The 63,056-nt window shown below is 38.4% G+C and overlaps 1 long non-coding RNA gene and 1 pseudogene across 1 annotated transcript; one reads left to right on the top strand and one right to left on the bottom strand.

Moving 5' to 3' along the window:
* Positions 1-23,121: 23,121 nt before the first annotated feature.
* LOC132276940 (aspartyl protease family protein At5g10770-like) lies at positions 23,122-32,851 on the bottom strand (annotated as a pseudogene).
* A 2,226-nt stretch (positions 32,852-35,077) lies between these two features.
* LOC132306079 (uncharacterized) lies at positions 35,078-37,804 on the top strand. The gene is made up of 3 exons (XR_009481819.1): positions 35,078-35,932; positions 36,215-36,348; positions 37,281-37,804. It is a non-coding gene; the product is annotated as an uncharacterized LOC132306079 (long non-coding RNA).
* The last annotated feature ends 25,252 nt before the right edge of the window (positions 37,805-63,056 follow it).

The raw sequence follows: 63,056 nt of genomic DNA, 5'->3' as shown, positions 1-63,056 counted from the left end.
CCTCAACACCGACATTGTTCTTGTCTTCAGGTCTAATCCTCAAGCACACCCGCATTAATCACTATGTTTACTCTAAACACATGGTCTAACCATTCCCCACACATGAGTTACGTCACAACTACTAAATACTACTGCTAGCTCCAAAACCCTAAGAAAACGTTCACGCTGGTAAACAAGTTGCATCTTACACCATAATGATCTCAACCACAGAAAACAGGTCCTACAAAACCAAGGACTTCACCTTTTACTGTGGAAGCAAGTCAAACAATCCAGGTTAAATCCTTACCCATGGTCTCTAACAAAAGAGAAAACTCTAAAAAGTTCTTTCGCCCGCTGACATGCACAACTCTTATGTGGAGATACAAACTAACAGATGACAAAGTCCTTGCTAGGACCAACACAAGAAGAAGGAAGATCAAGCCATTCTACCACAATAGAATATAATATGCACTTATCGATACTTTGCATAAGCTATATCAAGGAAGAGGAACTTATCAGAGACGAAACAACTTATACACTTAACATCCATATGCAAAAGAGAACAGTGCCCCTTTCCCAAACACCAGGGCTAGACAACGACTACTAAGACATCTCGTCCCATCCTGCCTAAAGAAGAACCTAAGAAATGGTAATCTATAGCTTTCATTCAGAGAAATAACTACATAACGCCAACAACCACATTAAAACATTTAGAGTAGTATGACTAAAAACCCTTCTGTCACCAATCTATTAACAAAGCCAAAGCATAGGAGCTCAATTGCTCATGAAACATACATCGTTATCTAATAAAACTGTCTGTGAATTCACATATAGTCTTATATATATGTCATTGCTTTAATACATAGTGGTCACAACTAGTACAACTTTAGAACATGAAACCATTACAAAACATCTCAATCTATATCCTGCCTCAAGAGCTCACACGTTAACCATCATCAATATCACCTAATCCAAAACCACACTACGGGATATGTCCACTATCCTGGCACAGATGAACTCGACACTACGCAAAGTGCACAGGCACTTGCCCAAACTCACGGGTAGCCCCCGTTACTAGAACAACTGTGTGCAGGCATCTCCTATCACACCCAAACTCGCAGGTATCCCCCGCTACATAACTCACAGGTATCCCCCGCTACAAAACACGCAGGTGTCCCCCGCTACACAGTCACATGTAGCCCCCGTTATTGCACCAGACTCACAGGTATCCCCCGTTACGACACGACACGACTCACAGGTAGCCCTCGTTGCACACAACATAATGTACTGACAACAACATGACAAGACATACATATAACAATGTGACATGACTCCCAAATAACTATGCAACATAACTGACAAACTACTGTGAAACGACTCATAGACAACAATACATCACGACTCATAGGTGTCCCCCATTTCAAAATAACATGACTCACAGGTAGCCTCCGTTATAACACGACACGACTCATAGGTGGCCCCCGTTACAACACATACCGGCTCACAAGTGTCTCCTGTTACAACCGACATGACTCACAGGTATCCCCTATTACAACACATGCCGACTCACAGGTGTCCCCCGTTACAACCGACACGACTCACAGGTATCCCCCGTTACAACACAGTCACAGGTAACCCCCATTACAAAACTCACAGGTAGCCCCCGTTACATCCAGCACAATTGTGCACAGACATCTGGCTAATCTCACAGGTATCCCCCATTACACAAGAATCAATTACAATAATATCTCTTCTCCTCTATGAACAATCCCTCTTCATATGGCCAGATTGACCACGCCGAAAACAAACTCCGGAACTAGGTCTATCAAGAGGATACTCCACCTTATGGTGTCCTGACTGCTTACAGTGATAACACACCACACTCGTCCTAAAAGACCCTGAAGAAACACCAACAATAGGAGTAGCACCTGCCATCTGCTGCTCCTGAGAAAACAACAAAACATTTCTGTACCTCTTTCTATCTTGGCTTCCGAAAGAAGTACCCATACTTGTACCTCGTCCCTGAGAACCCACAATACCACTCATTTCTTGCTAATCTTTGGTTTTGCTTCTGCCATCAGTGCTCTTGTAACTGCTTCCGAATAATTCTTTAATCCCAAAAGTGTCACCCCCGGTCTAATAGAACGATTTAGGCTGTACACAAATTGCCATGTCTTCTCTTCTTCGTTCCCTAACACATTTGTAACGAAACATAAAAGAGAAGTGAACTTATTCTCATACTCTGTCATTGACATGTTACCTTGTTCAAGCCCGTCAAACTGCGTCCTCAATTCCCGTCTCTTGGTCTGCGAAAAATACTTATCAAAGAAAAGACTCTTGAATACATCCCAACTCATACTGTCAATATCATGTGCATTTGTCATGATCTTCCACCACGCTGCCAACAAACTTATACGTTGCTAAAGTGATCTTCAACCGATTATCGGGTACTATTATTGCCCTGAAATACTTTTCAACTTCATCTAACCAATAGTCCACTACCAACGGGTCTGGACCCGCCTCAAATGCTACTTTTATGAGTTTTTTTAAACTGGAGCCGGTACGTAAGGTTCCGCTCTATCTCTGTCTCCTGTGGCTGAATAGTAGGTTGCGGTACCACTTGGGGAGCTGTGGTACTTGCTAAATTCTGAAAGGCTGATACTATATCCCTTTCTAATGGAACGTCATCCTCTGATACTCGTGGATTATTATCCACTTTTCTAAGTCGGCCCTGTCCCAGTGAAACCCTATCCGGTTGGGATGGCCTTTCACCTGCTCGCTCCCCAACTTCATCCGGATCTATCACTTCACATAGTCTTTAAACACGGTTCTACAAAGACAACCAAACGATCAAAACAGGGAAACATAAAGTAGCTCAATCCATGAGCTGCGGTGCTCACACTAACTATTCGATAAGAATTAAACATTCGGAAACATAGAAGTGATCAAGCCCCTCACTTTCGTGGGTCAAAACCTTCCGTAACTCAACATACAACACTGCCTCGAATACTCAAACCCGTCAACAACAAAATCAACAAGTCATACATACATCCACTCCTTAGTGGATGAACGACCACAACATGAACCTAAGCGTGCCACTACGTCCTAAAATAGGATCATAACTATCATGCTCAACTACTTGTAATAAGAACTTGTATACCACACTTTTAATAATAATAGACACTTAACAATTAGACACGTAGCCAACTAAGCATGCTTTCACCAATGGTAAACAATTAACAATTAAGCATGAATTCATATTCACTAAATACTAAACTTAATAACAGTAAACACATTATCATTTATCATGCTTTATTTCATTCATTAGTTCATGAATTATAAAAATCAAATTATATGCAGGCACATAGTAATTAATCATGCTTTAAAACTAAACAAGCAATAGTCATACAAGTATGCATGTGATATCCCTCAATTCTACAGCCACGGGTGATCAAGTCCGAGCACAGACCCGAGGGATACCAAACAATTAATATTAAAACAAGCATGATTACAAGAAGAAATTAATAAATAAATAAATAAGCTAAAAAGATTCTAAAATAAAACTCTTTAAAAGTCATAAAATCCAATACTGCCAAAATCTCCAATATTTGATATAACTCAGGAATCCACCTAGTAGACTCCTAATAAAATCCTAATTGAAAAATAAATAACTGAAATACAATCCAAAGCTAAACCATGAAGGGAAATCTTACATAGTCGGACGAGTGTGTGACTATCTCTATTCAGCACGAACAAGCTCTAAGCCTAGAATTGACAAACACCTAAAAAATAAGAGTGGGTCAGGTCCACGAACAATATCTACTCTACTATAATCCAAACAGAGACCCGATATGCATGCACATCCTAAATAACTCAACAATAATTACATAATCCATATATATATATATATATATATATATATATATATATATATCCACAGTAAGGGACTCTCACTGGACTACAGGCCGGTCTCAACCTAACTAGTAGGCAACATGCAAAACACACCTGAAGTGGGCATGAGTACCTATACCTAATAGGGTACACCTCCAACGATCATAGCCTCTCTAACCGTCAATCCTGAGACTCAAGCTCATATTGAGGTACCATAATTATATATTTAAAATCCGTCCAAACCAAAATAATGTCATTCAATTATTTGTTGACCTGACATACATATAAGTAGGACTTAACTTTTAAAGTTAATCCGTTCCCTTATTCTAGAGTAGGTATGACTTAGTGTTTTGAGCTAATCCATCCCTAGTTTGCCACCATCCCATTTCGGTGCATATATTCCATAAATTCACAAATTGATGAAATAAATAATTAATGTAACATCAATTAAGTTCAAACAATTGATAATACATGTAACTAATGTAAATGTCAATTAATCCACAATAAGCATCATAAAAATATGTAAATTAGCATGGTTATTTGATAACACTGATACATGATTAAAATTATACAACCTTCCACAGAAAAATGCTAAAATAAAGATAAGCAACTTAAGTCATCCATATCCAACAACAATACGCCAATTTAATTAAGAATTATGTACTGTTCAAGCTATAAACACTAGGTGGTTTATCATGCATTATCATACCCTCTGGAGCTTTAATATGACCTGAGACATCATCTAACTTCCCATTTGCAGCTCCTAATTACATCTGGAATGTCAAAAACCAAACCCAGAATCAAAATTTCACCAAAACTACAACAAAAGGGGAAAGAGATGCCTCCCCTACTAGGGGAGCTGGTGGGTTGGAAAGTCGGTTGCACCAAAGTTTGCAGAGATATGAACTAAGAGTGTAAGTGAGCAATGTGGCCAAGTTTTAAATTTATAAAAGCCACCACTACCTCTAACTAAAAATAAAGCTAGGTTGAGTAGTGATCGTCCCAAGGGATAGTGGGTACTGATGCAATGGAAGCAATATATAGGGTTGGTAGGTCGAGTGATCACCAATTGGTTGGATTGATTGATTAAACTATTATATAATTGAAATTAAAGTAAACAAAATTCAATGATTAATAAAGTAGAGAAAGATATAGAGGGAATGACTTGGGGTACTAGAACTCACCACCAAGCTTGACTTCACTAGACACTAGCAATTGTATATTAATGGGGAAATTGACTTGTAACTTGTGTGTATGTGTGTGACATTAATTGAAACTAGGCATGGATGGCAAATAAGCATAGGTTATCAAGCTAAATCAAATGGAAAGTACAACTTATTAAATGAGACCAAAATCCATTCAATGAAACCACAATTTATGCACACACAACTATCTAGAAACATACACCAAATGCATTCATAAGTATGGACCACCAAGGAACAAGAGTAGATTGTCCACCTATCTATGAATTTAAAACAACTACACTACATCTACACTAAAGACATGAAATTTAACTAAATAAGCTAAAGTTGTGGTACAATCTATCAAGAAACAAGTGTGAACCATCAAATAAATTGTAAAAGTGTTCAATTAAGTTCTATGTTTTGACCATCTCTAGATTAACTTCATCTATACACATAGATATGCATAAATTCCACTAAATCTAAAGAAAAGCACATGAATCATCCATTCTAGCATACATAGACATACGGTTCGAAGTAGATAATCAATTGAAAGCATTAATCCATACACATCAAGTAAAAACCACAAGATATATATATAAATCCAAGGTCAAAACATTGTTACCAATAAATCCCCAAAAATATACAAAGAACTAAGTCTAGAAAGCAAACTTAAGGGCTACTCTAGCCCCAAGTAGATGTCTAGCCACTCATTGAAGTAGTTATCCAACCCTCAAGGGCTATCTCCATGGTAGGAATGACCTCCTTCTTGATAGAAACCCTAGAAGAATGGAAGAACTCCCACGATGTGTGAAGCTCTCTAATCTCTAGCTTCATCTCCAAGATATAAAAAAATACAAGTTATGAATAATATCTATTTACTATATGTATGCTCTAAAAGTGGCTCTCAATCTTTATATAGGTAGGTCAAATGTCACCCCAATAGTCTGGGCTCGTACACCAAGGTCCCCCAATGATTGCACTATGAGCCAACTTTTAATGAGCTGGAATCTATTTTTTTTCGGACTTGAGGAAGTTCGATCGATTGAACTATGTTGAGATCGATTGAACATGGTTGAGATCCATCGAATGCTGCAGAGATCGATCTTCCTTGGCGGCGCCTTTTTGAAAAAAGACAAATCTCTGAGATATTTTTGGGAAGAAGACAAAAGTGGTAGGTGGGTGGTAGGTATGGATAAAATCAAATCTTTTCAATCGATCTGGGAAATGTTGGATTGATCGAACTTGTTGGATTCTTTTGGATAAGGACAAGGGCTTAGATCCATCTTGAATTGTTTAGATTGATTAACTTTTGATCGATCGAAGAAATGCTGAGATCGATCGAACCTGCTGAATTTCTACACTTTGCTTCAATTTGCTCCCACTTTGCTCCTTTCTTCCATTCAGCTTGAGTTAACTCCTTTAATGCTCTTATTTGGCCGAATTAACTTATTTTTGAGATAAGCACCTGAAAAGGGTAATAACACGAAATTAGAATAAAACAGGGAAATAAGATAGATAAAGGTCTTAGAATACCTTAGCTTAAGGGGTTTAAATGCGCAATTTTCAGCGCTCATCACACCCCAAACTTAAATATTGCTAGTCCCTAGCAATGAACTATAAAGTAAAGGAATGAAATAAACAACTATACAACTATGAACTAGAAAGCAATAAATGGATAACGCCATTTTCGTAGGGAACACGATTTTTTGAGTGGATTGACATCAAATATGTTGCTATCGTAGCCAACTAAAGAAATGATCTCATCCTTACCCTTAAACTAGTGCACAAATCTTGTACCGATCATCAAGACAAAGAGTGGACATTTTATTATAGCTTTATTGTTCTAGGTTCGCTTATTCTTTCCACTCGATTTTTTTTTTCTTTCCTATCCCTAGGGATCAAAGATGGAAGCATTGTGCAATGTAGTGATCTATTAGGCTTTATAGCGATCCATGAGGTCGAGCCTTAAGTCAATGACTCCCAAATCAGACGGCTTTAGGGTACTAGGTGTTGAAACACCCCAAGGACTTACAAGCTTAAATTAACTAGGCTACAAATCAAAACAACCTCCATCTAATCATTTCCTACTTCTCACCTTTTGGGAGAAGTCTTCATTTTTTATTTTTATTTTTATTTTTATTGCTTTTGCAACTTTTTCTTTTCCTTTTTCTTTTCTTTTCTCTCTTTTATTTTATTTTATTTTATTTTATTTTTTTCGAAGTTCAATTATTAACCTAGAGTTTGGGCCCTCCACCTTTCGGCGCTATAAATTCAGTGCTTGATAAGGCTAGAATCCCGGCTACTCAATGAAAATGGTTTGTTATCCACTTTTATCAAGATGAAATGTTTCAATGTACTACTAGCCCAATTGGGATATAACCAATTCAATAATCAACAAAGTATGTACCCCACAAACGAATGCTAGTGTGCGCCTGTGCTAGTGTAGAATCCTAGAGTGAATCTCAAAACAATTACAAAATTAAGATGATGTGGACCATGAGTGCAAGCAAGATATCAATCTTTCGAAAAATTTACTCCTAAATGGCATCCATAAGGCATACATGGAGTATTAGACTCTCAAGTCAAGCAGTTTATAAATTCTAAGCAATATAGTCCTCAAAAGATCAAAATCATAGCTAACATCAATCTCAAATCTCAATCATACATTTAAAGCTCAACTTTAAGTAGAATATAATGAAGACACCTTACCCCCAAACTTAAACGACACATTATCCTCAATGTGCAATGAGAGCAAGGAAAAAGATGGAAAGAGTATACCGTGGTGGCAAAGACATGAAGCTCAGCAATGATCCAATTTGAAAGACGTCTCCCCCAAACTTGGAATCAACAACCTACTTGAATAACCACACTAGCAAACTCACATCAAATAGCAAATGGGATAAGAATAATCAAATCATGCATTCTAAGTCAATATAACACAAGATGAAAGAGAGATATGAGATTAAGCCTAATAGAAAATATGAAAGTAGCATGACTACATATAAGGGGATAATGGTGAAATATATATATATATATATATATATATATATATATATATATCTTCTTTTTTTTTTTCTTTTTTTTTTTTCTTCAATAAAACAAGATTAAATAATATGCAAGAAAATATGAACAATGATTGCTAAGTTTAACGTCTCTAGCTAGACGGAATGCTGCTTTGAAAGATTGAAAAAATATATATTTTTATTATTTTATTATTTTTTTAGAAGAAAGCTTTAGATTGATTGAACTTAGATCGATCCAATTTTCGATCGATCGAAATGGTGAAATCCTGCAGATAAGTTTGAACAATCCACAGAGAGGTGAAATATGCAGGGATTCAAAAAATTTCTAAGTATGGAATTGAGATCGATTGAAGAGAAAGTTCGATAGATCTTGAATGACTCAGATCGATCTGGAATGAAGTTCGATCGATACATAGAGAGGTGAAATATGCAGAGATTTCTCGATCGATGGGACTGAGAGATGATTGGATGCAGAGAGTTCTGTTCGATCGATTGAACTTTTCTTGAGATTGATCGAACAGCCAAAAATAAGCAAGAATTTTGATCTTCACTTTGAGAACATTGAGCACGACATTAGATCTCTTCATAGACTGGATCTACCAAAAGGGTTGCTTCTATATGCCTTTGAAAAACTTGTCCCTCAATGTAGGGTTTCATCCTTTGCCCATTCACCTTGTATGTGTTGCCATTTTTTAAACTTTGAATCTCAATCGCCCCATGCGGCGCAATAGTGATGACTCATATGGACCTTCCCATTTGGTTCGCAACTTTCCTGGAAAGAGTTTTAACTTAGAGTTGAAAAGCCAAGCTTTTTGACCCGGCTCAAAAGATTTCTTCATAATGTGTTTGTCATGAAAAGCTTTAGTTCTCTCTTTGTAGAGTTTGGCATTGTCATAGGCATTATGTCTCAACTCTTCCAACTCATTCAATTGGAGTAAACGATTCTTTCCGGCTTTGTCAACGTCAAAATTGAGCTTCTTGACTACCCACATAGCTTTGTGTTCTAACTCAACCGGAAGATGGCAAGGCTTTCAATGAACAAGTCTCTAAGAAGACATGCCAATGGGAGTCTTGTATGCCGTTCGGTAAGCCCACAAAGCATCATTCAATTTCTGTTACCAATCTTTTCGGATAGTGTTAACTGTTTTCTCAAGAATATGCTTAATTTCCCGATTTGACACTTCTACTTGTCCACTTGTTTGAGATGGTAAGGAGTGGCGACTTTATGTGTAACGGAGTACTTAAGAAAGAGTTTCCTTAAGAATTGATTACAAAAATGCTTTCCCCCATCACTAATCATTGCTCTTGGCATACCAAAACGAGTGAAAATATTGGATTTAATGAATTGAATAACCACGGAGTGGTCATTGGTTTTGGTAGCACAAGCCTCCACCCACTTAGAAATATAATCAACGGTAAGCAAAATGTATTGATATCCATAAGACATAGGAAAATGACCCATGAAATCGATGCCCTAAATATCAAAAATCTCTACAACAAGAATATTCGTCAAAGGCATCATGTCTCTTCTTGACATTGAACCCATCTTTTGACATCTTTCACACGATTTGCAAAAATTGTAAGCATCTCCATGGATTGTGGGCCAAAAGAGCCTACTTTGAAGAACCTTCAAGACGGTTTTCTTTGCACTAAAATGCCCACCACATGCAAGAGTATGACAAAACAGAAGAACGTTTGGAATTTCATTCTCCAGAATGCATCTTCTTACAATTTGATCCGGACAATATCGGTACAAGACAAGGTCTTCCCAATAGTAATTCCGGATGTTGGCAAAGAAATGGTTCTTTTTGTTCTTTGACCAAGTAGTTGGAAGCTTGCCAATTGCCAAATAGTTTACAATGTCGGCAAACCAAGGCATTTGTTCATTAGAAACTTAGAAAAGCTGTTTATCCAGAAATAAATCACGAATTGGTGGGCTAGGGGAATATTCAACTACCAACCTTGAGAGATGATCGGCAACCACGTTTTCGGTGCCTTTCTTATCTTTGATTTCAAAGTCAAATTATTGAAGGAGCAGAATCCATCTTATCAAATGAGGCTTGGTTTCTTTCTTGGTCAAAAGATGCCTTAGAGCAACATGATCAGAATAGACAATGACTTTTGACCCTAAGAGGTAGGACCAAAATTTATCAAGGGCGTACACTACGGCAAGTAATTCCTTCTCGGTGGTGGAGTAATTCAATTGAGCTCCCGAGAAGGTCTTGCTTGCATAATATACGGCGCATGGAAGTTTTCCTACCCTTTGCCCCAAAACTACTTCCGTGGCATAATCAGAAGCATCACACATTATTTTAAATGGTAATGACCAATTGGGACGTTGCATGATAGGAGCAGATGACAACAAGTCACGTAATTTGTAGAAAGCATCTAGGTATGCTTGATTAAAGACAAATAGAGTTTCCTTGGTGAGAAGATTGCACAAGGGTCTAGCAATTTTGCTAAAGTTTTTGATGAAACGGCGATAGAAGCCGGCATGCCCTAGAAATGAGCGAACTTTTCTCACCGTTGAAGGTGGAGGTAATTTAACAATAAGCTAAACCTTCACTTTATCTACTCAATTCCCCTCCTTGAGATGACATGACCCAAAACAATACCTTCTTGAACTATGAAATGGCTCTTTTCCCAACTAAGAACAAGGTTTGTTCCCCGACATCTTTTAAGCACTAAATTCAAATTTTTGAGGCATGCATCAAATGAAGACCCAAAGACAGAAAAATCATCCATAAAGATCTCAAGATACTCTTCCACCATGTCTGAAGAAATTAACATCATACACCTTTGGAATGTTGCGAGAGCATTATACAAACCAAAAGGCATCCGTCTATAAGCAAATCTACCAAAAGGACAAGTAAAGGTGGTTTTCTCTTGGTCTAAGTGGTCAACGGCTACTTGATTATAACCCGAATAGCCATTAAGGAAGTAATAATATTATTGCCTGGCTAATCTCTCTAGAATTTGATCAATGAATGGCAATGGGAAATGATCTTTTCTAGTGGCGGCATTTAATTTGCGGTAATCAATGCACACACGCCATGAATTGGTGGTACACTTAGAGATTTCCTTACCGTTTGCATTTTCAACCATCGTAATTCTTGATTTCTTGGGAACTACTTGAGTTGGACTCCCCCATTTGTTATCGGAGATTGGATAAATGATACCAGCATCTAAGAGTTTAACAACTTCTTTCTTGACCACTTCTTTCATGTTTGGGTTTAATCTCCTTTGAGCATCCCTGAAAGGTTTTGCATCCTCTTCCACAAGTATGCCATGTATGCAAATAGAAGGATTAATTACTTTCAGATCCACCACACTCCATCCTATGGCTTCCTTATATTCTTTAAGCACATTTAAAAGAGTATCTTCTTAATATTTTTCAAGATTAGAGGAAATAATGACCGGAAGAGTCTCTTTCGGGTCTAAAAAGGCATACTTAAGATTAGAAGGTAGAGTTTTAAGCTCAAGAGTTAATAGAGAGACTAAAGATGGGACCGGTGGAGTGCTAGAGAGTTGAGGGAGAGGTTTCATTAGGGTTTTCCAAGGTGGAAAATTCAAGCTTGCAACCGATTCCATGAGATTGTTTGCTTCATTCATTGATTTTTCATCATCAAACCCACAATTACCATACATTTCAAGAAGACAAGATGCAGGAGGATCCTCGGAGAGGAGAGATGAGAAATTTTCCTCGGTTGGTTGTTTCATTACTATGGTGGGAATAGATTCCTCAATAACCTCATCCAACACATTTATAAGACAATACTCGTCTTCATCTATGGGATGTCGACTTGCATTGAAAACATTAAGCTTGACCATCATATTTCCAAAAAAAAGGTCCATAACCCGGATCTACAATTAATGGTTGCATTTGTGGTAACAAGAAATGGCCTTCGCAAGATGATCGGGATGTGGTTAGTAGGGTTGGCAACCGGTTCGGTATCAAGAACTACAAAATCAACCGGGAAGTAAAACTTATCAACTCTGATGAGTATATCCTCAACCATGCCCCTAGGTGTTTTGACGGATTTATCAGCCAATTGAAGCACCACCAAGGTTGGCTTTAATTCATTCAAGCCTAGTTGAACATACACAGAGTAAAGAATCAAATTAACACTCACTCCTAAGTCAAGAAGAGCTCTACAAACTTCATGGTTTCCAATCACACATGAAATAGTCGGAGCACTGGGATCTTTAAACTTAGGTGTAGTGTTATGTTGAATGATGGAGCTCACTTACTCTGTGAGAAACATTTTTTTAGGGCCTTGTCCCTTGCTTTTCCTCTTTTGTGTGCAAAGATCTTTCAAGAATTTTGCATAAGGCGGAATTTACCTAATTGCATCTAAGAGAGGGAGATTTATGTTGACTTGCTTAAAGACTTCCATCATGTCATGGATTTTTCCTTCTTCCCTCCCAAAAGGCAAAGTTTCTTTTAAAGCATAAGGGAATGGAGCTTTTGGCTTATAAGACCTTGCAACTTGAGGAGATGATAAAGAGGGTTATGAGTTCTTGATGGTGACATTCTCATCCAAGGAAGTAGGAGTAGGATTAGAGACGGGATGGGTGTCAACTTTTGGTTGCACCGGTTTACTATCTTCTCTTGGTTGCTCAACCCTATTGTCAACTTGTCTACCACTTCTCAAAGTGGTAATTGCTTGCACTTGCTCTTGGGAAGGACACCCCGAGGTAGGGTTTTCTTCCACACAATATTGGGCTTTTGGATTTCATTTGGGTTGGCTAGGCAATTTGCCTATTTCTCTAGCATTCAATGTATTGGCTATCATCCCTATTTGAGACTCAAGCTTTGATATTGATTGAGAATGAGAATGCAATAAATTAGTGTTCATTTCCAAACTATCCAAAGCCACTAAGACTTTATCCTCAAATGTAGAATTATTAGCAAGTGCATGAAGATGATTGGGGCTATTTTGCGAATTATAAACTTGAGGATGAGAGAATTGATTCATTCTTTGATGACAAGAAGAAGAGGATGAAATAAATCCTTTTGAACCTCTATTTCTTTGATGAGGAGGAACATATCGGTTTTGAAAATTTCTTCCTTGAGAAGGATTTGAATATTCACTCCACACCGAAACATAAGCATTTGAAAAAGGGTGAACAAATGTGGCATTGACTTGTTCATAGTGTTCATCAAGCACATGTCCATGGGGATAATTGGAGGTAGAATGCAAAACACTTGAGCAAGTCATACATGGCTCATAAGAATGATGAAGTTGATGATTAGGAAGAGGAGATGATTGGATTATCGGTTTTTGACTCAATAGAAATTGATCAAGTTTATGAGAAAGAGTTTTAACTTCGGCAACGATCTCCATTGGACTCTCAATTTGACACACTCTCGAATTTTTCTTTTTACTTGACTCATGACTCAAACGAGAAGTGTGAGATTTGTGCAATGAGTTTTCACTCATTTTCTCAAAAAGGTGCCAAACATCATCTTCATGTTTCCCAAAATATGATCCTCCGCATGAAGTATCAACAATGTCCTTATGAATGTCGGATAGGCTTTCATAGAAATATTGAACCACTTGCCATTTAGGAATGCCATGGTGTGGACATTTCCTTAGCAAGTCGTTCAATTTTTCCCAAGCCTCATGTAAAAGTTCTCTTTCCCCTTAAGAAAATTCACGAATAGAAGTTCGCATAACATTGGTCAAACTCACGGGGTAATTTTTTTTTAAAAATTCATTTTGCATTTGTACCCAAGAAGTTATTGAATTTGCCCCTAAGTTATTGAACCAATGTTTAGCGTTATTTTTAAGAGTGAAAGGGAAGAGAAGCAACCTAAGAACTTCTTTCGGGACATTCATGTATTTCACGATGGAACATATCTCAAGAAATTCATCAAAATGTTTGTAAGGTTTCTCATCATTTAAGCCATAGAAAAATGGATACATTTGAATTGTCTTGGGCTTGATTTCATAATGGTTTGCCCCAAAGTTAGGAAGCAAGATGCAAGATGGTGATGATATTCATGAAGATTGTAATGATCACGAAGGATTATCGGAAGAATTGAAGCTTGAACTCCTGGAAGAAATTAGTTGAAAGGCGGATGTTCCATGAAATTCGGCTCTAAATAACCAAGGTGACCCTTTAGATTTTCTATGATGAAGGGTTGAAAAATTAAAACAATCACTTCGCCCTCACAACAAATCAATCAACAAATCTCCACAAACAATGATCCCATACTCCCATGCTTGAACAACATGCAAAGAAAAGTAAATTGCCTCCACGCGGCCTCACGATTTATCTAAGAAATGAAAAACAAGCCTCCACGCGGGCCGATGATTTAACTAGAGCTTGAGTTAGGAAGATCTCACAATGGGTCCTTAAGCAACTTCAATATATTTTTCAACTTTCTAACATTGCTTTGCAATTTTTTTGATTTTTAGTCCTTTTTGCCTTGCTTAGCTCCACTTGGCTTCCTTACTCTTTAATTCTCCTTTGCTTGGTTTCTTTTACTCAATGCACCTAGTCAATCAAGAATAAACACAATAAGTAACTAAGAAGAAAAAAAAAAGAAAGGACACGATCAAAAGAGTACTAATTCCTATTTATTTCCAAAACACGTCGTTGCTAATTAGATCCCCGGCAACGGCGCCAAAAACTTGGTGGGTTGGAAAGTCAGTTGCACCAAAAGTTTACAAAGATATGAACTAAGAGTGTGAGTGTGCAATGTGGCCAAATTTTAAATTTGTAAAAGCCACCATTACCTCTAACTAAAAATATAGCTAGGGTGAGTAGGGATCGTCCCAAAGGATCGTGGGTACCGATGTAATGGAAATAATATATAGGGTTAGTAGGTCGAGTGATCAAAGATTGTTTGGATTGATTGATTAAACTATTATGCACTTGAAATTAAAGTAAACAAAATTCAATGATTAATAAAGTAGAGAAAGATATAGAGGGAAGGACTTGGGGTACTATAGCTCACCACTAAGCTTGACTTTACTAGATACTAGCAATTATATATTAATGGGGAAATTTACTTGTAACTTGTGTGTGTGTGTGTGTGACATTAATTGAAACTAGGCATGGATGGTAAATAAGCATAGGTTATCAAGCCAAATCAAATGGAAAACACAACCTATCAAATGAGACCAAAATCCATTCAATGAAACCACAATTTATGCAAACACAACTATCTAGAAACATACACCAAATGCATTCATAAGTATGGAACACCAATGAACAAGAGTAGATTGTCCACCTATCTATGAATTTAAAACAACTACACTACATCTACACTAAAGACATGAAATTTAAATAAGTAAGCTAAAGTTGTGGTACAATTTATCAAGAAACAAGTGTGAACCATCAAATAAATTGTAAGAGTATTCAATTAAGCTCTATGTTTTGACCATCTCTAGATTAACTTCATCCATACACATAGACATGCATAAATTCCACTAAATCCAAAGAAAAGCACATGAATCATCCATTCTAGCATACATAGACATACGGTTAGAAATAGATAATCAATTGAAAGCATTAATCCATACACATCAAGTAGAAACCACAAGATATATATATAAATCCAAGGTTAAAACATTGTTACAAATAAATCCCCAAAAATATACAAAGAACTAAGTCTAGAAAGCAAACTTAGGGGCTACTCTAGCCCCAAGTAGATGTCTAGCCACTCATTGAAGTAGTTATCCAACCCTCAAGGGCTATCTCCATGGTAGGAATGACCTCCTTCTTGATAGAAACCCTAGATGAATGGAAGAACTCCCAAGATGTGTAAAGCTCTTTAATCTCTAGCCTCCTCTCCAAGATATGAAAAAATACAAGTTATGAATAACAACTATCTATTATGTGTCTACTTTAAAAGTGGCTCTCAATCCTTATATAGGTAGGTCAAATGTCACCTCAATAGTCTAGGCTCGTGCACCAAGGTCCCCCAATGATTGCACTATGAGCCAACTTTTAATGAGCTGGAATCTATTTTTTTTCGGACTTGAGGAAGTTCGATCGATCGAACTGTGTTGAGATCGATCAAACATGGCTGAGATCCATCGAATGCTGCAGAGATCGATCTTCCTTGGTGGCGCCTTTTTAAATAAAGACAAATCTTTGAGATATTTTTGGGAAGAAGACAAAAGTGGTAGGTGGGTGGTAGGTATGGATAAAATCAAATCATTTGAATCGATCTGGGAAATGTTGGATCGATTGAACTTGTTGGATTCTTTTAGATAAGGACAAGGGCTTGGATGCATCTTGAATTGTTTAGATCGATGAACTTTTGATCGATCGAAGAAATGCTGAGATCGATCGAACATACTGAATTTTCACACTTTGCTTCAATTTGCTTCCACTTTGCTCCTTTCTTCCATTCAGCTTGAGTTAACTCCTTTAATGCTTTTATTTGGCCGAATTGACTTATTTTTGGGACAAGCACCTGAAAAGGGCAATAACACAAAATTAGAATAAAACAGGGAAATAAGATAGATAAAGGTCCTAGAATACCTTAGCTTAAGGGGTTTAAATGCGCACTTTTGTACGCTCTTAAGGAGCTGTCTCCCCCTTGAGTGGAGTCGACTCCCCCCTTAGGGGAGCCGCCTCCTTGCTTAGTAGAGTCGGTTCCCCCTTGTGGGGAGCTGCCTCTTTGAGAGGGGAGCCGGCTCCCTTCAAAAGGGAGCCGGCTCTCTGCCTGTTTTTATCAACTGCGTCTTCTCCGGCGACTTCCAGTTCCTCTAACCTCCATTGTTAAGGTTCCTAGGTATCTAAACTAGGTCCCAGAGTATTCCAGAAACATATTTAAATCCATTATACATTGTTTAAACCAATCAAAACAAGAACTTATGTAAAGAAGTTTAAAATCAAGCAATTAAAAGTTCGTTAATATTCCTACTGCTTTAATCTAATTCGACATGTATAACATATTAATTTAAAGTTTATTTATTTCTGGAATTGAATAGGCATGTAAAGAACACGAGTTAAAGGGAAAGAGTTAGATATAACACTTACCTTTAGGTTTCAAACTGAAACCTTGCACCGTCGTCTTTGAGTTTTCCGACGATTGCCGACTACCGTCGAACCTCCTACTGCTCTGGTTCAAACCCATAAGCAATATCTTCCTTCCTCCTTTACTTGGTTCAGCCTTGGTTCCCAGCCAAACCCTAATTTTCCATCTCTCAGTTTCCTCACAACTCTCTATTATTTCTCTCTGCCTCCACTATTTCGTGAATAGGGTTTATAAAACCCTTTGCAGACATACAAAGCTATATATATAAGCTTATAAAACACAAACCCTAATTCTAATTATATTAAGAGAAGGAAAAGAAAAGAAAATACAATAAAAACATAACTAAGTCGGCTAACCTGTGAAAATATATAAAACCTTAATATTATATTATACATTATATAATGAATAATAATGCTAATTTAATTATTAATAATTACTAATAATTAAACTCATTTAATTATTAATAATTACTAATAATTAAACTAACCCTATATACATATATACCCCTATACACACGTATATACATCCATGGGTAATAATTGTACCCATTTAATTCTTAATCCAAGAAATCCATGTGACCCAAAACCGTTGGTCCATTACTACTATCCAAACCCAACTCCTTGAAATAAAATAAATCTCTTAATTTAAACAATTAATTTAACATTTAATTTAAGTCCACATAAGCATATAATTTAAATTTTAAACAAATAATTCAAGTAACAATTAACAATTAAAGAAAACGACAAAAAAAAAAACAAGTAATGAAGTTAAATTTTCAATAAAACTAGAAAAGAAAATACCGAGACTATCCTTTTTAAAACTAGGGTATTACAATGCAATACCGTCAAACTCAATTCCAACTACTCTAGGTCAACCCTACTTGTCATCCTTAGGTTTTCGAACCTAATGCTCTGATAATGACCCGAACCCGTGGGTCCGAACCGTTAACCGGGTCCTTACCCGAACCTAAAGTTAACGAAGTCATACCATCCATTTCCTATGTCCATAACTATCAGACGAGTCAAACTATTATCCAAAATGCTCTGAGACACAACCTTACAAAGAGGGTCAAACGTGTAAGTCAGTGAGGAAGGGTCGGTCAGACAGGGTATGATCGTTCGACTGGCGTACCTAGTTAGTCGGTCTGACAGGGTATGATCAGTCGTTCTGACCTGCATGGTTGGTCGTTCTGAGTTGCATGGTCAGTTGGTCTGACCTGGGTTTCTCAACCCACTCACTGGAATGCCAAGAATGACTCTATCGGTCAGCTGGTTCTCCTTGTCAGCTTGCCGACAGGCCCTGAATTGCCACTATCTGCAGCTTAAAAACCTTCACAAACTGGGCTCATCATAAGCCAAGCCTGTATTAAACCTGTGTGCATGCCATCCTGAATTCATGGCAATAAATCATGACATAATATAATTGAAAGGCGTCTATAATTGATTAAAACATAATCCCATTGCCCATTCATCATGAAATATTTACATAGTCTCATTTTACTTCAAAATATGGCCTTAAGGCCTTATATGAATCCAAATACTTGAGAAGTTTCAATAAATATATATTCCTTTATATTATGAACATTTTCATCGAAATATCAATTTCTAATGAATTAAATACAAGAATGAGGCCTCCATGGCTAAAATTTACATAGCTTTAATATAAATAAAATGAAATGAATTCCTAACTACATCAATGTCCATGGATGCACATCGTTTACTGGCTCATCTCCGAATTCCTGAAAAATGTTAATGATATAATAGGGTGAGGTCAACAGCTCAGTAGAAAAAGCCTAAAGTATATTCCTAAAAATTCTGTGAGCCACAAACAAAGAAGAGGAGATCACGAAAAAGGGATCATGGGAATACAAGCCATAACATCATACATAAATTTCACAAATTCACAAACCATTTCATCATGCATGAAATGCAAATGCCCCTTCCTTTTTTTCTAACCCAAACCTTACCAAAACCTTCACAACCATCAACTCACTTACACCACATCCCACTTTCCATCCAACTTTCCCACATCATATTTTCCATCTCTCAAACCCATCCCCCATGACAAGTATATGAAATATCATACAATTACTCATCAAAATATCACTCACAAAATGTATATCAAAATCATTACATTATGATATGTAAAACATGAAATTAACCACACTATTCATTCTTTAACATCTCATCATGTAACAATGTCATGCTTTACACAATTAACATATATCATCATAGTTATATCACCAATCATGTAGATCAAGAATAAATCATGCTTCACAACTCAATACTTGACAAAACTAAACATGCTCACACCAACAAGATTTACATGTAATGAACACATAGGAAACTCACTAAAACCATAGGAATTTGTAGTTTAGACTTCCCCTACCTTAAGATAGAAACCTAAGCTCGAAGCTCCAAACTCAAATCCCACCAAAAGCTTGAAATACCGGTACCAAAACGTAGCTCTTGCAATGATCTATAATTTGTTAACTCCGGCTTAAACCAAATCTTCTTATAGTATGAAGAAATTCTAAAGAGAAGGAAGAGAGTACTATAGAGAGAGAAAGAAAATAGAGAGAGAGCATGTCTGTTGAAAAATGAAGGGAAAGAAAAGAATGGGTCAAAATAAAGCTAACTTCTTGGATTCTATTATTCTCTAGGTTGGTCCATGAAGCCAAAATGACAAAATTGCCCCTTAAACTTCTTTATAACTTCAACCATGCTATAAAATATCACTCTCCATTTAACACCACTAATACAACATACATACATACATGAAAATAAACACACACACACACACACATGTGAAATGCCGATGACGCCCCTCCCATAAGATGAGAAAATCGGAAGAAGTTCTCGATTCCAGAAATCATCCCCACTTCGGAAAAATTCTAAAAATGAAACCGTCATTTCTAATTGACTCAAAATGATTAAAAATACACTTCTAAAACCATCGGCTCAAAAAATGACCAAATCGCCCCTTGGGGCCCATATGGCACGCAAAACGAGGCAATGATTAAAATAATCCAAAAAAATCAAATAAATTCCAGAAAATAGAAAAGAGGGAAAATCGGTAACATTACACTTTCTCTCTATTCGTTTCTCTCTGCAACTGCAAACTACAAAATTTACACAAATCAGAAGTTCAAAACCTATATATTTCAGATCTATCTACAATAATCAAAAGTTTAAAACCCATATCGGCATATCTGTAACGACCTGAACTCGAGGGTCCGAATCGCTAACCGAGTCCTTACCCAATCCCGAGGTTAACCAAGGGCACTACCATTCTTTCCTATGTCAATACATAATATACGTGTCATCCTAGGGGTAATTAAAATAATAATAATAATAATAATAATAATAAAGAAATAATAGTAATTAAATGAGATCATAGCTGCAAAGTATGTCAAAATGGTCTACTAACCCATCGAACCCTGTGGAGGAGCGTCATCCGCCACTTCCCTTCCTTGTCTTGAAAAAAGTTAAATAATGGGGTGAGCTAAACGCTCAGTAGGAGGTGCCAAAGACACATCTCTTATGACTCCGTGAATCCACATAGAGAATTGAAAGCATGAGAACGGGATCATATCTCGGGAGTCGAGTAAAACTACTGTATCATCAACAAATACACATATATTAACCAACTACCAAATGCACCAAGTATGCCAATGATGTGCCATGCCATGCAATGTCACTCCCCATTTCCGAAACAATACCATTTCAACTTCCAAATAGTTAGTGTAATCTGACCCAAGGCACCTCCAATGCGTCACGAAAAGGGGATTGGCTAATTATCCACGACCACAAGGCACCTCTAAGGCGTTGCATTCAACCTAGTTAACTCAATCCCTAGTCCTCTCTAGATTACACAAACACCATGGACCACTAGACACCTCCTAGGCGTCCAATTTTCAGAAACACTTTCCAAAACAATTTTCCAAAATTATTTCATTTAATTTCAAAACAAAATTTCCCTTTTTTGCTCAATACAATGCATGAATGCTTTATGCTTTGATCACCATACCATGTCAAGTTCACAATTCCATACAATTCATTTATATCTCATTAGCATGCTTTTGGGAAAATTAAATTAATAAACTCTCAATTAACAATTTTGACAACATAGTATTTGACATTTAAGTATTAAAGTGCATATAATCAAAATCAATAAATAATACAAGCAATTTCTATCACTTTCAACACATTATACACCTTGTCATGCTCATTATACATAAAATGTCTATAACCATAAGCAATACTCATAATTTAGTAAACAACTTAACAACTTTTATAAGAAAACTCACAAAAGTCAAAGAAAATTGTGGATTAGAATCTCCTACCTCCAAAAATTGTAAAAACCCCCAATTTGCCGAATCCAAACCCTAGAATTCAAAATTCTTAGGGCGCACCAAAACCACCTTTGCTCCGATCAAATCAAAGATCTAGACGCGCTCTCCGTTTTGTCGCAAATGGCTCCCAAAAATACCAAAAATTGAAGGAGAAATCTAAGTTTAAAGATTTTCTTGGAAAGAAAAAAGAAAAATGAAATAAAGGGAAGGGGAAGAGAAAACAGCGTGAGGGAGTGAGGGAATGAGAAAATGAGGCCTACCAAATGGCCTTATGCCATTAAAAATATGAAATGGGTCGTGGGTCCCACCACCTTTTTCTTTTTAAATTTTTTCTTTTTAACTTTATTTTTACACAACAATTATATATACACATTTAATAATTCACATCCACATAAATATAATAAATAAGATGTTTGAGGTGTGAATGGACCCAACTAAAAATCCCTGTATTCAACAATTCCCGTAGCGGGTCCCACACGGGACCGTTCGGCTAGAAAAATAGAAAAATGCAAAAATGGCAACCTTGGCATTTGAAAGAGTCCTAGACTCAATGAAATGTCCCAACCAACTCTCAGACACAACCGACACACTCCACAGTGTGCAGCACATAAAACGAGAAAAGACGAGAATGCCTTTGTATGAACGAAAAAAAACTTTTCCGAAAAAATGAAAAATGGTGAAATTCAGAAATATTACAATCTACCCTCCTCAAAAGAATTCATCCTCGAAATCTACCCTCCTTAAAGAAGGAGACCCACTGCCACACACCTTTTCGAGAAACACCTCACCAAACCGCAGAGCTAAGAATTCAACGACCTTGTTGCCTTTGACACCTGATGTTACTAGGCAATCACATACTGCCGCAAGAAAACCCAATGCTCACCACCCTATGAGGGCACTCATCACTCACAACATCATACATAAAGCCCGTTGAATTCTACACTCGACTTAAAACCAACACTGGTCTTTTCTATATTGCCACACAAGGCTTTAGAGCCAGAAAAAAAAACAGTCACAAGACCCCTTAACATGACAATATCTTATCTCAATTCGTTCTTCAAAGAACACATAAAACCCCAAACGAGGAACTCCGTCCATCTCATACTCAAGTTCAAACTTAATTCTACACGTCTCTGTTAGACCAACACTCGCCATCTAACACCCAACTACACCACCTCATATTGGTACAAGTAACCACCAACCGCACCATTCGGCAATCATTGCACTTAACAAACTCAAGATGACTAAACAACAGATCTCCCAATGACTACATAATTATGAGTCACCAGAATAATAAAACATACTATCATGAACCTAGAACACAAATCTTAAAAACAAGATCCTCAATAATCAATGGTCGTACCATAAACCTTTATCGAACACTTGATCCTCCCTAATACACCTCGTTACTCGAGACAACCAACAACCACCTGAATCCACACTGTCACACCGACACGACCCGTAATTCTGTGCTCTCACTATTCCCAACAAGTCGAAACAATCATTGACCTTTGACCCGACATCGTGCTAAAGATGAATTGATTCAAAAGAAATGGTTGGCCTTGCCATTCTCATCCTCGATCCAATCTCAGTACAGACGTCGTTCCTATCCTCAAGTCCAAACCTCAAATACGATTTCACATTGTCCACAAAACAACCATGAGATTCACTCTCTATCAATCTATCGCTTTACATAACCTTAACGACTATACAGTCCCATATCTGCTCTAAAATCCCAACCATGCCTTGAACACACAACCCATAACAAATGAAAAGCAACACAGCACCAAATACAACAATCATCGACCAGCACAAAAGCTCTTCAATCTTCTCATAGTACCCATAGTAGGTAGACAACTCCATAACACCATTCAATTCAGTTCTAACCTCGTCAAAACATAATTCGACTATCTCATACCTGAGATCTCAAAACCAAAGTCAATCTTTCCCATTATTCTTAAACAAAATCCCACATTCACCTTCTCTAATCGCGTAATTCTAAGGCGACATCGACATTTGTCCTCAAGACATTGCTCGTATCAAACGCCTATAAAAACATTCGAATGTGTAACTCACATCACATCATCTAATCATCCTTAAACTTACAGTTCACAACACATCCCCTAGCCATCACTGATAGTACCAGACACTAGAAACACACAATCCCTATTACATAACTCGTGCCTTACACACCACTAATCAAGACTATTCTCAGAACAACCACCACTAAAAACCAATGACTTTATCTCCCTCCGTGGGAGTGATTCGACCCTTTAACCAAACCTTTACCGATGAACCCTAATAGCACAATGACTCACATACAGGTCTGTCCATCCGTGGACGCACACGACTCCTAGATGGAGAACAAGGCTTACGATAACAAGCATCCTTGCCAAGACTAGAACAAACGAAAAGGGTAAAGGACCCCGCTCTCATGAGAGACTGAGAACTTATACTCAACTTATCAAACGCTACTCACCAATCGTTCAACAATGGACACCCAATCTCACCTAAGATGGAATGAACTCCCTACACACAAGGAGAAGAACCAACTAGAAACACATATGGGACTATGATTTTGAGTCCAGGCGACCTCGCCAGTAACAGACTGTCACACACCATCAACACTAGGACCTCGCAAACGCTATTCCGCAACACCTACGCTGATCAAAACCAACTAGATCCCTACCACCCATTCGTCGAGTACTAAGCTATAACTCATAACACAACCATCAGATAAAACATCAATGCTCACAACATACTAACACTAGAAACGATTACAACCCTTCGGACACCACATCCCGTTCTACCTAGAATCAGTCACTCCCAACCGATAACCTCTACATCATAAAATGACACTTTACCATCCAGTTCATCTCTACCTACCTAGGTGACTGACGATGGCCGCTTGTGAATACCAAAATTTGATGTAGTGAACGTGCGGTTCAAGAAAAGCCTTTTTGGTCAAGTTTAAATTTATAAAAACCTCTACCACCACTACTACTAACGTAGCAAAAGTGAGTAAGGATCGTCCCAAGGGATTATAAGGATCGAGCAATGTCGTGGAATCACAATTAGGGCTAGTAGGTCGAGTGATCAAACAATTGGTTGGTTGGTTGATTAAAGAGCAACTAAATTAAACTAAATAACAGCAAAAGAGTGCAATTAAGAGTAAGTAAGAGAAAGAGAGAGATCTTGGGGTTTAGAGATCACCACCAAGCAATGCATATCTATATCATTGACAAGTGATTAATGAGGGCAAATGGTGTGTTACAATATTAGTTTGTGTGTATTTGGTTGATTCAACAAGTAAGGATGACTAGTTAAGCATGTATTGTCTAAACATCATGTGAAAGGCACAATATATCTAAGCAATGAAGCATATATTGTCTAAATAACATGTGAAAGGCATAATAAATCAAAATAAGTCATTAATCCTTTCATTAAGCTCACAATCCAAATATAACAAAAGGATAGAGACATATGCTACTTGCATTCAAAAGCTTGGATCATCAAATAGCAAGCATAGATTGTCTTCCCATTTAACACTACACTACAACTACACTACATCTACACTACTAGCATGAAAATAAACTAAGGGAGAGGCACAATCCATCAAGAGATAAGCATGAACCATCAAGAAAATCACAAAAGCATTCTTTTAAGCACAATGTTTTGACAATCTCCAAATCTATAGCATCAATACACATAGACGTGCATTAATAACATAAAATCTAGAGACAAGCACATGAACATCTATTCTACTATACATAGACATATGGATAGAATGAAATGACCAATTGGAAGCATTAAACCACATAAATCATTGAATAAACAATATCTATATATATCAAAGTGTCAAAACATCAATTATAACACTAATCCCTCAATAATACACAAGATTAAGATATAGAAAGCATGCTTGGGGTTAACTCTAGCCCCAAGAGGATGTCTAGCCACTCATGGTGATGATGCTCCAACCCTCAAGGGCTAATTACATGGTTGAAATCTGCTCCTTGTTGATGTAGAACTCCAATGGTGTCTTTAGTCTCGTCCTCCTCTCCAAGAGATGATATGAAATAGTGTTGTCTCCTCCTTGTAAAAGCAATCCTTATCCTTATATATTTAGGTCAAAATGAGCTAGGGTCGTGTACACAATATTCCCTAATGATTGGATAAAGGACAACTTTCAATGAGATGGAATTTTAACTTTTTCGTACTGGAGGAAGTTCGATCGATCGAACCTTGAACTTGGATCGATTGAAAGTAAGTGAGATCGATTGAACTTAGCTTGGATCGATCCAACTGGCTGAGCTTTTTGGACAAAGACAAATCTGAGATATTTATAGGAAAAGGACAAAAGTGGTTTGTGGGTGGTACAGCCGTGGATAGGATCAATCATTTGAATAAGGACACAAATGTTCAATCGATCGAAGGATGGTGTTAGATCGATCAAACGTTTGGAACTTTATGCTTTTGGGTCAAGGCTTGGATCTATCTTGAAGTGCTGAGATCGATCACTATTCGATCGATCGAACCTTGAACTTGGATCGATCGAACTTTGCTACTTGCCACCTTTGGCTTCATTTGCTTCTTTCTTTCTCCACTTTGCTCCTTTCTTTGTTTAATCCCAGAATTGCTTCAATTAAGCTCTTATTTGGCTAAGTTAGCTTATTTTTGGGATAAGTGCCTGAAAAAGGAAATAATACGAAATCAATCTAAAACGGTAAAGTTAGATAGATAAAGGTACTAGAATGCCTAAGCTTAAGGGGTTTAAATATGTACTTTTCAGTGCTTATCACACCCCCAAACTTAAATATTGCTAGTCCCTAGCAATGAACTAGAAAGTAAAGGAATGAAATAAATAACTATACAAGTATGAATCTAGAAAACAATAAATGGATAACGCCACTTTCGTAGGGAACACGATTGCACTTAGCATATGCAACAAGCCTTTTAAACCCCTAGTGGACGAGTGAACTCTCGTGAGGGTTTCCAAAAATGGTACCCATAAACATTAAGCTCATTCTTTCAAAAGAGACACCAATATTGCAAACAAGCATTGGGAGAAAACTACCTCAAGTATGTAATTTTTCAATCCTTTCTAAGCAATCTCCCAAAATTTCAACATCAAGCAAACAAGTATGGTCCTCCACACATCAAGAAAATGATTATGCAAATCAAAACAACTCTAGAATCCTTTTGAGTGGACTGGCATCAAATGTGTTGCTATCTAAGCCAACTAAAAAATTAATCACATCCTTACCCTCAAACTAACACACAAATCTAGTACCGATCATCAAGACAAAAAATGGACCTTTTATTAAAGCTTTATTGTTCTAGGTGCGCTTATTGTTTTCACTCGATTTTTTTTTTTTTTTTTTTTTGATGATCAAAGATGGAAGTATAGTGCAATATCGCTACCTCCCAACTGTCACCTCAATACCACTAACGATGCCATCAATCATTAACGCTTAACCCACAACTCGAACCACTCTTCATAGGACAATCTACATGCGTAAACAAGAAAACTTCATACTCCAGGTTCAACATCGCTACCTCCCCTCTTCACTGCCTCGACAAAAGTCAAATGGGGCTACCAACTAGACCTACGGGATCATCCTTGTCCCAATCATTCTAACCGTTAGTCCATTTCTTTGGATCCTCAAACAACCAACACTACATCCTCGTACCTCAAGCGCAACTTAAAATTTCAACTCTAGTTTATAACTTCCAAATTCTAAAACACCATCCATTTAGTAACACAGTACCCATCATTTATTACTTCATCCACAAGCAACTAGGCACCAAAATGACCCTATACCACCTGCCTTACCGTATATCCCTGTATTACATAGCTAGGACTGACTATTATACACTACCTCGAGACTCTCTCAACAACCGTAACAACCTAATCTTGCTCGCCAGCCGAGCCATACAATCAACCCACCGAGAATCGATTACCCACAACACATTCCCGTAATTTCCAAGAATAGGAATCACCTCTCAACCAACCGTAACCAATACACTTTCTTAGACCGCACTAGAACACTCATGACACTGACCTACAACTTATAGACCACATTCGTGACTCAACAACCTCTGTTACACCGACCATGATCGGTTCGTAAAGAACCTCTATACCAAACCGTAACCCAAGTCACAAACACTAACCTCATAAGGTCATACCTTTCTCCCTCGAAACCCTTACTCGCACACCTGACCTCCATGTTCACAGGAACCCATCCATCGATGCATGAGACTCACACATAACAAAGACACCATGCCATGAAATATGAACCCGTTCTAAAGTCATACCCTAAGCACCGCACAAAATGTAACAAGAAAAAATCAGGATGACTACACACTAAATAGCTCAATCCACGAGCTAGAAGCCTACGCCATTCATTCGATAAGAACCAAAACCCAACCATCCTGGAGCAACCGAGCTCCTCGCCTACTCAGGTTAAAACTTACACAACCATCTATGCCGTGACAAGTACTCTACCGTACTAGCTACCATTCCAATGCTCAACCACGTAAACACATAATATAGATACATATACATATACGAAATGTATGAAACCTACAATATCATACGAAACATGATTGTATATATCATAATCTTTACTTGTCACAATATCATAAAAAAAAATTGCACCAACCGTGCCTACTACTTGCCACCATCATGTATCACATACTCTCCATCTTATCAAGTATAACATGCTTTCAATCATTATCACATAGTTATTCCACATACATAGCCATGTAACACATATTTTAACATTTAATCACATAAGCATGTGAACACTTAGCAAGAAGGCATGTCTTTCCAAGCCGTAAACATTTAAGCAAGTAACAAGTAGACATGCTTTTTAATATAGTAAACACTTTAACATACAATACTTCTAAATCAACTCAAGTCTCACTTAGGTCAACCCTACCTATCGTCCTTAGGTTCGAAACCTAAGGCTCTGATACCAAATTTGTAACAACCCGAACCCGAGGGTCCGAATCGCTAACCGGGTCCTTACCCGAACCCGAGGTCAACTAAGGGCACTACCGTCCTTTCCTATGTCAATACATAATATACGTGTCATCTCAGGGTTTATATATATAAAAAATAATAATAATAAAGAAATAACAGTAATAAAATGAGATCATAGCTACAAAGTATGTCAAAACGGTATACTAACCCATCGAACCCTGTGAAGGAACGTCGTTCGCCATTTCCCTTCTGTGTCCTAAAAAATTTAAATAATGGGGTGAGCTAAATGCTCAGTAGGTTATGCCTAAGACACACCTCTTATGACCCCATGAATCCACATAAAGAATAGAAATCATGAGAACGGGATCATATCTCGGGAGTTGAGTAAAACCACTGTATCATCAACAAACACACATATATCAACCAACTACCAAATGTATTAAGTATGCCAGTGATATCTCATGCCTTACAATGTCATTCTCCGTTTATGAAACAATACCGTTTCAACTTCTAAACTTTAAGTGTAATCCGACCCAAGACACCTCTAAGGCGTCACGAAAGGGGGATTGTCCAACTATCCACGACCACAAGGCATTTCTAAGGCGTCGCATCCGGTTTAGTTAACTCAATCCCTAGTCCTCTCTAGACTACACTAACACCACAGACCACTAGGCGCCTCCTAGGCGTCCAGTTTTCACAAACACTTTCCAAAACAAGTTTCTCAAAATTATTTCATTTCATTTTAAAACAAAATTTCCCTTTCTTGCCCAATGCAATGCATGAATGCTTCATCCTTTGATCACCATACCATGTCAAGTTCACAATTCCATACAATTCATCTATATCTCATTTGCATGGTTTTGGGAAAATTAAATTAATAAACTCTCAATTAACAATTTTTACAACATAGTATTTGACATTCAAGCATTCAAATGTATATAATCAAAATCAATAAATAATACAAGCAATTTCTATCACTTTCAACACATTATACACCTTGTCATGGTCATTATACATAAAATGTCTATAACCATAAGTAATACTCGTAATTTAGTAAACAACTTAACAACTTTTATAAGAAAACTCACAAAAGTCAAAGAAAAATGTGGATTAGAAATCCCTACCTCCAAAAATTGCAAAAACTCCCAATTTGTCGAATCCAAACCTTAGAATTCGAAATTCTTAGGATGCACCAAAACCACCTTTGCTCCAATCAAATCGAAGATCTCGACGCGTTCTCCGTTTTGCCCAAATGGCTCCCAAAAATACCAAAAATTGAGGGAGAAATCTAAGTTTAAAGATTTTCTTGGAAAGAAAAATGAAAAATGAAATAAAGGGAAGGGGAAGAAAAAGCAGCATAAGGGAGTGAGGGAATGAGAAAATGAGGCCTACCAAATGGCCTTTTGCCATTAAAAATATGAAATGGGTAGTGGGTCCTACCACCTTTTTCTTTTTAAAATTTTTCTATTTAACTTTATTTTTACACAACAATTATATATACACATTTAATAATTCACATTCACATAAATATAATAAATAAGATACTTGAGGTGCAAATGGACCCAACTAAAAATCCCAGTACGCAACAATTCCGGTAGTAGGTCCCACACGGGACCGTCCGGCCCGAAAAATAGAAAAATGCAAAAATGGCAATCTTGGCATTTCAAAGAGTCTTGGACTCAATGAAATGTCCCAACTAACTCTCAAACACAACCGGCACACTCTACGGTGTCCGACACGCAAAACGAGAAAAGACGAGAATGCCATTGCATGAATGAAAAAAACTTTTGCAGAAAAATGAAAAATGACGAAATTCAGAAATATTACAATTTCATTTAAAGATTGTTCAAAAAATCAAAACCCATATCTTTTAGTTTCCATCGCTCGCTTTTCCAGTTCGAGTTCGCTATCTGCAAGCTTCAGCCACTATCTCTCAACTCTCAAGCCTGCCCCCCTCTTTGTGTGCAACTGCTAACTTATATGTATGGGTTTTCTTTTAATTTTTTTTTAATTTTATTTTATTTTTTCTAAATCAAGGTCTGTAATTCTTGTTTTGCAAACTAAAATCAAGTGTAATTTTTTTTTTTTTTTTCCGTATATATATATATATATATATATATATATATATATATTGCGAATGACTTTTTATAGTATGCCTTGGGAAGGAAAAGGGGTGGACCATGGCCGGAGATTTGCGAATCACTTGTTGAGGATTTAGCCGCTGTCTCAAAAGTCTTCTCAAATCTGGTCTCAGTTTGGTCAATGGTTCCATGGAATGATTCGGTTCCGATTCGGTTCCACTGCTCACGGTTCCTGTTCTGGTTCCGGTTCCATTTTTTACGAACCGTTCAAACCGGTTCCGGTTCCAGCAAGAACCGTACCGAACTGAACCGTGTGCACCCTAGCATGTCCTCCTAAAAATTCCAATTTCTAAACATAGACATATCTAATATGGGATGGAGGGAGTACATATTACTATATGTTTTAGGAACATATATGTCACAATGTTACGAGAGTAATATCTTCGCAAAAACTCGCCCATTGATGAAATGAACCCTGCCTGAAGCCACCATGAGACCAATCTTGATATAGTAATTGCCCCACCAATAGAGGGATAAACTTTGGTATAAAAAGGGATTCTTATTTTTGTGAGGTGGATATATATACACACACACACACACATCGGCCAATGGAGTCATAAACACTCTCAAATTTCCTTGTTAATAGAGAAATGAGGAATTATGAAGAAAAATAAGGAATTTTCATTAGTTGGAGATATCACATTGTAAATACATACGAGTTGTATACTTTCTTGGGCAGGCCCCAGCAGCAAACCCAATTCTTGAATTGGAGACATCATAAGCCACCCTATATGTCTGCTGCGGATAGTTTCCAATAATGGCGAAAGCATCTGTGCCTGAATTTCCTGCAAAGGCCAAGCACGTAATACCCTTCTCATTCCCTTTTACAAGAATGCTTTGAGGCGCAAGAGTGAGGTCGGCCTCTCCTTGAAACACAATCCGAACCTCGGGCACAGCTAATGACATCTCCTTCAAACTACCTTTGTAACATGTATCGAGAACACCAGAATGGGTGATAGTCTCGTACTTTAAGGACATGATCTTCGTGAACTCATCATGGAGAGCTGCATATACTGATGGAGGCAGATCTAATATTGTTGAAATGTTGTACTCGGCCTCTGCCACTTCCAATGTCCTGCCTGCCACCACAATTGCGGTCAAATTCAAACCGTACAAGCTGCTATCTATAGAATTAGTAAGCATTGGAGTGAACTTGTAGGATGATCCCATCAATGAATCCCTTCCTATGGACAATGAGCCTACAAAGTCTCCACTCGCTGTTGGGAGGCAGTAGGAGAAGGCAGATCCATATTTGGCTGACAGCTGAGAGACCATGGAGAGTTTGTTGCGTCCTAGGCCAAAAGACCAGAAGACTGACTGAAAAACCCTTGATTGTCCTGGCTACACCTGAACACAAAGCCAGGCAGTGTTTCTGATTGGGTTAGGGTCAGTGAATCCTGACTCAAGTAGACAGTAGAGGAAGAGCGGTCGCCATAGGTGCTTTCGTACAGACACTCTTTAGAAATATTGCAAGCAGAGTTATCTAGTGCAATACACTCTGGCGTTGCGCACAATAACCTTTTGTAGGTGCTGGATAAATAGGGATAAAAAATGGCAACGTCGCAAGGCTTGTCGCAGTTTAGCCAGGAGAAGGAGCTGCCTGTGTCAACAAGCACGGGATAGTAACTGGGTGGAGTGCCAAGACCAATCTTGACATAGTAATTGCCACTGCCAATAGACCGGCCAGGGTTCAGGGGTGTGCTGATGAACTTTGGTCCAAATAGGTTTTCTGATTTGTGTGAGGTGGAGTTCGTGATCACAGTGACACTGCTTGTTCTAGTCTTAGTGAATAGGGAGTTGAGATGCTCAACTCGTGCTTGGTCCTGAGATATTAACTCAGAGAAAGATGATGGAGACTGGGAAGTCATAGGTGAGCCATGTCCTAGCACATGATACAAGATCAAGTGCAAAGCTGAACGGTTGAGTCCTTGCTCATATCCTGCCCAAAAAAGAGAAATACAACAAGTTAATTAATTAATGTCCCTTTTCAGCTATGAATAGTACATATGCACAACATATAATAATTATATGGTCTTTCCCAATCAATAAAATCCATGGAATCAGAGGAATACATCTTATATATGAACAAAGAGATTAATATATATATATATATATATATATATGTATGTATGTATGTATATATGTATGTATGTATGTATATGTATATGAAATGATGCAAAGAATATGGGAAATTAACCAAATGAGATAACCCATATCACATGCCTTGATGCCCTGCAAATGAAGATGTTGCCTGCAGAAGAAAAGAAGCGACGAACCCAACCAACCCCATTTTTCCTACACCTTTTGAAATGCTTTAAGTAGATTTCATGTATATCTTCATATATATATAGTATCACTCACACACACGTAAGCACATAGGTTTTGGTAACAATTTTTTGACCACTTTGGCTCTTCAAATGAGTCGATTATTTAGACACCCGAATGGTCTCTTTTGCAATTAAAGTCATCAACTACTTAATATTGACAAGTCCAGGAGCGTTCTTTAAAAAGAAACTGCCAAAAAGATAGTATGCAAACATAATTTTTAACCAAATTTTTTTGTCCAAAAGTAATAGCATTTTAAAAATAATATGCACACATTCCTTCATCTAAAAATTATAAGAAACGAATTTATTATTTCATTAAGATCTTCTTATGCTTGTATGACACTATTTCTACCAAAAGTGGAATCATAGTAATTTTGTGTATTCTTCACATTTCATTCTTCAAAGTTTGAAAAAGTTGCCTCTATTTTACCTTATTTATTTATTTCTTTTTCTCTTTCATCTTCCCAGTTGCAAATGCCGTGAAATCAACAAGCTAGTCTTAATTAATTAATTACTTATTATTAAAAAGATAAAATTGTAACAAACTTGTAAATTCATCTTACATTCCTAATGGTACATACCACTCCACAAAATCATCCCTTCTTACATGAATGGGCTGAACACATAAATTCTATTTTCTATTTTTTCCTATTACAAAACCATGTCTCTTAACAATCATCATTGTCAAAAAGCTTTGTTTTTATTTTTCTCCAACCCCGCACATAATTTATGGTAATGAAATTAACAAGTATTTATGCTGATTTTCACATGCACTATTGCTCTGATGTGCAATAATTCAATAAACACCTTATTTATGTGCGGGTAAGGTTTTAAAACTAGTCATTCACTTTTTTCAAACAAGCTGAAACCATGTCTGCACGATTAACCTTACAGTGGGTTCGAGTATGGAAGTTAATAGAAGTGGAGGTACATGATCAATGGAAGAGGGGTGCATGGATGAAAGGCAGACAAATAGTTTGGCTTATAATTTTACCGAGTATGCTTCGCAGAGAAAAGAAACTATCTGTTTTTATGATGTTTTCCCTCTTCTATAGAAGAGAGAGTTTATATGGATTGTATTCATATTTACTCTCATTTAATGAAATATTTTCTTGCCTTGAAAAATAATAATAATAATAATAAATAAATAAAAAAACACAAAAACCTTAATTCTGTAGTTTATTCGGTCATAATACATGAAGTTCACAATGGCTGCTCAAATTTTGTCTTTTCAAAGTGCTACTGACCCCATTAGCTCCAAGGATTCTCTCATCAAATTCGGAGAGAAATCACTTCCAACAGTTTGAATTATAAGATGCACTGCAGTGGATTTCATGTTTTGTATCTCATTGTCTAATAAATTTGGACCAGTGATTCCGCTTTCATGTGATGTTTTTATTTTTCACCAAATTTTTTTTTTTTTTTTAAATTTTCGTCGTAAGAAGAGCATTTTTGTCTTTTGCCATTTTGTGTACCAGATACTACATATTGTGCCGGTTGCGTCTGAGAATTGATTGGGGCATTTCATTGAGTTTAGGACTCTTTGAAATGTAAGGATGTCATTTTTGTATTTTTTTTGCTTTTCGGGCCGGATGGTCTCGTCTGGGACCCGCTACCAGAATTGTTACACACAGGGATTTTAGTTGGGTCTATTTGCATCATATCTATTTTATTTAATGTGTTTTAAATGATTGTAAATTAAATGTGTATAGATATATATGTGTGTGGTGTAAAATGAAAACAGAAGAAAAAGGAAAAATAAAATAAAAATTAGTGGGACCCACCTTAGCCTTTTAAAGTGAATTAGAGACCACTCGGGTCTCATTTTTCTCTCATTCCCGTAACTCTCTCTCATCTCCTCTCTCTGGAATTTTTTTTTTTTTTTTTTCCTTTGGCCTTAAATCTTTAGACTTTGATTTTTCACTCAATGCTTGGAATTTTTGGAAGCCGTTTGTGGTAATTCGAAGAGCACGGCGAGATCTTCACATTCATATAAGCAATTTCAATTTTAGTACACTCTAGGGTTTTCGGTTTTGAGACCCATTTGGGGGGGTTTTTGGCTTAATTTGATGTAGGGGTCTCTAATTCCCACTTTCTTGCACCTTTGTGAGTTTTTCTATTAAAATTATTGTTATGCATGCTTAATTTGAGTTGATTGTCTCTTAAATGATTTAATTATGTATATAAAGCATTCAACTATGTGTATTGTTGATTTACATGGAAAATATGCCTAAGTGTTGATTCCTTCTGTCTATTGGGTGTTAACTTGCTAGAAATGTGTATATGAAGCATGCAATTATGTGTATTACTTTATGTAATTATGTGTATTACTTATTTGGATGGAAAGCATGTTTAAGTGTTAATTTTTCATGCTCATTATGTTGTTATTTTGGTAGAAATGTTATGTGAGAGCATGTGAAATTTTCTTGTGTAGATTAAGTTGAAATTGTTGAAGAATGATGAATACATATGTATGGCATGACATGTCCATGCATGAGCATTTGGAGGAAAATAGGAATAATTTGTTTGAAATGAAAAAGGAGAATTTTGGGAAGAAATTTTGATTAAATGATTTTGAGAAAACCCAGTCGCCGTGGAGTCACCAAAGAGCCGGTGTGTTAATATAACCTAGAGGGAACTAGAGGAAAATACCTTAGCGTGATTGAGCTAGCTGGGCCCCAAATGACGCCGCGAGGATACCAAGGGTCAGGGACAGTAGCCAACCATTCTCTCGTGTCGTTGCGGAGTCACCAAAGGACGGGTAATATTAACAGTTTGTGAAAAAATGGATGCTTTCTTAAAATGGGGAGTGACATGCATAATATTGCATTCATGGCATGACATTTGCTTGTTTTGAACTTGGAATTGATATTGTATATTTTTTTTCGGCTTAGCATGATCCCGTTTCCTATTGTCTTATTCATTGTTTGGATTCACGAGGTCATGAGAAGTGTGTCTTAGGCACCACCTACTTAGCTTTATGCTCACCCTATCATTTAAAATATTTTTCAGGACATGGAAAGGAGGTGGCAAACATGTAATGGGTATGATTTTATATATATATATATATATATGTGTGTGTGTGTGTGTGTGTGTGTGTGTGTGTATTAAAGTTATAGAGATATTTTTTTTTAAAAAACAAGTGGGGCCCACCACTATATTAAAAACATCACAAAGGCCATAAGGCCATTACATGACTCAGCTATTTTTTTTTTTTCTCTCTCTCTCTGCGCATCTCTCTTCCAATAGCTTCAACTTTCTTTTTCTTTTTCTTTTTTCTACAAGATTCAAGTTTCAATTAATCTCTCATCTATTGGAGTTTTTAGGAGCCGTTTGCGGCAAAACGGAGAGCACGGCAAGATCTTCAAGGGGGTGTAAGCAATTTCAGTTTTGGTGCACTCTAGGGAGTTCGAAAGTATAGGGTTCTTAGGCTCAAATTGGGGATTTTCATCAATTTGAGGTAGGGGTGCTCTAATCCACTATTTCTTGGATTTGTTGGGAATTTTCACCTTTGATTTGACTTGAAGCATGCTAGATTTTAATTTTTGTGATTATGTTTGTTAAGGTTATTTATATTGATGATGATAAATATGTGTTATGTGTTAATTGGGGTTATTAGTATGATGATTTTTAACTTGTAAAGAAGCATGTTAAGGTGTTGATTTGTTTTCATGATTTTAGTTGATATGAAAATTTATGTTATAATTATGGAAATAAATTTGTGAATTGTATATTTAAATTAATACCAAAATGTGGGATAGAATTTGAGTTGTGTATTTCTAGCAAATTATTAATTTGATTGAAAAAGTATGTGGGAACATTATAGTTGAATTGATGAAATGAAGTATGAAGCATTCATGCATCCATTGGGGAAGAAATAGGGGGAAAATGTTTTAAAATAAATGAAATTGTTTTTTTTTTGGAAAAAATATTTTTTTAAAAGGAGTTTGTGAAAACCGGACGCCTAGGAGGCGCCTAGTGGTCCGTGTTGTTAGTGTAGTCTAGAAGGGAGTATGATTGAGCTAACTAGGCCGGATGCGACACCTTGGAGGTGCCTTGAGGTCGCAGATAGTTAGTCAACCCTCCATTCGTGACACCTTGGAGGTGCCTTGAGTCGGATTACACTAACGGTTTGGTTGTTGAAACAGAATTGTTTCGGAAATTGGAAGCGACATTTGCATAACATTGCACTTCATGGCATTTTAGTAAATCTGTGATTGGTTGACATTTGTTACATATTTGTAGTTGTGGTTGAGAATATGTATTTCCCATGGTATGACTTCGTCCCTTTTTATCCATTCTTTGTATGGGATTCACGCGGATATAAGAAGTGTGTCTTAGACACTTCCTACTGAGCTTATGCTAACCCCATTATTTTTTTACATTTTTCAGGACATGGAAGGGAGGTGGTGGATGACGATCCACCACAGATTTAGACAAGCTTGAAGACCCATTTTATTTTGTTACCTTTTGTATTAGAATTCTAATATTTTGTAAATGTAATATTAACTATCTTGTGAAACTTTAGTTTAATTAGTATAATGTTGTAAGCTATGGACTATTAAATTTTAGCTACATTTTATGGACTGTAACTTGATGCAACTAAAGTATACTCCTTATTTGGATGAGATGGAGGAATGGGACATTTTCATATGTATGTAACCATCTTGGGAATGTGTTATAATATATGTATTGTGCGTTGGGACATGATAGGTTATTTTTAAGGCCCAGTGAGGCCATTACACTTTTTTTTTTTGTATTTCAACAGGTTATAAAGGGACTTTTTCTGTGGGGTCATGCCGAAATTATATATATATTATTATCATTATTTTGGTATCTTTCCGGGTCGTTACAAATTTGGTATCAGAGCGATGGTTCGAATACCATTAGGACGACGCGTAGAGACCTACCTGGGATTACATGGGGAGTTGAGTTATTTGTTTACTTGCTTAATTGCTTATGTGATTGCATGCTTATATGCTTATGTGTTAAGGTGTTTAATTATTTGAAAGGCATGCTTAATTATTTAAATGCTTATATAATTACGTGTTAAGTGGTTAATGTTGTTGTATATTATTAACATGATCATGTTTATCCTTAGTTGGATATTTTGGGAGTATGGAAGGTGTTTATGTGTTTCCATTCTTGTCAAGTCATTCTTGTGAGGACTCATTTTCGAACGTGTTTTAGTACCATCGTTTTTAATCTGTTTCCTTTTTCTTATAGCGTCATGCCACCACGAAGGGATCCCGGGGAAAGTTCTAGCTCCAATCCTGTGGAAAGGGATTAGGAGCAAGTTGAGGACAATATCTTGTTGCGTGATTTGGTCCCACCAAGAAGGGGACAAGCGAGGGGGACCGTTCATCCACCTTTTTAGATAAATGAGGAACAGTTACAGTTGGCTGTTGAGGCAGCTCTTTTCAAAGCATTTCGACGGGCAGGTGCATCATTGTTACAGTTTGTGCCACCACCGGCACCGCCACCACCACCACCACCTCCAAAGACAAATAAGTTGAATGATACTCTTTATCACATTGCAAAGTTTGTGAAACTGATGCCAACTTTGTTTGAGGGTGGCCCAGATCTGCTTGTTGCGGATAGTTTCATGGATAGGGTGGAGAAGCATATTAATGCCATGAATTTGGCAACGGACAAGTTGAAGATCACATTGGCGACTTACAATTTTATTGGTGATGCTGAGATATGGTGGAAGACCGTTTCACATACGCACGATTTGGATACTATGACATATGATACTTTTAAGAAATTGTACTATGAGAAGTACTTTCCGGCGCTTAAGCGGAGGGAACTAAAGAAGGAGTTTGATGGGTTAAAGCAAGGAAACATGACAATTACAGAGTATGAGAACAAGTTTACTTCGCTTTTGAGGTTTGCACCGAGGATTGCTCATGATGAAGAAGGAAAGATAGAGAAATTTATTGATGGCCTTGATCTTACCATTAGTCTAATTGTAGCTGCTTCAGAACCGACAGAGTATGCAAAAGCAGTGCGAAAGGCCTTAGTGATTGAGGCTGAGAGTAAGGACAGCAAGGCTATCAGGGAGTCCTACAAGCACAATAGGGGTATGAGTACTTTCTCCGAAGGTCAATCAAGTAAGAAGCAGAAGCATGAGCAGTCAGGGTTCAGGGGACAGCAGCCAGTCAGATTCGTATCCACAGCTTCAGTGTCTATAGGGTACCGAATGTTACTTATTTCAGATGTAGATAACCGGGATATTACAAGTCCAAATGCACTTAGGCTCAGGTAGCTCAAGTGATTTGTTTCAAGTGTGGGCAGTCAGGGCATCACAAGTCTCAGTATACTCAGATTCAGATATCGTCTGGTGGATGTTTCAGTTGTGGCCAGCAGGGCCATAGAGTGAAAGATTGTCCACAGCAGGGCAGTGGTTTGGGTAGAGGTGGAGGTTCACAGCAGAGGCAAATACAGTCTTCCATAGTTCAGTCAGGGTTTCGACTGCTACTACCACCTCAGCTGTCTCAGCCAGCCATGTCAGCCTAGAGTTCTCGACCAGGTAAGGGAGCTTTTTCGAGTACACCCACTCAATAGTCTGGTTATCAGGCAGGCGGTTTTCAGGGGCAGAGGACACAGGGTCGTATGTTTGTACTCACTCCAGCCGAGCCACCATTCAGTCCTTCAGTTGTCAGGGGTATGTTTCTTATGTCTCATTCTTGGGCTCGTGTATTGTTTGATTCTGGTGCTTCCTATTCATTTATTGCTTCATCATTTACACGTGTATTGGGGTCGGAGGTTAGTCAGTTAAACAGACAGCTTTGTGTTGACACGCCTATCGGGGGTTCAGTTGCTCTTAATAGAGTTTGTAGGAGTTGTTCCATCACGATTGTCGGACGTGTTCTTGAGTTTGATCTCATTCTTCTCGAGATGACAGGATTTGATGTTATTCTTGGGATGGGCTGGTTATCATCCTTCAGAGCTGTCATTGATTGTTTCAGGGGCAGAGTTTCAGTGTGTACCCCGGATGAAGATTGTTTCTATTTTGTGGGAGATCGGTGTGATCCTCTCACTCATTCATTCTATAGTGTTAGGAGTCGGGATTGGCAGACGTTCTTCTTGGCTAGCCTTTTTGCCCATGATAATGTGGAGTTTTGTGGGGCTGATTATCCGGTGGTTGTACGCGACTTTCTAGATGTGTTTCCAGAGGACTTAACTGAGTTGGCTCCACATAGAGAGGTAGAGTTTGCTATTGATTTGATGCCTAGTACCGCGCCAATCTCTATAGCACTGTATCGTATGGCACTAGTTGAATTAGAAGAATTGAAAAAATAGCTTGACGAATTGAGGATGAAAGGCTTTATCTGACTGAGTGTGTCACCGTGGGGTGCAGTGGTCTTGTTCGCTAAGAAGAAAAATGGTTCTTTGAGGTTGTGCGTTGATTATCAAAAGTTGAATCATGCCACCATTAAGAACAAGTATCATATGCCAAGGATAGATGATTTGTTTGATCAGTTGAGGGGAGCTAGTTGTTTTTCAAAGATTGACTTGAGGTCAGGTTATTATCAGTTGCGGGTTAGAGAGGAGGATATTCCAAAGACTGCTTTCCATATGCAGTATGGGCATTATTAGTTTTTTTGTCATGCCTTTTGGTCTGACTAACGCACCAGCGGCATTCATGAATTTAATGAACCGTGTCTTCCATGATTACTTGGATCAGTTTGTGGCACTTTTTGTGGATGATATTCTTGTGTATTCACAGACTCGGGAGGAGCACGAGGTTCATATGAGTATAGTGTTGCAGATTCTACGGGAGCACCGTTTATACGCCAAATATGAAAAGTGTGAGTTTTGGCTATAAGAGGTGAATTTTTTGGGACATGTTGTCTCGAAAGGTGGGGTTTCAGTTGATCCTTCAAAGATAGAAGCAGTTCTGAATTAGGAGCAACCCAAGAATGTCTTTGAGACCCGGAGTTTCCTTGGCCTAACGGGTTATTATCGGAGATTTGTGAAAGATTTTTCCCGTTTGGTAGCTCCTATAACCAGATTGACCCGGAAAGAGATCAAGTTTTCATGGAATGAGGCATGTGAGTCATCCTTTCAAGAGTTGAAAACAAGATTGACTACGGCTCCAGTGTTGGTGATACCTGAGCGTGGCTTGGGTTATGTGATCTATTATGACATCTCACATGATGGTTTGGGTTGTGTACTGATGCAGGATGGTAGAGTAGTGGCTTATGGGTCTCGACAATTGAAGACTCGCGAGCTTAACTACCCTACTCATGACTTGGAGCTAACAGTAGTCGTTTTTGCCTTGAAGTGTTGGAGACACTATTTGTATGGTTAGAGATTTGAGGTGTTCTCAGACCACAAGAGTCTCAAGTACCTTTTCTCCCAAAAGGACTTGAACAACAGACAGAGGCGATGGGTTGAGTTCTTAGAAGACTACAACTTTGATTTGCAGTATCATCCGGGTAAGGCAAATGTGATTTCTGATGCCTTAAGCCGGAAATCTCGTGGGACTTTGGCTGGATTAGCCATTCGGAAGTGGAAGATGCTTGAAGATTTGGCTGAAAGGGGATTGTATTGCTTTGATGATGGCAGTGAGTTAGCCTTCTTGTTTAGTCTCGTGGCTCAACCCACTATTGTCAGGAGGGTGATTGAGTTACAGAGACACGATTCGGATTTGGATGTCATTTACACCTTGATCTCCAGTGGTGAGACTGTGAAGGATTAGGCCTTACATGTAGATGGAGGTTTACGGTTCAGAGGTTTGTTGGTTGTTCCCACAGTTTGTCGTGAGGATGTCTTACAGAAGTTTCACACTTCCCGCTTTGCAGTTTATCTGGGCGGTACCAAAATGTATCACAATCTTAGACATCAGTATTGGTGGAATGGAATGAAAAAGGACATTGCATAGTTTGTGGCTAAGTGCCTTACCTGTCAATAGGTGAAGGCCAAGCACCAGAGACCAGCTGGTTTATTGCAGCCATTGCCGGTAGCGCAGTGGAAATGGGAGGAGATTGCAATAGATTTTGTGACAGGTCTTCCTAGGTCACGGAGGGGAAATGAAGCCGTATGGGTTATTATTGATAAATTGGCCAAGACAGCTTACTAGAAGCAACATTAGTGACAAGTTTTGGAGGTCTTTTCCCCCTGAGGTTTTCCAGATTCTTTCAATTTCAAGGCGAATGTCACCACCAGCTATTGCTATAATGAAATAGTGCATGCGCTCTCAAAGAACGAACAAGAATCGATTTCCTTTTCGGTGTCGCCAATGAATGACTATTTACGTCAGGTTAAAGGGTCAAGAAATCACTTACAATAAGGTGCAAGTTTTGATGAAGCAACTAAGGAAAAACCTTGATTAAGGAGGGAAGGGATAGGCCTTGAAAACTTTATGTGAAAGAGAATGTAAGATTGTACGGAAGTTCTAGTGGCTATTGTTTCAGATAGGGATGCTAAGTTTACTTCGAAGTTTTGGGAAGGACTTCAAGCAACGTGTAGTTTATCGTTGCACCTTAGTACGGCATTCCATCCGCAGAGAGACGGCCAGTCGGAACATACCATCCAGATATTGGGGAATATGCTTCGGGCCTATGTACTTGACTTAGGTGGTAGTTGGGAGGATCACCTTCCACTTATTGAGTTTGCCTACAACAACAGTTATCAGGCGAGTATTCAAATGGTTCCATTTGAGGTTTTGTATGGTAGACCTTGTAGGTCACCTGTCTGTTGGACTGAGGTGGGTGAGACAGCCACCTTAGAACCCGACATTGTACTCAAGTCTACCGAGAAGATTAAGTTGATCAGGCAGAGATTGCTTACAACTCAGAGCCGACAGAAAAGTTATGCAGATAGGCAGAAACAACTGCTATTCTTTGAGGTGGGAGACTACCTTCGGGTTTCTCCACGGAAGGGGTTGATGAGGTTCGGGAAGAGTGGCAAGTTATCGCCACAATTCATTGGACCTTTTGAGATCTTGGACCTTGTAGGAGAGGTTGCCTGCAGACTAGCATTGCCACCACAGATGAATAGGGTTCATAATGTTTTCTATGTATCGATGCTATGAAAATATGAGCCAGATTCGTCTCACATTTTGAGTTAGGTTGATGTGGACATTGATGAGGATGTTTCATACGAGGTTCAGATCCTTGACTCATAGCAGAAAGTTTTAAGGAAAAAGACGATACCGTTGATAAAGGTTCTTTAGAGGCATCACGGAGTTGAGGAGGCTACTTGGGAGCTCGAACAGGAGGTTCGCTCTAAGTATCCAGAGTTGTTTTCTCCCTCAGGTATGGCTTGATTTCGGGGACGAAATCTTTTAAAGTTAGGGAGAACGTAATGGGTATGATTATATATATATATATATATATATATATATATATATATATATATGTATTAAAGTTATAAAGATATTTTTTTAAAAAAGCAAGTGGGCCCCACCACTATATTAAAAGCATCACAAAGGCCATAAGGCCATTACACGACTCAGCTGTTTTCTTCTCTCTCTCTGCGCATCTTTCTTCCAGTAGCTCCAACTTTTTTTTTCTTTTTTTTTTTTTTACCTACAAGATTCAAGTTTCAATTAATCTCTCATCTCTTGGAGTTTTTGGGAGCCGTTTGCGGCAAAATGGAGAGCATGGCGAGATCTTCAAGTGGGTGTAAGCAATTTCAGTTTTGGTGCACTCTAGGGAGTTCGAAATTCTAAGTTTCTTAGGCTCAAATTGGGGGTTTTCATCAATTTGAGGTAGGGGTGCTTTAATCCACTATTTCTTGGATTTCTTGTGGATTTTCACTTTTAATTTGACTTGAAGCATGCTAAATTTTAATTTTTGTGATTATGTTTGTTAGGGTTATTTATATTGATGACGATAAATGTATGTTATGTGTTAATTGGGGTTATTAGTATGATAATTTTTAACTTGTAAAGAAGCATGCTAAGGTGTTGGTTTGTTTTCATGATTTTAGTTGATATGAAAATTTATGTTATAATTATAGAAATAAATTTGTGAATTGTATATTTAAATTGCTACCAAAATGTGGGATAGAATTTAACTTGTGTTTCTAGTAAATTATTAATTTGATTGAAAAAGTATGTGGGAACATTATAGTTGAATTGATGAAATGAAGCATGAAGCATGAAGCATTCATGCATCCATTGGGGAATAAATAGGGGGAAAATGTTTTAAAATAAATGAATTTGTTTTTTTTTTGAAAATATATTTTTTTAAAAGGAGTTTGCGAAAACCGAACGCCTAGGAGGCGCCCAGTGGTCCGTGTTGTTAGTGTAGTCTAGAAGGGAGTATGGTTGAGCTAACTAGGCCGGATGCGACGCCTTGGAGGTGACTTGTAGTCATGGATAGTTAGTCAACCCTCCATTCGTGACACCTTGGAGGTGCCTTGGGTCGGATTACACTAACGGTTTGGTTGTTGAAACGGAATTGTTTCAGAAATGGGGAGCGATATTTGCATAACATTGCACTTCATGGCATTTTAGTAAATCTGTGATTGGTTGACATTTGCTACATATTTGTTGTTGTGGTTGAGAATATGTATTTCCCATGGTATGACTTTGTCCCTTTTTATCCATTTTTTGTGTGGGATTCACGGGGATATAAGAAGTGTGTCTAAGACACTTTCTACGGTGCTTATGCTCACCCTATTATTTTTTTACATTTTTCAGGATATAGAAGGGAGGTGGTGGACGACGATCCACCATAGGTTTAGACGAGCTTGAAGACCCATTTTATTTTGTTACATTTTGTATTAGAGTTCTAATATTTTGTAAATGTAATATTAACTATCTTGTGAAACTTTAGTTTAATTAGTATAATGTTGTAAGATATGGACTATTAAATTTTAGTTACATTTTATAGACTGTAACTTGATGCAACTAAAGTATACTCCTTATTTGGATGAGATGGAGGAAGGGGACATTTCATAAGTATGTAACCATCTTGGGAATGTGTTATAATATATGTATTGTGCGTTGGGACATGATATGTTATTTTTAAGGCCCAGTGAGGCTATTGCACTTTTTTTTTTGTATTTTAACAGGTTGTAGAGGGATTTTTTCTGTGGAGGTCATGCCGAAATTTTATAGATTTTATTATCATTATTTTGGTATCTTTCCGGGTCGTTTCAGAATGACCATCCACCACAAGTTTAGACGGGATTAGAAATTTATATTTTAATACTTTTTGTTTTACAACTTTAATATTTTGTAAATGTAAATTTTTTATTCTATAAAATTTTAATATAATTTATATAATGTTGTAAATTATGGACTGTAAATTGATGTAATTAGATTATTTTCTTTGTAAAGTAGTATGAGACTAAGTAGTGGACTGACACTTCCATATATATATATATATATATATATATATATATATATATATATATATATATATTTTATTGAAGGAATTGGAGGGAAGAGACTCTGATTATATGTAAATAGTTATTTTGGAAATTAGTATATTGTTTGCATTGTGCGTTGGGGCAGGTAGATTAGTTTATGGCCAAATAAGGCCATTACAATTTTGTAACGACCCAAATCCACTGGATCCGGATCATTAAATGGGTCCTTACCCAACCCAGAATAATCCAAGGGTATTATGGTCCTTTCACGTTAAATTTAAATATCAAGGTCTAAAAAGGACAAAATGGTAATTTGCCATAATTCAATAAATAGAGACTCTGAGGGTAAAATGGCCATTTACTTGCATCACATAATAATCAAAATAAGATCCGGGGTAAAATAGTCTTTTCGGTAATCAAAACATAATTATTGTATTTATTTGGGTCATAAAATAATTACGTGTAACCTCACTTGGGTATCAAAGTGTAATTTAAGAATTTAAAATAGCAATTACATACGAAACAGAAATCGGTCGACGTATATGTTTCATACGTCGACTGGTTTAGTACGTGAATAGTAATGATACCCACTGCCGAGATACCGGTTGACGTGTGGGATGTACACGTCGACTGGTTTGGGAAGTGTACAGTTAGAAACTCTCTACCAGGATACCGGTCGACTGATTCACATTATACATCGACCGGTTCACGCTATACGTCGACTGGTTCATGTTATACGTCGACTGGTTCATGCTATACGTTGACTGGTTTTGGGTTATCCACACTCGCAATTCCCACTATCCCATATACACCAACTTTGATAACCAATCACCCAATCACCACCATTACACGTGTACGTATTTATATACAATTCAAAACCCTATACGATAACAATATTGGTAATAAATATTTTGAATGATACATAACACATTCCAAGAAAATGCACCATGAAGGATTTTGTGAGATTATATTTAATTGCATCCCCCAAATACAAGTCCAATACATCATTTAAAGACCGAATTACAAAATCCTCATTTTATTCAAAATTTAAAGGAATTAAATACAAGAGTATGACCTCTATGGCCAAAATTTACATAGCATTGGTATAAATAAAAGTGAAGTCCTATCTACATTGATATCTATGGATGTATATTATTCACCGGCTCATCTTCAATCCCTGAAAAATGATAATAAGTAGAGGAGTGAGCACAAGGCTCAGTAGATAATGCCTAAGTGGCATCTCCTCAAGCAAGGTAATTACAAACAATGAATAGAAACAAGAGCATGGGATCATGCAAGGGATTCACATACCACAATACCATTTTCCATAACCATCATGCTTTCATAATACAATTTTACATTTCTAAGGCGTCAATGGAATAATTTAATAATCTTGAGCATGCTTCATTATTCAAATGTTCTCTAGCATATAAATATAACCAAGAATATCACAACAACCATATGAGGAAAAATATATAAAGCATCACAGAACAACTCAACAACATGTCATTTGCAATTTAAACATAAGATAAGCATCTCATCACTTAAAACATCTCCATTCACAAACTCATACACATACCAAAACTCTAAAATTTAATCATGCATTTTAGCTTTTAAATTGACATGTTAAAGAGGGGGAAAAACATCCAATTAACTACTAGAACTAAGGAATTTGACAATTAGACAAATTCTACCTCAAGATAGGAACTCAAGCTCCAAGCTCCAAACTCAAATCCCCCCAAAAGCTTGCAATACCTGCACCAAAACGTAGCCCTTGAAATGCTTTACAATTTGCTAATTCCGGCTTAACCTAAATCTTCATCTAGCATGAAGAAATTTTAGAGAGAAGGAAGAGAGATATAGAGAGAGAAAGAAGAAAATAGAGGAAGAGAGCTTATGGGTTGGTCCGAAAATGAGGGGAAGAAAGAAAGAAATGGGCCAAAAGGAGACACCTCATTGTCTCTAGAATTCTCTAGGCTATTCCATATGAGTCAAAATGACAACAATGCCCCTTGAACTTCTTTGTAACTTCAACCTTGCCATAAAATATCCTCCTTCAGTTAATACTACTAATACAACATACATACATGTATAAGTATACACATACACATATGAAATGCTGAAAACGCCCCTCACTTAAGGTGAGAAAACCGGGAGAAGTTTCCGAGTCCGGAAATCGTGCCGACCTCCAAAAATTCTAAAAATTACACCGTCGCTTCTAATTGACTTAAAATGATTAAAAATACACTTTTAAAACCCTTGGCTTAACAATTGACCAAAATGCCCTTCAGGACCCACGTGGCATGCAAAACGAGGCAAGGATTTAAATAATCCAGTAAAATCAAATAAATTCCTGAATTTAGAAAATAGAAAAAAAAAATCGGTAATGTTACAATCTCTTAAACTTCAAAAGATTTCGTCCCCAAATCAACCCACCTCACAAGAGAAAGATGAGAGGATACAAAAACAGAGTACATCTCCGAGTACCCCACGCAATATGCTATACCTTAAAATCCCCATCTAGAGAATCTCACATTCTACGTCACTCGCAGCCCTGTGCTAGTGATCTAACGCAACAATGACACATCAGTAACCGCAGTCACATGTGACCTTTCCCCCATGACAACCAACCGAACGAAAAAGGCATCGCAATACCAAACAAAATTCCCCACCGCCACCTATATGCACACAAGGCACAAGCCCGCAGCCAACTCTGTGACTCCACTGAGTCCTAACCACCGAGAACCATTAGGATTTTCATCCCTCCAGCCAGAACATACCACTAGGCGGGACTGAATCCACAAACGACAACTTCAGTCAACCCACACGAAGGAATGCATCACAAAGAGAATCCTTCAATCCAGTCACCATAACACTTAACCCTAATCAAAACTAACCTAATTCATAAAATCACACTAATGCTGTCCACACGAGACATTTTACTGGAAAGCTGTTGGATCCCACACATAGTAGGTCCAACCAGCAGCGCCTTATCCCATCCGCATCAAACGCCCCAAGGCCCACAAAACTATAGTTACAAAATCGCTCATAGAATCAATACGCTAGCTCAACTCGCGATCCCAAGGAAACTCCTAAAACCATCTCTGACAACTACTGTCTTCATTAGCTACATCGTAATTGAACACCCACGACTGTAATCGAAAGAATCATACGACTTTGTCAAGTGTACCATCAGGTACCCAGGAAAACAACCTATTAGTATTGGTCAAGGATCAACTGATCCAACAACTGAAACTCCTTAGACACGTAGTCCCATACCAAGTACACTACCATTCACAACAAGTGACCTGAATATGTACAAGAATACCATCAATCCCAATCAAGATTCACTCTAAAATGAAATTGTACTACCACACGTATGCAACACACAACATCATATTCTGATTGTCACTAAGCATACTAAAATGAATGATCGTTGACCTTTGACCCAACATTGTGTTAAGGAAAGACTGATTCAGAGAAATGGTTGGCCAAGCCATTCCCATCGTCGATCCGACCTTAACATCAACATCGTTCTTATCTTCAGGTCTAATCCTCAAACACACTTACAGACCACTCCCTATGTCTACTTTAGACACACAGTCAAACCATCCCCAACACACAAGTCACCTCATAACTACTAGATACTATCACTAATTCTAAGACCCTAAGAAAACGTACACATCGGTCGATAAGTCGCGTCTCACGCAGCATTGATCATAACCTCTCGGAATGAATCCCACAAAACCAAGGACTTCACCTCCAACCATGGAGATAAGTCGAGAGATTCTTAACAAACCTTCATTCGGATTCCTCAATAAGGAGAGAGCTCTAAAAAGTTCTTTCACCCGCCGACACGCACAACTCCTATGTGGAGATACAAAACTCACAGACAAGAAAGTCCTTGCTAGGACCAACATAAGAAGAAGGAAGATCAAGTCCCTCTACCGCAATAGAACAAAACACATATCTATCGATACCTTGCATAAGCTATGCCAAGAAAAAGGAACTAAATAGAGATGAAATAACTCGATCCGTAACTTGTACACTTAACATCCATATACTCAAGAGAACAGTGCCCATTCCCAATACTAAGGCTAGACAACGACTCCTAAGACATCGCGTCCCATCTTGTCCAAAGCAGAACCTTAACAAGTGAAATTCCAAACATTCCGTTCGTAGTTACAACTAGGCAATGTTAACCACTACGTCAATAACCTTTAAAGTAACATGGCTAAAACCTTTATGTCATTAATCGATCATTAAAACCATTACATAAGAGCTCAACTGCTCACAAAATATATATCATTATCCAATAAAACTGTCTGGAATACTCATACAGTCTTACAATTACATCATTGCCTTAATACATAATGGGTACAACTGATACATCATCATAACTAAAAACTCATACAAAACTCCTTGATCATCATCAACACCATCCGGTCCGGAACCACACTACGAGATATGTCTACCATCTTGGCACAAATGAATCCAACACTGCATAAAATGTACGGGCACTTGTCCAAACTCATGGGTAGCCCCCGTTACCAGAGCAACTATGTGTAGGTACCTCCTGTCACACCCAAACTCGCAGGTATCCCCCGCTACCAGAACAACTGTGTGCAGGTATCCCCTGTCACACCCAAACTCGCAGGTATCCCCCGCTACCAGAACAACTGTGTACAGGTACCTCCTATCACACCCAAACTCGCAGGTATCCCCCACTACACAATCATAGGTAACCCCTATTACAGAACTCGCAGGTATCCCACACTACACAGTCACCAGTAACCCCCGTTACTATACCGGACTCACAGGTATCCCCCGTTATAATATGACACGATGCACTGACAATAATATGACAAGACGCACATATGATAATATAACATGACTACCCAATAACTATACAACACGACTGACAAACTACTGTGCAACATGACTCACAGATAACTATGCAACACGACTCACAGACAACCATGCAACACAACATGACTCATAGACAACCATGCAACACAACATGACTTATAGGTAGCCCCCCTTTACAACACGACACAACTCACAAGTATCCCCCGTTACAACACATGCCGGCTCATAGGTGTCCCCTGTTACAACCGACACGACTCACAGGTATCCCTCGTTACAACAATCACAGGTAACCCCCGTTACATAACTCACAGGTAACCCCTGTTACATCTAGCATAACTATGCACAGGCAACTGCCTAATCTCACAGGTATCCCCCATTACACAAAAATCAATCACAATAATACCTCATCTCTTCTGTGGACAAACCCTCTTCATGTGGCCCGACTGACCACACCAAAAGCAAACTCTGGAACTAGGTCTATCAAGAGGACACTCTGCCTTGCGGTGTCCTGGCTGCTTACAATGATAACATACTAAGCTTGTCCTAGAAGGCTCTGAAGAAACACCAACAAGAGGAGTAGCACTTGCCGTTCGCTGCTCCTGAGTAAACAAGGAAACATCCATGTGCCTCTTCCTGTCCCGACTCCTGGAAGGAGTACCTATACTCATACCTCATTCCTGAGAACCCATGGTACCACTCCTCTTTTGCCAATCCTTGGCTTCTGCTTCTACATTAATGCTCTCGTAACCGCTTCAGAATAATTCTTTAACCCCAAAAGTGTCAACCTTGGCCTAATAGAAAGGTTTAGGCTGTACACAAAACGCCATGTCTTCTCCTCCTCGTTCCTTAACACATCCGTAGCGAAACGTGAGAGAGAAGTGAACTTATTCTCATACTCTGTTACTGACATGTCACCTTGCTTGAGACTATCGAACTGCGTCCTCAATTCTTATCTCTTAATTTGCGGGAAATACTTTTCAAATAAAAGACTCTTGAACACATCCCAACTCATACTGTCAATATCATGCGCGTTAGTCATGGTCTTCCACCATGCTGCTGCGTTACTAACAAACTTGTATGTACCTAAGGTGATCTTTAACTGATCACCGGGCACTGTTATTGCCCTGAAATGCTTTTCAACTTCATCTAACCAATCGTCCACTACCAATGGATCTGGACCTCCTTCAAATGTTACTTTCATGAGCTTGTTAAATTGAAGCAGATATTAAAGATTCCGCTCCATCTCCGTCTTCTGTGGTTGAATAGCCAGTTGCGGTACCACTTAAGGAACTGTGGTACTTGCAATTTTCTGAAAGGCTGAGGCTACAGCCCTTGCTGCTAGAACTTCGTCCTCCGGTACTTGTGGATCATCATCCACCTCTCTATCTCAGCCTTGTCCCATTGAAACTCTATCTGGTTGGGATGGCCCTTCATCTGTTCGCTGTCCATCTTTATCTGGGTCCATCACTTCACGTAGTCTTTAAACACAGTTCTACAATGACAACCAAACGATTAACAAGCATACATGAAGTAGCTCAATCCACTAGCTACGGTGCTCACACTATTCATTCGATAGGAACTAAACGTTCAGAAACATAGAAGTGATCAAGCCCCTCACTTACGTGGATCAAAACTTTCCGCAACTCAACATACGACACTGTTCCGAAACCTTAAACTCATCAACAACGAAACAAACTAGTCATGCGAACATCCACTCCTTAGTGAATGAACGACCACAATACGAATCTAGATGTACAACTACTTCCCAAAACAGGATCATATCTATCGTGCTCAATTACATGCAATAAGAATTCATATATATGCTTTTAATTATAATTACACTTAACAATTAAGCACGTAGTTAACTAAGCATTCATTCATCAACAATAACAATTAACAATTAAACATATAGCGAATCAAACATGCTTTAGAAAAATTTAATCATATAAGTAGCTGCACATATACATTTAACATTAACAGCTTATCATGTTTTTCCATTCAACAATTAATAAACTTAATGGGCAATGAATACAGAGACATATACCAAACATAGTAACATGTAAGCACATAAGCACATAGCAATAAGTTATGTTTTTTTAACCAAAAAGTAATAATCACATAAGCATGCAATGTCGTCAAACCCAATTCTAACTCTTCTAGGTCAACCCTACCCGTCGTCCTTAGGTTTTTGAACCTAAAGCTCTGAGACCATTCTGTAACGACCCAAATCCACTGGATCCGGATCATTAAACGGGTCCTTACCCAACCTAGAATCATCCAAGGGTATTATGGTCCTTTCACGTTAAATTTAAATATCAAGGTCCAAAAAGGACAAAATGGTAATTTGCCATAATTCAATAAATTGAGACTCCGAGGGTAAAATGGCCATTTACTTGCATCACATAATAATTAAAATAAGATCCGGGGTAACATAGTCTTTTCGGTAGTCAAAACATAATTATTGCATTTATTTGGGTCATAAAATAATTACGTGTAACCTCACTTGGGTACCAAAGTGTAATTTAAGAATTTAAAATAGCAATTACATACGAAACAAAAACCGGTCGACGTATATGTTTCATATGTCGACTGGTTTAGGACGTGAACAGTAATGATACCCACTACCGAGATACCGGTCGACGTGTCGGATGTACACGTCGACTGGTTTGGGAAGTGTATAGTGACAAACTCTCTGCGCCAGAATACCGGTCCACTGATTCACACTATACGTCGACCGGTTCACGCTATACGTCGACTGGTTCATGCTACACGTCACGTCGACTGGTTCATGCTACACGTCACGTCGACTGGTTCACGTTATACGTCGACTGGTTTTGGGTTATCCACACTCGCAATTCCCACTGTCCCATATACACCAACTTTGATAACCAATCACCCAATTACCACCATTGCACGTGTACGTATTTATATACAATTCAAAACCCAATACGATAACAATATTGGTAATGAATATTTTGAATGATACAGAACACGTTCCAAGAAAATGCACCATGAAGGATTTTGTGAGATTATATTTAATTGCATCCCCCAAATACAAGTCCAATACATCATTTAAATACCGAATTACAAAAGCCTCATTTTATTCAAATTTTAAAGGAATTAAATACAAGAGTACGACCTTTATGGCCAAAATTTACATAGCATTGGTATAAATAAAAGTGAAGTCCTATCTACATTGATATCCATGGATGTATATTATTCACCGGCTCATCTTCAATCCCTGAAAAATGATAATAAGTAGAGAAGTGAGCACAAGGCTCAGTAGAGAATGCCTAAGTGGCATCTCCTCAAGCAAGGTAATTACAAACAATGAATAGAAACAAGAGCATGGGATCATGCAAGGGATTCACATACCAGAATACCATTTTCCATAACCATTATGCTTTCATAATACAATTTTACATTTCTAAGGCCTCAATGGAATTATTTAATAATCTTGAGCATGCTTCATTATTCAAATGTTCTCTAGCATATAAATATAACTAAGAATATCACAACAACCATATGAGGAAAAATATATAAAGCATCACAGAACAACTCAACAACATGTCATTTGTAATTTAAACATAAGAAAAACATCTCATCACTTAAAACACCTCCATTCACAAACTCATACGCATACCAAAACTCTAAAATTTAATCATGCATTTTAGCATTTAAATTGACATGTTAAAGAGGGGGAAAAATATCCAATTAACTACCAGAACTAAGGAATTTGACAATTAGACAAATTCTACCTCAAGATAGGAACTCAAGCTCCAAGCTCCAAACTCAAATCCCACCAAAAGCTTTCAATACCCGTACCAAAATGTAGCCCTTGCAATGCTCTACAATTTACTAATTCCAGCTTAACCCAAATCTTCCTCTAGTATGAAGAAATTTTAGAGAGAAGGAAGAGAGATAAAGAGAGAGAAAGAAGAAAATAGAGGAAGAGAGCTTGTGGGTTGGTCCGAAAATAAGGGGAAGAAAGAAAGAAATGGGCCAAAATGAGACACCTCATTGTCTCTAGAATTCTCTAGGCTATTCCATATGAGTCAAAATGACAATAATGCCCCTTGAACTTCTTTGTAACTTCAACCTTGCTATAAAATATCCTCCTCCAGTCAATACCACTAATACAACATACATAAATGTATAAATATACACATACACATATGAAATGCCGAAAACGCCCTTCACTTAAGGTGAAAAAATCAGGACAAGTGATCGGTTGATCAACTATACGTCAACCTTCGCAATAGCACGAATCATTGTAAAATAGGGCTATTGGTCGGGTAAGTCGAACCACTGGGACTGCGCTAGTCTAAGGCAACCTAAGTGTCTAAAGTCATTCTTAGGATGATGAAGGGGTGTTCATAGAGGTTTTGTTTGCTGTCACTTAAATTAGGAATTCAAAGTGCATAAAACACTAATTTGCAAGGAATTTAGGATGAAAAGATTAAGAAGAGGAGACTAGGGAAGTGAATCCGCCTCCATCCCTATACATATGCTAGATTAGACCTAAATTGGGGGAAAAACAACATATGATGGTCAAGACTTACATAGCAACACATGGTTGCCATATAAGTAATCAAGAGGTACATTAGGTCTCAAACAAGTATAATCCATCAAAAGATAAACATGCTTAGACTACCTAACTAAGGTGTAGCTTATACACATTTACTTAAATGAGAGACTATCAAGTTCTTGACAAAATGATAAAGCACATGGAGTTAGATATTAAGCATACACCATCAAAGGATTTCCTAAGCAATGGTCTATCAAAGTCACCTATCAACATGCCATGAAACCATTTCATAACCTTGCTTCCACTCTCACCATGGAAAACTCAAGCAATATGATTACTCTAAGACATCATCTAAGACAAGATAATCAACCTAAAGAAATCATCCATACATGTATCAACATTCATTACAACAAATGAGGTGCTCTTGGTTATAAAAAAAAACCATAAAATATACATGGCAAATCCCCAAAATAGACTATCCTAGGACATGCTTACAAGGGAGGGACTTCATCACCTCCCTAGAGAAAGAGTTAGTTAACCATTGCTAAGCTAAAAGAAGGAAGAAGCTCCATCCAAGACTCCATTTTCGTGCTCCTACTGTAGCACTCAAGAACACCCTCCTCCTTGCTCTCTTCTCTCTCCTCTATCTTGCTAGAATATAGGATAATGTTTTGTGTGCTCCTTCCTCTCTCTTATCAAGCTCAAGTCAAGGCTCTCTCTCCTCCAAGGAACACCTCCAACCACTTCATAAAGAAGGAAGATGGCATTGAGGAAACCAATGTGCAAGTGGCTGAAATTGAGCCATTTCCGAGTGCAATCTGCCTGATTTTCGAGCACTCGAAGAGTGGTCTCGAGCACTCTAAATTAGTGTAATGTGTAACATGCTCTTCTTGCTCAGCACCGACCTACTTTGGTAAAACTACTATAACTTTGTGCCCCAAACTCCGAATGATGATCTGTTTGAAGATTTGGAGAGACGATTAAGTGATTTAAAAACTTCATGTTTTGATGAAGACCCAATTCTCAAGTCTGGTTGGTCAAAAATGGGGAGAAAGGCAGTACTTCAGTGCTGCCAGGCAGTTCTGCGCACCTCTGTTAAGAAGATCATAACTCTCTGCTCCGAACTCCGAATGACAAACCGCTTGAAGATTTGGAAAGCTGATTCAGAGGTCTAAATATGTCACGTTATGATAGAAGTCCAGTTCTTGAGTTTTCTAGGTCAAAATGGCGAGCAAAGTCCAGGATCCACTGCTGCCAGAAATTCAGCCTTGTGCCCTTTTGATGGTCTAAAATCCACAAAGTCTTATTTTTGCTCCTTTTTGGCAAAAGGACCTGAAAATACATAAAAACATAGAGATGAAGATAATCTACATAAATTAACATACAACGGACTTTACTAATGCAATTTAGGGTGCTTGAATATACAATATTCGGCGCTTATCACACCCCCAAACTTACATTTTGCTAGTCCCTTAGCAAAACCAAAATGTAAAACTCAATGGAATGACAAACATGGGACTGCTACTACAAAAATATCTACCATGGTAAAATAAAATAGATACATAGCTCAAATACAACTTGAAACAAACAAAAACTGGAGATGGGGTCATTGGGAAAATTACCTTGCATATATGAAGCATTGATACAAAAATTTACAAAAACCATTTCAACATGCATGCATCAACATCATCATCCATATAAATAACTCAATTGTCATCTCTTAAATGGAAATCAACTCTACTTCAGTGAAAGTGAATTGAATTCTCAACATGCAGCTTTTACTTTCTTTTTCAATTCCAAGGCACAAGTTTTCAAATCAATGAATTCCCTTTACATGAAGTCCCTAAGGCATGATTTTATTTTCAAGACAACTTTTGTTGCCTGTTGACAATTTATTATAACTCATTAGCGAACATAGAATGGTTGTGCAATGCTAAAGTCCCTTAAGCTTTCTAACCAACCTATGTAGCAAGCGTTAGGCCAACAACTCCCAAACCAGATGGCTTTAGGGTGTTAAGTGTAGAGACACTCCAAAGGGCTTAATAGCTCAAGTTGGAAAGGCTACGAACTCTAGCGAACCATGTTTATTACAATTTTTATTTTTATTTATTTATTTTTTTTAAATGACCGTGCAATGTTTAAGTCCCTAAAGCTTTCTAACCAACCCTTGTAGCAAGCGTTAGGCCAACAACTCCCAAACCAGATGGCTTTAGGGTGCTAAGTATAGAGACACTCCTAGGGCTTAATAGCTCGAGTTGGAAAGGGTACGAACGTCAACTGGTCATCTTTTCAATTTTTTCAAATTTTTTTTTTTTTTTTTTTTTTTTTTTTTTTTTAGATTCATGCCAAAGGTATCCATCTATCAGGTTCATCAAATCAGATTAACTAGGCCAAGGTCAAGGTCAATCAAGTTGCATGCCTCACAGTTAAGTTTCCAATGTGCATCTGTGCATTGTGAAGCTTATAAGAGTGTAAATCCAGTAAAAATCTAATTGAGGCATTTATACAGACTACATTGTATTTGCATGATCACTTCAATTTCAAATTTTTTTTTATTTTCAAAAATTTCTCAATTGCTTCTATACACAAGGTATTAAACATATGCTTTGTCTCCGACAAGTTCCAAGTTACACTATCATTGCTTTTCAAAAATATGATACCAAAACTATGCCAAGAATGCTTTGGTGCACCCCCAAACTTAAACTACACAGTGTTCTCAATGTGGGACATGGATGTAAGTTAGAGACAAAAATGACAAAGAGTATAAAAAGGAACAAAAATACCCAGGGGGAGGAAACGGCAGGGGATACAAAACCCCCAAACTTGAATTGGACTGCGCAACCTGGAGAGTATCACGAAGAACAAAAGAAACAACCACATAAAGCATTAATAGCACAAGCATAAATATAGAAAAATAATGTACATAAAGTTAACAGAAAAGAGAGAATTTGCATTTCAAAAAGAGTTTTGACATGATTACAAAAGAGCTGTACATAGATCATGTCTACTAGAGCAACCTATACATAGCAAATTCTGGAAGTTCAAAAGGAAAACAAAAGATACAAGAGAAATAGGTACATATGAAACAAAAAGATAAGGGCCAACACTCGCAACAAGCTACGGTCTAGAGGGTAAACGGGCGAGGATGGAATGAAGGAGAGATTGAGTCTTACGCCGTTCAGTGGAAGCCAAACGACGTTCCTCAGCTGCGACATGACGGTCTTCAGTAGCAAGACGACGATCTTCTTCGGCCAGTGAAGAAGTCTCACATAGAGTCTGAGTGTACACGAACAAAGAATTCTCAAAATGATCCAGTCGCTCATGAATACCGGCAATGCTAGCCCGGATGAAAGCCTGGTCTTGGTGAGAGTCGACCGGAGGCTCTACCCTTGCAGCGGCTGCTGCTGTGGAAGCATCCTCAGAAGGAGGAGGAGGTGGAGCTTGGATGAACAGGGGGGCAGCAGGCTGAGGGGTACTAGAATGGCTAAGAACATTGATCCAACGGCGCTTGGTAAAAATTTTAATCTTTTCTCCTTTTGGTTCATGGGGAGGAACAATGAAATCCTTGTGCTGAAGGAGCCGAGTGATGAAAAACGGCAAAGGCAATTTCTGATTTTCAACTCGCGGAACCCGTGCATTATGAACGTCATGCCAAAACTTCATAAATGTGGTCCAAATGAGCTCTGGGATGGAGAACCATTGGCCTTGGTCCATGGCATATAAGGCTTGCAAAAGGAGGCCTCTACGCTTGGTGCTATGCACCAAAGGGCAGACATTGTGCTTGAAGACAGTGTCAATGAACCAGAGGCGTTCCGGAAGATTGGTTTTGCAGATAAAAGATCGGGGCCTGGTAGGATCGTCAACAGTGCAAAGGGCAGCGGCAATCTGCTCCACAGTTAATGTATCCGGCTCCTCATACAAAGGGAGATTTTCACGATTGACAATGTCATCGGGGCACTCAATGGGGCAACCAGAAACCTGAATGATGTCAGTCATAGTGAAAGCATAGGTGGTGCCATCAATGGATGTAGTGAGAGAAATGGGTGGCTTTTCAGGGCATTGGAGATTTTGATAGAAAAGGCGCACTACACGGGGGTAGGCAACCCTAGCAAGGGGCGCACAAATGTGCTGCAGACGCCGGTTAGTCAATTCGGCGACAGCCCATGAAGTAGTGGGTAGAATGTCAAAGGCAGCCGTGAGCGGAAATAAGAGTTCGTAGTTGAGTTGTTTGCGATCCCAAGGATCACGTGGTCACTCACGATTGACAGCACGGGCACCCGAAGAGGGTCTAGGAGGGCGAGAAGGACCGGCACGAGACATTTAGAGAGGTGGACTTGGTTGAGGAATTTCAGCGAACACCTGGCGTGCACCACAAAAAGGAGAAGGTGAAAATGAGTGGGGTGGATGATGAAACCCAAAATTTTTGACAAGCAAACAAGCTCTATCATCAACAAATCAACAACAAAGCATCAACAGAACCAAACTCCAACATTACAAGCCCATCCTCCTTGTAAAACACCATGAATGAACAAAGGAAAAGAAAAACAAATGAAGAGGACACAGACCTGAATTTCAGTGTATCCGAGAGCAAGAAAGAAGGCAGGAAGAGGGAGGTGAGATGATGGGGTGGTGGGGATGAGAGAGAGAAGGGGTGGGTTGGTTTGGGTGTTGATGATGTGGGTTGAGAAAATAGTTGAGGTGGGTGATGTTGAAGAGAGAGAACCGAGAGGGGAATGCATGGGGTGGTTCATGCATTGTAGGTGTTGGAAAGTGAGAAACCGAGAGATGGTGAGGGTGGATGATGGAAGATGAGGGGGTTTTGAGGTGCATGCATGGGGCTTGCATGCAAGGGGAGTAAGGTGGTTGTGGGGATGGTGCCGAGAGGGGTGAGTGAGAGTGAGGGGGTTTGGTTTTAAAAGAGAGGGAGAGAGAGGCTTGGTTCGAGCACTCGAAGGGTGTCTTCGAGTGCTCGAAAATCCGGCAGCGGGCTCAGCTGTTGGGTGTGTTAGAGTTCGAGGATTGGCGAGCACTCGAAGCTTGGCTTCGAGTGCTCAAAATTATTACAGAGAGGTGAGGGTTAGTTTGGTTGAAAGGGGGTGATGGTGAGTTGGTGTTAGAGAGTGGTGAGGATAGAGAAATGGTGGGTTGTGGAAGTGGGTTGTTGTGCATGGTTTGCAAGCTGGGGTTGAGAGAGAGAGGAGAAGGAAGGTTGGTGGGTTGTGGAAGTTGGTCTGCATGGTAGTGGTGGTGAGGGTTGGAAGGTTGGGGTTTGTGGTCTATGCATGGTGGACCCGGCATGGTGGGTTGGTGGAGAGGTTTTGAGGTGGCCGAGTGGTGGAGGGATGTGGGTGGGTTATGAGATGCAGAGGAGGAGTGTATTGGTGCATGCAAGGGGTTGGGAGTGGTTCGAGCATGGGTTTGGATATGTGGTGGCATGCAGGGTGGTGAGGTTGATGGTTGAGTGTGGATGAGGTTTGTTTGGTTTGAGTTGCCGAGAGTGAGGGTGGTGGATGGTGGGTTGGTGAGGATGATGTCGGGATGGTGAGGTGGGGTTGAGGTTGAGTTGGTGTGGTGTGTGAGGTTGGTGAGGTGGTTAGAGGTTGGGATGGGTTTGCATGCAAGATTTGCATGCTTGGTTGGGGAGGTGTGGGTGGTTTTGCATGCATGGGCATGCAGGGTTGTGGGTTGAGAGGAGGAAGAAAGGTGGTAAGTTTGGTGGTTCAGTGAATGGTGAAGATGGTTGGAGAGGAGTGAAGATGGAGGGGCATGCATGCATGGGGCTTGCATGCTGGAGGTTTGAGGTTGGTTGATGCTTGGTTGGCATGGTTGAGGCTGGGTTGGTGAGGAGGTTGATTCGAGTGCTCGAACTGAGCCTGCGAGCACTCGAATTGAAGGCAGCCGAGAGAGGTTGTAAGATGGATGCAGGTTGGTGGGTTGTGGAAGTTGGTCTGCATGGGTTGGGGGGGTGGTTTGTTGATGGAGGTCGAGCACTCAAAGCTTGGTCTTCGAGTGCTCGAAATTTGGGCAGTGAGTTGGGTTAAGAAGCTTGGGCACTCGGAATGGGGTTGGGATTGCTCGAAAGTAAGGCAGAGAGTTGGGGTCTTTGGGTGAGAGAAGTTCGAGCACTCGAAGTTCAACTTCGAGGGCTCGAAGCCTGGACAGTGAGCTCAACTGATGAGTGCATTTGAGTGCAAACTTTATGAGGGCATTTGAAGATCAATCAAGCTGTTACATACAGTGGCTTGAGTGTTGGGGAGGAGGAGTTCGGATGAATGAAGCTTGGGAGGAAAACTGGAGCACTCAAAGCTTGCATGAGGATTAAAACAATGCATGAATGCAATACAATGGTGCTTTAATGCAACATGTGAACCTGAACTCTAACATTTCTTGACCATTTCATGCAATGCAAGTTCTTGAACCTGAACTTAATACAATGCAAGTTCCTTTGCATGCATGAATAAACTGTGCATCATGTTGGCATCAAAGCTGCATGCATTATGATTATGATTATGATAAAAATATGTATATATATAAAGAGGTGATTAATGATTATTTATTTATTTATTATTATTTTTTTAATTTTTTTTTTATATATATGCCAATGGAAAACTTTCCAAGCCTTGATACATTGCAACATGATGCAAAATGGATGGAATTTTTCAAAAAGAAAATTTGAAGCTTAAAACATTGCAACATGATGCAAAATGGATGGAATTCTCAAAAATGAATATTTCAAGCATAGAGAATTTTTGAAAATTTACATGTCAGTCCTAAATTCAAGCCATGCATGGAAAATTTGAAACTTGGCACATTATTCCAATCCAATGCCTGGATGGATAATTTGTCAAACTTTGCAACATCTTGCTAATGCATTGATCAAATTGGAAAAAAATTTCAAACTTTGCATTTCACACAATGCATGGATGAGTTTAAGAACATTTCAACAATGCATTGAAGATGAGAGGCTATGCATGTGAGTGCCATGTTGGAAGTCCGAGAAAATTGCCTGATAGAGCCGGAAACTTCAGGGAATGAAAACAAGAGTTGAGAAGGTCTAAGAAGCTAGTCTAAAAATGTGGAACACAACTTAAGATAGTTCCAGAGAAAGTTAAATTTTGGCATTTCTACACCGTTTCCCAGAAAATTTGCAAGGCACGAGCAATTTCAAAGAGAAGGAAGCTTGGAAATTGAAAGAATTTCTTCCCTTGAGTTGCTAAATTTAATGTTGATAGCTAGACAAAGCTAGAGCAGGCACTAATCCTCATAAATTGGATCTGTCAAGAGGACTTCCTCAACTTTTCGGGTTAGAATTGTGCCGTCAATGCAAGGCTTAAACCTTTGGCCATTTACCTTGAAGAGTGATCCACTTGCAGGATCATGAAGTTCGATTGCTCCATGAGGAAAGATGGTAGTGACAATGTATGGACCATCCCATCTTGACCGGAGTTTACCGGGAAAGAGTTTCAAGCGGGAATTGAAAAGCCAGACCTTTTGTCCCAGGGCAAAAGACTTTTTGACGATGTGTTTGTCATGAAAAGCTTTAGTCTTTGCCTTGTAAATTTTTACGCTTTCATACGCGTCATTACGCAATTCCTTAAGTTCATTTAATTGCAACGCACGATTAGAGCCGGCTTGTTTGAGATCAAAATTGAACCTTTTTATGGCCCAATAAGCATGGTGCTCTAATTCTACCGGGAGATGACATGCTTTGCCAAAGACAAGTCGATATGGTGACATGCCAATGGGTGTCTTATAAGCTGTCCGGTAAGCCCAAAGCGCATCGTTTAGCCTTACTGACCAATCTTTGCGGTCCGGTCTAACCGTTTTTTCCAAAATGTGCTTAATCTCCCAGTTAGAAATCTTTACTTGACCACTCGTTTGAGGGTGGTAAGGTGTAGCAACCTTATGAATGACGGAATATTTAGCAAGGATGGATTTTAGATAATGATTTCGGAAATGAGATCCGCCATCACTAATGATTGCTCGGGGCGTACCAAAACGACTAAAGATGTGAGACTGAATGAAATGGATCACGACTTTATGATCATCGGTTTTGGTAGCCTCGGCTTCAACCCATTTAGACAAATAATCCACCGCTACAAGGATGTACTCATAGCCATAAGAAGATGGAAATGGTCCCATGAATCAATCCCCCACACATCAAAAATTTCAACAATTAAAATATTGGTGAGGGGCATCATGTCTCTTCGAGACATGGATCCAAGTTTTTGACATCGTTCACACGATTTGCAAAAATTGTATGCATCCCGAAACAAGGTAGGCCAAAAGAATCCGCTTTAAAGGACTTTGTTAGCGGTCTTTTTGGCACTGAAATGGCCTCCACAAGCAAAAGTATGGCAAAAATTTAGAATGCTTGTAGCCTCGGTTTCAGGAATACATCGCCGGATGATTTGGTCTGGGCAATACTTGAATAGTTCCGG

Source organism: Cornus florida, unplaced genomic scaffold, assembly GCF_030987335.1.
Source record: "Cornus florida cultivar Cherokee Brave unplaced genomic scaffold, ASM3098733v1 CherokeeBrave_3.0.0_Hap2_Chr01, whole genome shotgun sequence".
NCBI classification, from domain to species: Eukaryota; Viridiplantae; Streptophyta; class Magnoliopsida; order Cornales; family Cornaceae; genus Cornus; species Cornus florida.
Note: the sequence above shows the minus strand (reverse complement) of the source record. Positions and strands in the feature narration are given on the sequence as shown.